Raw genomic sequence first — 72089 nt, 5'->3', positions numbered from 1 at the left:
ATACGACTCACTGGGCCACAGTGTCGGCGCCTCTTTTCAAGTCATGGAAAAAATTTCTAGCGCTTTTTTATTGTGACTTAACGATCCTTCATGAGCATTTTATACCCTGCAAGATGCGACTACAGTTTCGTACAGTTTACAAATCATTAGAGTTTTTTTTTTTGCACCGCGCATGAATGCAACGTTTGCGTCATCAGTATGGCGGCTTTAACATCATGTACACGTTACACGGGGACGGAATTTTTCTTGTCACGTGAACAATTATAGGCCATGATCTCAGAAGAACCAGCGCAAAATTAAAAACGGACAAGAAACAAGAAGGCCGACAAGGATAGAAGCGCTGAACTTTCAACTTTATTTTGGAAGGATTATCACAACGTATTTTTACAATAACCGGTCAGAGGCAATGACGCACAAGCAGAGCAATACAATCAAGTTGAATTCGAAAAGTGTTTTGCCATTTTCTCGCAATGTTCATCACATTTATCCTTGACGCAGGAACTGCCAGATAATAGTTTTTTAAGATTTTTGGAATTGGGCATTCGTTTAAAGACGGATCACCTTTGCTGGACTTATGACGAAGGGGCAAAAAACCAATTCTTCAGTTTGATTCAGCCCACTCCAAGTTCGTAACTAGCAATGTCATCCAAGGAATTTTCAGAAACGTGCTAATCAAATCTTGTGATCACGAAATGGAAACTATCATTTTAACGCAAACAATAAGATTGGAAAAGGCAGGTTGCCCAACCAAGCTTTTGGCCTCAGTTGAAGCAGCAATGCTCAGAAAATCAAAACAGACGACTTCCACAGAGACCATCAATAAGAAGGTAGTTGTTATGTCCTACTTGCATCGCATTTCGCACAATATGAAAAAAATTGGAAAACGAGTTGGTGTTGAGGTCGTCTTTAGTGCTCCTGAGAAACTTTCGCAGCTTTGTAAACGGGTCAATGAACCACGGAAAAGGACAAGTAAATGCAGTATTCAGCACCAACAGCTTCGTGCAGCGCACAGATTCGGTTGTTTATTCAATTCCATTGTCTTGTGGTAAGCAATATATTGGTCAGACTGGAGCATGACTACAACGTAAGTGTTCAAAAGTGCCGCCACAATGGTGTCCATTGTCGGGGATTGCGAAGCTGTGGAAACAGGTTGTTTGCCCCAATTTCAAAAAACTATAGTGATAGCGAGGAATGGAAGCAAGATGTCTAGTGAGATCATTGAAGCAGTCAACATAGTATCATCAAATGAAAACAGCATTACCAAGCCTTCTGTTTCTCTATCAGGATAAGAACCTGCCTATCTGACACAAGATTCTAGGCATTAGCTGTGCAACCCTCCCACCATGTCTTTTTTTTTTTTGACACTTTCACGACAATTGACCACATCTTATAGTTGATCTGCATGTATAGCTTAGTTTTATGTTTTTGCCGTGTTACTTTTTTGCCTTTTAACTCGTTATATTTTCATACCTTTTATATCTTTTATATTTTTTTGCTTCATGACCAAGTTTTTATCACTGCTTGGTTATTGCGTATTCCTTATTGGCCATTTTCTTCACATTTCTTTTTATTGCGTTCTTTATTTCTTTCCTTCATATCTTAAAGTAAAGAGCTGTGTTGGTTATTGCTTGCTTGTTGCCACTGCCACATCATTTAATTCCTGAGTCATTGTCCGATCAATAGATCGTTTTTCTCTATTCGTGCGTCAATGCCTCTGCCTGGTTACTGCATATATACGTTGTAATAATTATTTCGAATTAAAGTTGAAAGTTCAGCGCTTCTGTCCGTGTCGGCCTCCTTGTTTCTTTTCCGTTGTTCCTTTTGCGCTGGTTTTCCTGAGATCATGGCCTACCAACTAGCCCAACAACAAGTTTTGCTGCAATTATAGGCGGCGCGTGTGCTTTGAATGGAGCAGTGGTTCTGCAGGTGAGATCTGCGCAGTCATATGCGCACATAGATGACGCCGCGCCAATGGCGGCAGCGGAGGAGAAGTGAAAAGTTATCTGCTCCCACGCACCCACTAGCAGCTTCTGCAGCTTTAGCTAGCGATATCTACATACAATTTCTGTATTTGAACAACAGTTGCCACTTCTGCAGGTTACATAGGCACGAAAAAATATATCGATGTAAAATCGGTGGTTCAGCGCAGTGGACTTGACATGCACATGTTAGTCTCACCATTCAAATTACAAGGGAAACAATATGCCAGTTCCCATGTGATCACCGCACTTCCTATTATAAGCCGATTTTTTCACTTCTGATCGGAAATCGGGAGCTCAGGTATCAAGCATGTCAAATTTTTTTGAGTACTTGAGTGGAAAAACAGTTGCTGAAGATTATTTACAGCCCGCGTAGTCAATTTTATAATATGGGATTGGCGGTAAATACGGCTGTTGGCTAATTCGCTTTTGTATATTTTTAAAACATTTGCACTGAGCGCTAAGCTATGTTTCTCAAAAATGCGACACCTAAAACAAGAGAGTTGAGGTATTAATATCGAGTCAAATCAACTCCAACTCAGGCCCCAGCTGTTTTCCAGATGAATACTCTCGTGCATCTATTTCTTGGGCCATGAATTAATTCTAGGAAAAAAATGCCTGAACATCCAATTGTGCACTTGATCAAAATTTTTCAACCCAAATTAAAGCTGCCCTAAAAAATTGAGGGGATACTTATACTCCGCTTTCAGGGTACGAGCTAATAGCGTATAGGGTTAATACCCATATCTGCAGAAGGTCATTCTCTACACTACACTCATTGGTACCTGGTAGTCCTCATACCCCTCCTGGCGCAATGGTGCAGCGGTTAAGCGATACGCCACTACCCCGCGATGGCAGGCGCTCCCAGCAGTGCGCCAATATAGGAGCCCAGGTTGGTCTTTCAGTGTGACCGATCAATAATTTTAACTGCCTCCTGCGACTGTGGCCAGTTTGCTCACTATCTTATGGGCAGGTTGTGATGATTCCGCGAGGTGATGTCACCTAGGTCGCCCACCCGCCCGTTAGGGTGCTCTCTGGGCATCACCTGCCAGAGGTGTGCTCGTGATTTTTCGGACACAACGCCGACGATGACGGCGAGAACGCCAATGCCGTCACGGTATTTTCTAGAGAACGAAGACTTTAGCGCTATCGCGTTAAAAGCAGTGTTTGGTTAAGGCAGCTCGATGAACTCAATGAATGGTTTGCTTCGACTGACCAATGCTCGCCCGTAAACAATGTAGAAATAAAAGGAGCCTCTTGCAATAAGAAATGGGAGCTATATAGAAATTGATTGGGCAATAAGGAGAAATGAGTATGCCCCATTGCGGCTGCTGATTTCGACGTGTGCAGCTTTTGCGAAAAGCAACAAGGCTGCATGGTTTGCTTATCATTAGAATAGTAGAGTCCTTACAGCTTCCCTAAAGATCAAAAAGGCATCGGAAGGTGAAGACAAGGGCTGTACTTACCACACAGAAATTTAGAGTTTGAGAAATGGCATAACGGCTTCAATATTCGACTGAGAAGCAAGCCATCTAGACTGGTTGCTTTTGGCAAAAGGGGTACATCGTGTTTCTGATAAGAATAGAACGAATATTGTTACCTCGGGAGAACGAAGAAAATGAATTTTCTGGAAAGGCTGGAAAGGCACGGCTGAGAGCTACAGACGTTGGGGTATCTGCAGACGACGATAAGCCGCTGTGTGCCAATGACTACCTGACGCCTGAGAAGGAGCGCTTGTTTGGCAGTGCTCTTGATATTAAGACACCAAACGGGTGAACTTCTTGGTCGTCGACTGCATTATCAAGACCAAGAAGACGCAAAAAGTGAGGCTTTTCGGACAGCAAGCGACAAGAATCTTGTGGTAATTACTTGAGTATTCCGTATTTGCCTTCTTGTATTGTTTTTTTCTTAAAATATGGCTTTGTTCAGAACCTTCGCAGGCCGCTTAACACAAGCTCTTTAAAAAAAGTCGCCGGTTTATCACTAATACACTGTTCTAACTGCAGTACTTGTAAGCATCACAATAACCTTGAAACTTACCCCTCCATTCTGAACCGCACATTCTCTATTGTATGGTAGTCAAAATCATAGCTTTCACTTGATGAAGCTGATCTATAGATGTTTCAAGCTTATGTTTCTAAAGTTTTAAATCAAGAAAAATTCCGAGGCGGTGGTTCTGACATATTTGTGAAATTATCTTTACCATGTACGCTTAGTGCTGGTCTTGTCTTTAGCGCTCCACAGATTGAGTGTGTTTGGTTAGATTTTCATCCCAACTTTGTCTTTCAATAACATTAGCACAATAATTGCTTACATTCATCGCGCAGCATCCTTTTCGTAATCTGAATTCTGTTGCTGATATAGTGACATTCTAAACACAGTAATGAATGAATGAATGAATGAATGAATGAATGAATGAATGAATGAATGAATGAATGAATGAATGAATGAATGAATGAATGAATGAATGAATGAATGAGATCGCAGCGATTTAACACAAGCATCAGACCTAAATTTTGATTGTATTCTCGCATGTTTTCGCTGCTTTAAAAGGAGCTGAACATCTCTACTATCAAACACAAATATTTAAAAATGTTAACAAACACCTGCCATCAACGGCAGCTGATTAACAAATTTTTTTTAAAAAGTGCTCTGATTCTCTCGAAATTGCGACTAAATAAAAGATTTCAAAAGTTAAAACGACGCATGCACGTACGGTCACGTCGATGACATTTCTAATGCCATCTATGTCCACTTTTCTTCTGCAGAGTTTATGAGCAGGCAACGTTGCCAATCCTGCCCCGTGTTGAATTTTCTCGTTAATTGCGTCGCACATGTACCGATGAAATTCAAAACCAAATTTCTTCGCTCAACACAACTGGTCGAGGTTTATTTGCGTTCCATCCTTCTGAAATTATTCTGTTGTATAACCTCTATCTTCTTTTTAGCATCTTTAATTAACAAATTGTTTTTGTGTGGGCGCGTCTCCTTACGCCCTAAGGGCCGACTAAACGTTAAACTACCTTCGAGTTTGTACATTATACAAAACCCAATCCCTACGCGACTCGAAGCATTACTATCGAAATTGACTTACTTTCACGTCACCAATGCAGTTTACATCAAGGATTTTTAAGTGAGCTTGTTCTTCTCTAATTAACTGACAAAAGTAAGAAAGCTTCTCATCAGAGCAGTATTCATAGATCTTACAAACGCTGTTGATACAAATATATTCCGCATCCTCTCGCACAAATTAACCTGCTGAGGAATACGTGATGTACCTTTACAACGACTTCAAAGCAATCTGAGAGTGTTCAAGTGAACAATAAAGTATTGTCGGCAAAGCTTGCAACCATGAGTGTTCCTCTAGGCTCTAGCTTTGGCTCTTTATTTTCGTGTTATTTGTAAATGAAGTGCTTCATTCGTTGAGTCACGTAACTGCATTTTGCAAGCAGTCGAGGCCACAATTATCACACAAGAAAAAATTGTGACCATACTGCATCACAAAACAACGCTGATCACAATATCATTTTTGTGGGGCAAAATAACGCTCTACGTATTAATCCTGGAAAAGCAATGATCATTTGGTTCCATTCACCTCAGATGGCTTTTCTCATATCTGCATCGGTACGTCTTACCGAGCACTATCTACATTCATCGGGCAGAGCTACTTTTTTAGATAGGAATATGAAATTTATTCAGCATGTTATTTTTTACTTAAAATTATTCGTTTGGCCTTACATACCAGCGCAACGGTGGCTTATTATTGACCCGCTGCGGTGGCTCAAAGGTTATGGCGCTCGGCTTCTGAGTTGGAGTTCCTGCGCTCGAACCCGGCCGTGGCCGCCGCGTTTCGGTGGATGCGAAACGTAAAAAAGCGCCATGTGCTGTGCGTTGTCAGTGCATTTTAAAGATCCCCAGGTGGTCGAAGTTGTTCCTGAACTGTTCACTACCACACCTCATTCTTCCTTTCTTCGCTGACTCCCTCCTTTACTCCTTCCCTTACGACGCGGTTCAGGTGTCCATGGAGATGAGAGATGGATACTGCGCCATTTCCTTTCCTCAAAAAAACAATTTTCATTTTCAGTTCATATTCTTGGCGGAATAAACTTCACATACATTCTTGGCGGCATTCCTATGCATATATATGCACAGGCATATAATATGTATTTAGTCGAACATGTATGTGTTATGAACAACAGCCATCCCTTTACTCCCACAATAGACTGCGGCTACTTACCTAACTTATCCATATCTATCTAAGTTGGGGCGCTCACAATAAGAAGGTAGTATCAGGCGCCACTGAAAGGCTCTGGACGCTAAGACAAATTAAAACAATGCACGCCAAACACAAATTAAAACAATGCACGCCAAAGACAAAACTAGTTGCTTACGCAGACCTCATACGTCCACTACTCGAGGATGCCGACGTCGTCTGGGCCCCGCATCCTCGAACAAAAGTCAACCTTATTTAGGGGGTGCAACGTAAAGCTCTCCGTTTTATCTATAAAGTCTATTTTAGGCACTTCTCAGTGAGAAGTGTTTTTACGCTATCTAGCCTTCCACAGCTCGAGGAGCGGCACAAAACGCACCACCTAGAACTACTTTGCATTATCACTATAGCAACACCAGGCTTTATTTTAATGATCGCGTAATAATACAAGGCCTGCTCGAGGAAAGCATACCAAAAGAGTTTTTATGCCTCAATGTGAAACAAATTCATATTACCATTTTTTTTTTCCGAGATCTATCTTTGAATGGAACAGTCTGCCTTCCGACGTTACCGAATCCATATCAGTTGAAACTTTTGCTTGTTTGCATCCCTGCTTGTGATAGTAGTGTATGTAATGTTCTCTTCTCGTGTGAATAATCAGCGGCTGTCCTTTATCTTCTTTGGCAATTGCACAGAAGTTTTGTAAACAACGCACACTCTTCGCGTCTGATTCCCGTTGTATCTTTTGTTCTGTTTATTTTCCTGTCAACACCCAATGTATACCACGTGCGTGACTCAGCGCAAATGCACTGTACTCCGCCCATTCCAGCTTTCGTCGTTATAAGGTGGCTGGCAATATTGAAAATTAAAATGAAATAAATAAAAGATATCGCTAATGACGTTGCCCTCTTTGTCTCTAAGCATAGATACCTTGTTTTTACCTATTCCTAGTTTCCTCTTCACTGGTTTTAGACTGCCTCCGTTCTTTAGAGCATCTTCGATGCATCCATGTTAAACTTCCTTATGTCGACTACCTGGCGCTTATTAGTTTCTGAATCACATTTTTCGTCTCCTGAAATAGCCTGCCTGTATCATAACGAACCATCTCACCGCCTACTTCTACTGCGCACTCCGTAATGATAGCTGTGAAATTATCCCTCACTAGATGCTTAGAGCCAAATATCTGTTCAGCAGCGATATCCTGAATTCCTCTCATTTGCCTCTTACTGCTAAATCGTTAATGGGCTTCCGCTTTACTAAGTTGTTCCGTTACCTCCTCAGGTCTCAGCTATATCGAGACCTTACCATTCTTTGGTCGCAACAACGCACTCGTGTAAGGCCCTCCTCTTCCTGCACGATACCAGGGCGAGCGCATATTAAGAACTGTCTCTCATTTTTATTCTCACCTTTGGGATTCTTTCACATCCGCTTCCTGTTCTTTCGTTTCGAGAAAAAGTGTTCATGAGCGGAAAATATTTCTCTGCGAAATTTATATTAACTCTCCCCTCTTATTGCTGGAGGATAGGCCTTAGTTTTCTGCCGCTTGGCCTCCGGCCTGCTTCTTTCCCACATCCGCATTGAAGCCGCCCATCAGGGTCCGTATTTCGAGTCTGTGTCATAATAAAAAGCGTCATAATCTGCTGCAGTGGAAACACCTAACTGGTCGCCATGCCGGAAGCGGATGTGATGGTTCGTATGCAGCGATAAGGGTCGAGAAACCGGACGGTGATGTCAAACACATAGCGTACGTTGCAGACGCTGGACAGTCAAAATGCCGGCGCGCTCTGAAGTGAAGACTTTCGCTTCGAAGTGAACTCGTCGATGTTACTGCTTTTTTCCGCCGGTGAACTGGCTATAAACTTGCTACGGGACTTTCGCTTCGTCTTGTCTTGCCTATAACAAATTGTATGGACGCAAATTTGGCCTGCCGTTTATTTCATTTGACAATTCGGTACCCCCTAGAACCAAAGAGCACCGGTTTGTCGCAGAAATTTTTCTCTTCATTCAAGCAAGATGGCGCCACTGTCATCGGCGGTACCTCGTCTGCGTACATTGAATGATGTAATACAAATCATAATATCCCGCAAAATACTTGCGTTTACGGCGCGCAGACATGTATTTCCTATTCTAGAACTCTCTCTTAGGTGTTGAAGCGTCCTGCAACATGGCCGTATGTAATGCTTTGGCAGCGTGAAAAAGCTCATCTGCACAGATGATCAGTTGCAGGGGCGCCCTACTACACCTCTGCGTTTGACATGCCACAGATGATCTTTCGGCGTTTCTTACGGTCTTCCATAACCGTGGTAGTGCGGCTCTGCACTGAACTCGCGAGTTAGCTTGCAGGTTAGTTTTCATGCGTCGGTGCGCAAGCTTGCGCTTCGTACTTCGCCTGCGGAGTCTTCCAACGCATATATATAGAGAAGCACAATAAGAAAATTTTTCTAGCTCATCCCTTTTATTTATCTGCACAGCCTGCATAAAAGGAATGAAAAAGGTCAATTACTCTCTGCACAACTGTCTGATCACAGCTCCAATTTACATTGAGCGATGCTGTAGACGGCAAATCGTCACGGCGTCTTGGTTCAGCCCGGAACGAAGCGCGCATTGTGCAACCAGTGAGTGCATGCTACAAATTTTCCTCTCCGTTTCCGTTTCCTCTAGATAAATGTAAAACGCGCTGTTGTGAGAACAAGCTTGCTGCCTTTTATTTACCATCGGCCATCGAAGGCTATAGGGGCTGCCTTAGGTCACTGAAACGCCATGTGTGGTTGTGTGCAATATTTTCTTCTTTACGTACACCTCGGGCCTTTACGGCGCAGAAAAGAGTGCTTGAACTATTGTTTATATCTGCTTAAGTCAATTCGGTCAATAAAGCAGCTTTGACATTACTCCTTTACAGTCGAATCCAATGCGCCACCAAACATGTGGCTGAATCTTTCTTCTGTCGCATTGGAAGCGCTCCTTATCTCGACAAAGAGCAAGAGCACCACTAAATGTAAAGCTGCGGCAGCCGCAAGGCAGTGCACATCCTGCCGCCGCTCACAGTCGCAACCGAATCGACATCCGCTTCCGGTGTTTTGACAAATCAGGTGTGGCCGCTGCGGCAGATTATGACGCTTTTTATTATGAACATACTCGGAATACGGCCCCCGCATAGTGTTCTGCGATTTTACTCTCTATATTGCCGATTCCAAGCCTTCATAGAAGCTTTCAACAGTCTGGTCATCATGTCTTGATATTGACGCGTAGCCATCCACCATCTTCAGCTTCTACTACTTATTAGCATAATCACGATAGCTGCCAACCTATCGTTATTAATATAGAACTCCTATATGTTCCCAGCTATAACCTGAATGATTAGGAATCCCACAAATATTCCTTGTTTGTCCGCAAATGAATGATAGCACAGTATATGACCTCCCCTTAGTACTTTATACGTCTCGTCTGTCCTAACCACAATAAGCCCTACGACATCCAATTTAATACCCGCTAGTCGCTTGTTCCTCAAGGAAACCTTGTAGGCTAGCCTTACTGGATAACGTTCCGGCATTAAACGTTGCCAGGTTCACTTTACAATGGCGGCTTGTAGAGAGCCAGAGATTCTTAGCATTTTCCGGTGAGTCACAAGTCTGACCGCCGCCTTGGCCAATTGGTCCTTAGCTGCTGAAGACTGAGGGCCTTGTGCTGAATGCGCGTGCTAACGCCTTAGTTTCAGGACTCTGCTACTGGACAGGCGGGCACACAGGTACTTGTCATCCAGACTAGAAAATTTGTAGGAAGATTTAAACATTTAATGTGCCTTCGGGATTGTCAAACACCGCTTCACTCTCACAACAGGATTATATTTTACGTACAGGTGTGGCGACCCGGAACCTGGAGGATTGGTGGCCTCTAAGTCTTGCAGGACGCGGCCGGCAAGAGCACTAAAAATGCATTCTATCCGAATAATTCTGCCCCGTTGTCCCTTTCTTACGCTCGGAGCGCTGTTCTTTATGCTACGCGCAACGCGGGTGTCATCCACTTCATCGCTGGCTGCACTGGTCGACGCAGTGGGTCGCTAGTTCCTTACAATAGTTTTTCCCAAACTAAATTTATTCAGTGTGGCTCCCTTGCCATCTGCAATCATGACCAGTTGATTACTAACTCTACCCCGACCGCCAAACCCTATCTCCTAATAGGTAATGGTCTTGGGTTTGTGGCCTGAACCGGAGATAATGTTTCGTAAACTGTAATCTTTCTTAGATACCTGTAATAAATTCTATTTATCTGTGCGGCTTTCTTTAAATGGTTGGCAGCCAATGATTGCTTTAATTCTCCAGACTATAAAAGTGTAGGATGATGGAAATATTTAAATAAAGCTTGCCAGAAATTTTAAACTATCTTCTAAATTATATTTCTTGCATAATCAAGTAATCATGTGATTTCATTTTTGTGTTTCTGTGTTTCTTAAAATGCCGGTGTATACCTTCCTTGTACGTTTGCCAAAATGCCTTGTTTTTGCATGCGATCGGACACTGGATGCTTTTGCTGTGTTAATTCGCTGTTTTCATTTTTTTTTCACTTTACATATTTATGTGGTTGCTTAAATGCCTAAATGACTTGATATGTATTGGACCGGACACTAGCCATGTAGGCTATCGGTCCAAATATTTTGTACAATTTTTTTGTGAATTATGAAATAAAGCTTCCTTTGATTGATTGATTGATTCTGCCTCCGCGAATGTCAGAGTACTTCCCCTTCCCAACAGGATTATATCTTATGATGCACACCTGAAAGAAGACGTCATACATGTCCCAAACTCAAAACCCTTGAGCGTAAAAAATTTCACGATGGTTTAGCATTACTGACCAGGAAATAATGTGCGAAAGCAAGCTATAGCAGGTCGACACCACCGGCATCTCTTCTTGCTGCGAAGGTCCAGGCGCGTTTTTAATCTTTTGAGCTGAGTCACCTCGGTCTTTAACGTTCAATATTTAATCGTGGCAACGTTTCTCGCCTCCTGTAATTAAACTTCGCCGGGTGGGGGGGGGGGGAGGGGCAGTTGCTGAAAAGCCACGTTTCTGCCAACGCAGCTCAACGCCACGTAGCTCAACGCACGAATGAAGTGTCCACTGACCGAGGGACACAGTTATGCGGGTTTGTTTTCTGTTCGTGATTGCCACAGAGGCTTCGCGACCACCTCCGGATTTTGCAGTGTATGAAGCTAAGAGTGCTTTTTGGGTTCAGAATGAAATTGATGAATACGACAACGTACTCTGCGCAATAAGAAAGTCCTGCAGCTTACCAAGATTAGTGATCGCTTGCTGCTATTGCATAGTACTCTCGTGAAGGGACCAGCAGACCTGACGTGTTCGCGTCGCCGCAGGTACGAAATCGGCACTCCCGAAACTTTTATTTCTGCAAGTATCGGAGAGGCCTCGGGCAAATACAGCGGTTTTCAATATTGGGAGTGAAGTAGTGCTTGGGCTGTAGAGTGCAACGGAGCGTTCGTAATAGGGCATGATTGCTTAACACTCACTAGTCATCAGGGCTGCTGTTGAAGCATTGTTTTATTCACCAAGCACGTTTTGGTGGCCTAAGTGACCAGAGTCGGACTGAACAAATGTTTACATGACTTTGCGGTGGCTTTACTGCCAACCTCATTGAAGAGACGGCATTATTATGCGTCCTGTGAGTGTCATTCTTCGATACCGTAATTTGACAGCGACACGGTAAAGATATGCAATATTGGAGGAAGCTCTATCAGTGTCATTCTTAACAGTAAGAGACAAATAACATCTGCACTTACGAAACCACTCTGACAGTTCTGCAGTGGAGTTAGTCACATTGAGAGGAATAATATCAGCGTTGTTGCGATGTTAGGCCTTATGCTATAATTCAGACACATATATCAGTGCCGTTGGAAGTCAGTTGATTCCGTCTCTAACTGAAATCAAATAATCTCTACACAGCATCAATAAATATGCCCTATTCCCAAGCGCCTTCGTTTTCATAGCCGCAAACACCCATCTCTTCAATCTAACAATGGGCAACTTGTATAACTCAAAACAGTTGAAACACCAAAAGAAGCAAGAATGTATTCTACCGCTTAGTCCACGTTAATCAAGTGGCCCAACTTTCGGCTTTGCTTAGCCCAAGTAAATCTCCCCTACACTTATTATGCATTGTTCGAAGATTCAGCGGTAGGGATTTTCGCAAGTTAGGTGTATTTATTACACAACTTTAATCTAAGAGTGATGTTGCGATTTCGATTTCGGAAGAGTTTATTTTTTAATATACTTCTGGCCCGCGCTTAATGCTGCTATGATCGGATTCTAATCCATGAAAAGAAATGCTAGTTGTATACGGTGGACGTTATGCAGCGACGTACGACTGTTACCTGAGAGTTACAAGAATGATAATATGGGTCCGTGGCATGACGTGATTAAGGGCCAGTCATGACCTCTGCCAAGTTGGTTATCAACATGCTCGAGGAGCTTGTTGTCGACTTTGTTAAAATGAAGTGAAAGTGAACGCGCCACGCAGCGGTTAAAGGACTCAGATGATGTCGATGTCCAGTCGGTGCGATGTGCTGGTAGTAAATTGCTCGCGACAGTTAAAACCAACTTTCAGATAAAATAGCCGAATATACTGTTTCGCATAGGAAACGGGGTATCAATAAGGTTTCAAGTAACTCCGTTTGGTTTGTAGACGCTTTAAATTGCTCCAATATGAGTGTGTTTGTGCACCGTACCACAGATACAATGCTGGTGAACACCGCACCACTCTGCGTAATGCGCGTTGAATGCGTTTATGTACACTGGCGAAAACTGAAATATTTTGTCTTTTAAATAGCCTTATGTAACTGTCCTTATACGAGAGATGTTTTATTCGAGTGCGTTGCTTGCCTTTTAAGTCTTCAGGGGTTACAACAATCATTAGTGTGTCCCTCAGAAACTCACAGCTCTGTTCTTCACTTTAGGCGCAGCAGGTTAAAAGACTGCGTTAAAACAATGTAGATAACAAGATTTTTTCTCTTGATGGTAACATATCGATTAACACAAATTTCACGACAGCAGCGAGCATTGGACAAACGTTATTTTCGCTGGAGGCAATTTAATTGTATTCAGCGCGCGAACAATACTGATCTATGTAGTGAAGACGATTCAGTCTGCTTTTTAGGACTTAATTCTGCACTTTGTAAGCTCGTGAAGCGTGGTATTCATAAATGTTCACTAAGCGTAAATAACTTGTCTAATTCATTCCTTTATACGTTGACCTTTCTTTGCATTCAGTACCCAGCAACTAAACAGACATTGTTGACTCGAAACTGATTCGCGACGCTGTATATCTAGCGGTTTCAGCAATTATAATCAGCCCTGAGATGATTTCGTTTTATAAGGTTTATATTTGTATCATAAATTCTATGACTGCCGTTGGCAGTTATCAGCGAATTACAATGAGTTTCTGTTGAAGGAGTCCCCCACGATCTCCGGTATCATTTCAATGCGAACATTATTTACCTTCCCCGAAATTGCGAGGATTGTGTGTATAAAATTGTTGACCAAGTATTATAAGTACGCTGCTATGATGTGTGGGTGTATGTGTAGCTAGACACAATGGAGGAGAAGAGGAGTGCACTTGAGTGTATGCACTCTTACAATACTGTTATTTCAACCACACCTCTCTCACAAGCATCTTGAAACTCTGAAAAAGAGAATTTTTTTGAAGAAATATATACTCTTCCTGATATTTGGTGAAATAACGTGTTTGTTTTCGTTACCGCCACTATGAACGTGCGCCACACGTAGAATTGGTCAGTTTGTCCTTCACTTCGTGATATCAGTCTCTGCTGGCCAATCCAACAATTTATACAAGAATATAGGATTTCTCTTCCTGCCACAGTTTAGCGATAGCAGCAAAGACTGCGATGGCGACGGCAACCTAAAAGAAGCGTCTCGTCGCGCTTGACGTTTCGTGCAGCAGCGCGAAACCTCATCGGTGGCAGATGGCCAGCATAACGCTTGTATTACAGCTGATGCTAGAGTGTATTCCTTAACCGCACAGCCCGTATCTGGGGTAATGACTGGCGTTTCGGGCAGGTTTACTTGCCGTAAATTGCTATGCGTGAAGCACAACGAGAAAACACTGAAAAAGAGGCAACTGCTTTGAAAAGACGAAACGTTCTGCGTTAACTATCGTGTCTTAGAGTGTTCGCTTTAGATCGCTTTAGAGTGCTCTGTGAGGTGACCGCACATTCGGCTGGTCGAAACCGGGCGCTCTGACTACATTCATCTGGTTCTTTCTGAGCGTTCGCCTCCAGCTCAGAGAGCTCTGACGCGCTCCGAGAAAAATGTCGGAGCGGCTCCAGATGTGTTCACGTGACAGAGCCGCTTTCGCTATTTCGCGAAAGCGGTGCGAAGCCTAACCTAACCGCGACGACCCCTACTCGTAGACAGAAGCAAATGTCGGCTGTTGACGTAGTCACGCAGTTGTAGCGTCCTTGCAGAGTTGTGTTTTGCGTGGGACGCGCTGTGTGACACAAAAAATGTCTCAGAGGCGCCAGACCCTGGGTTAGGATTGCGATCTGTGTCTGTCACATCTAGCACAGCACAGCAGCAATTCCAGCAGCAGCTCAGACGAGGACGACAGTGCTGTCTACAATGCGATGTTTAAAGAAATTTTCAGCGTGCCATACTCTGTGCCGAAGGTTGCTTACTACGTCTGCAGTGGTGCAACACTACTCCGGAGAAGACGTAAGTGTTTATGCGCTAGTATGTTTCGATGAGTAATGATGTTTTACAGTTCCTCAGAAATTTCCGCCTGAGACGCCAGGTATGCTATGACATCCTTGCGAAGTTCCAGGAGTCGGAATGCTTCCCGTCGAACAGACACCACGGCGGTTCTCCGGCATTGACGCCGGCAGAACACATTCTTTCCTTTGTCTGATGGGCTTTGTTTTAAGTACCAAGAAAATGGGGAACGTTAGGTGGGGATGCGAATAATGTGCGTGATAGATGAAAAATTTTTCTGAGCTCTGTTGCTGTTTGTGAATACAAAACAAGATATGGAACCTCACTAATGTTTTCGTGTCGTAGTCCTGTTTGCTACAGTTTCTTATAGTGGAATATGTATTTAATTATAATATAGTAATTATATAGAGTATATTTCCATGAAACAGGTGGCTGTGAGTAAAAACTGCCCGAAGGAACGGCAGCTTGACCAAAGTTCAAAGCTCCCTCAGCATGTTTGCACTTTTTGTTTCTGCAGCACACGTTCTAAAATTGAGTCTTGGTTACTTCTACGAAATAATTTTATTGTATGCGCTTGAAGAGACCGCTGAGGAAAAAGAAATCGATGATACCTCTTTTTAGAACCCAGCATGGTTTTATCTGGCTCACAGGAACCTGTTATGAACAAATTTTTAAAGAGTGGATGAAAGTAGCAAGACTTGCTCAGAATAGCTGTATTAAATTATTATGCTTTCTATTCATCTTGTAACTCCAAGAGTGTTTGATAGTGAGTGCAGGTTTGGTAAATTACAATTCATGCATTTATTTAACACGTATGCTGCCAACACGGCATCGATGCTGGAGTGTTCTGTCCTCTTCAACAAAGCTAGTGTCCATAGAAAGGGTCCTGGAATCCCTGTCCCAGATAGCTCCGAATGTGTTTCACTTTTTATCCGACAAGCATACGCTGGCCATAGATTTCCGGAAAGTGAGTGTTTAAATCTCTCTTGGCCTGCTGTTCAACTTTGAATAAACAATTTCACTAATGCCATGTCCACCATCATTGGGCTTAGTGCAGACTAAACAATACATATGTTTATATGTTGCAACATATCATGTGTTAAATTGTCTAGCTTTCTGACTTAAGCATGCAGAAGAATGCTCCTTTCTTACATGTAAAACTGAGGAAAATAGAAAATGCTCAGAAGCAAAAAGTAGTGACCGGTTGGTTTTCCCAAAGCTTGCACACTGCTTTCATGTACCAAAATTTCCCATTTGCTGCAAAGTTATACCACCATGCTTGAGCAGTTTCATTGATCAACCATGGGGAAGGTCCTGGCTTTCCCTTTTTAACTGGGGCTGAATTATCTTTTCTTTCTTTGCAGGCTTTCCAAATGTCATTGGGTGTATTGATGGAGCCTACACACCAATACGATGCCGCAGCAACCAGATCAGGTCTACTTACATAAATAGAAATGATCAAGTGTCAATAACTATTCAACGAATATGCGATGCAAGAGGAAGATTTATGGATGTGTTCATCGGGCCACCAAGCAAAGTGCATAACGTTCGAGTGTTGAGGTTGTCTCCAGTGCACGAAGACTTGCCTACACTGTGCGAAGCGAACAAGTTCCACATTTTAGGTGATGCCGCTTATCCCATTAGAGAGCACTTGTTGACACCATTTAAGCACTACGGGCCAACGACAGCAGCCAAAATTAGTTATAACCAGTGCCATGAACTACAAGGGTAATAATTGAAAATGCCTTTGGAATGCTGAAGCAACGGTTTCGGCAGCTTTGTTACGTCGAGTTTACATCGGTAAACAAAATAACAAAGTTTGTCGTAGCTTGTTGTGTGCTACATAACAAATGCTTGGATGGAGGTGACTTTGACGTTAATGATTTGCTGACAGATGATGAAAGAAAAGAAAGAAGAATTGATGCTGCCGTTCGCAACAGGCTAAGCCTAGCAGAGTTAAGGGCAAGTCGACAGCCTGTGTCCGAAATCGAAGGTACTCTTCGCCGACTGGGAAAATTGAAGACAAATTCCTTGGCCGATGAGCTCTCAGCTCCATTCACAGAGACCAACGTTTTGTTGTAAAAACATTTAGTCCACATCAAATGTTGTTTTTTTGTCAAATTTGCTTCATCATGAAGTCGCCACGCACGCAACCTGTGCATATTATTGTGTAAATTGTTTTTGTGTACTACGTCTTCTCCCTACCCTCTCTTCCTGTCTCCTCACCTCTTTCATTTAATTTCTCCATTCAGCCTGCTATTCTTTGTTTCACTGCCCCAGCTCGGATGCTTCAGTATTGATGGCAGATACGGGGGGCTAGCTAAAATATATTCCTTCCTTGTTATTATTACAGGAATAAACCATTTACTACTACTACATGTCAAAGCGATTTTACAATTTACATGCTTTGGTTGTATGAAAAATGACATCAGAGCAAACATGTAGAAAAAGTGTTGTGTACATAAATTAAAAGCACGTCGACGGGAGGTGTATCTCCTGCCAAAAGTATTCGGCCCAAGGGGGTTTGCTTGTGAGCCCTCCTGCATACCTCGTTATGCATCTTCAGTGACCGTAACCTATTTAACAAAGTATGGCTTCACTCCTCAGTCACCCCAGCTTTGGACTGCTAGAAGCGCTAGGGAGCCCAACTAAATAGCTAAAAAGCAAACCCTTTCGGCTACATTCTTTTGACGGGGGCTGTAAATCTCAAACCAAGTTCTGGATGCTAATCCTTTTCTGCTACAGTTCGCAAAAGTGCCATATGCTCGGAATGTGCTTTAGCAGCTCCCGATGCCTTTGCTCATTCCTTTGTCCTCTATCTTTCTTTTTTCTCTTTCTCGCTGTGCAATTTGTTCCTTTGGTCAAAGAAGAACTGCATGTGTTGCATTCTAGAGTTGCTTGGGCACAATCTCCTCTCCGCTATTTTATTCTTGAGCTCTTCGTACCGCGAATCTGTACCGGCTTCGAATGAAGTCTCCCCTCGACGAAATCAAGGGCCGGGTATCATCACTAAACTATGGGTTTCCCTGGACGTCTGCGCTGGTTGATGGCCAAGGGCTTGCTTTACTAGCCGATACTTTCTTATACCTCATGATGTCCACACCGCGCAAGACTTCCGGCTCCAAGCTGTCATCTGTGGCCTTTATGGCATTGAACTCTTGCTCATATTCTACACGGCAGCGGGAATTTCCTGATGTGTTATTGTGCTTGGCTTGTCTTCATTCCTCTACCGCTTTGACACAGTCTTGAACCGTGTTTCGCACTGCACAGCATCGAGGTGAGTGCCAAGAATGCCGGACATGTCGCAGGCAATTTACTCAAACATAGCTCGCTTACTACGCGATTTCTTGAGTCCGCCCACGTCTCTGGCATAGCGTGCATAATTGTCGAAAAGCAGTTTTGTTTGTCGTTCATCCCATGAAGCTCCGTTGGAAAAGAAATATGTGGAACAAGCTTCTCAAGACATTTTTGAATGCAGTCTTGTAATTAGGTTTGAGTGTTGTTTATTTCGTTTAAATATAAATTATACCTCAAAATTTTTCTTAAGTCCTTTTTATTTATGTTTATTTCTAGAAAAAATGTTCAAGCATAACCAAACAACTATATATTTTTTCATCATCATCATCATCAGCCTTACTACACCCACTGCAAGGCAAAGGCCTCTCCCATGTCTCTCCAATTAACCCTGTCCTTTGCCAGCAGCATCCACCCTTTGCCTGCAAACTTCTTAATCTCAACCGCTACCTAACCTTCTGCCGCCCCCTGCTACGCCTACTTTCTCCTGAAATCCACTCCGTTACCCTTAAGGACCAGCGGTTATCTTGCTTTCGCATTACATGCCCTGCCAAAGCTCATTTCTTTCTCTTGATTTCGACTAGGATGTCATTAACCCGTGTTTGTTCCCTCACCCACTCTTCCCGCTTCCGCTCTCTTAACGTTAAACCTTTCATTTTCCTTTCCATAGCTCGCTGCGTTGTCCTAAACTTAATCTGAATTCTTTTCGTTAGCCTCCACGTTTCTGCCCCGTAGGTGAGTACCGGTAACGTTAAACTGTTGTACATGTATTTCATACATGCTAGCTATATTCATTTTTTTTCAGGCGTATTCACGACACCAGTTAAGCTGGAAGTATCCACTCGGCGGGTGCATAAATGTAAGCATGCAGCTTCCCCACTAAAGCCTTACAGTGGCAGAAAGGCAAATTGATTTTATGCATGCAGGGTAGCTAACTCAGATTTGCAACTGCATCAGAATTGCTATGGTATTAACATGCATTCAGGAAAGTCTAGTATCTTAACTAACCAATTGACACAACAGTTTTCCTCGACTTTTTTGAAGAGTGCATAACTTCGTGGTTTCTGGGCGTTCCTCCGCTGCGTAGATAAAACATGAAAATAAAAAAATGACTGGCGCTTTAGCATTTGCTGAGACCAAAATATTGCGCGAAAGCACTTATTTTAGGTGCACACAGGCCCAGGCAGCCAGTTATGCGCGTGTCTTTTCCTCAAAATGAAAGGGGTCTAAACCTTGCGCTCGTTTTGAGAAAAGGAAAGGCGCATAACTTCCTCAGTTTTGTAGGTGGACGTCACCTTTACTCGCAGAGCGATTCAGGTGTCCGCCGACCCGGTTACGCTTTTTACTCGGAGGCTTCACTCAGACACACAGTGCTGAAACCCCGGAGAGTGTGCTAGAAGAGCTTTCGCACTAAAGAAAAAGCGGGCTTGTAGCGACACACAGAGGTAAGTGCAGGATGCTAGACATGCACACGACACGGGTATTATGAACACGGTCTTAATACGTTTATTACGCATTTCGGCTGGCCACGTGAAAAAAATGTATCTGCCGCGCCAGTTGTGTTATTGATGAAGGCTTATCCCAAAGGCCGACCTAAGAGCATTACTCAATCCCGGGCAGGCAGATTTCACTGAAGTTTGTCTGGAGAAGGTAAGGAAAGGAATAAACATGCTCTAGCGTCTTCCGTGAGCTGCTACAAAATGTGCAGTGCTCAGCACGAAGCATGGGGCAAGGAAAAAACGCAAAGTTGAAAACATTCACACCACAACAAATGTTATTGTATAGGACATATTGCCGGGCTAGTTGGTAATGATCCATTCTTGTCGACAGCGCGTTAAAGCACAGGGACAGAAGAAACACACAGGACGACGTCACAGGCGCTGACGTCGTCCTGTGACGTCGTCCTCTGTGTTTCTTCTGTCCCTGTGCTTTAACGCGCTGTCAACAAGAAATGTTATTGTGCAATTTTTTAAAACTTTTTTTTACACTAGAATTCGCACGCCAACGCGCAGGGTATAAGGAAAAAACCACAATGCTGCTTTAGGCATTGTACGTCGCTCGAAACTTCCACAGCCCTCAAAACTACGCCACTGCGAAAAGGCGCGAAAGAGCGCTGTTCGTGCGGACGACAAATAAGGCCTGACTTACCATTCGGCATTGTATTCAACACGACTTCGGCTGGTGAGGTATATCCAGAGTGGTCCCACGGGGCGCTCATTTTTGCCGGAGACCGAGTGCCAAGGTAGCGATAGATACAGGTGAAGCGGAAGAGGCGACCGCGATGCCGACAGTGCGACCACGTGCGGCTAATGTTAACACCAGCACTGCCACGTCGGGGTTCCGGAAGTTACGTACTCCTACTTCCTGCGCTTTCGATCTAAGAATTCGCTGACCATTCGGCTTGACGAGTCTCGCTATGCGCTCGGAGCAAGAGCGGCTCCCACTCTGCCAAATCCTAACCGAATCGCGGGAGCGACCAGTCGAAGACAGCATCTGATATGTTACACCATTCAAACTTGTGTCGTGTTTAACTGAAAAAAAATCCTAATTACGGTAAGCTGCGTTGTTTGAAAAACAGCACCTGGATATGTTTTACTGTATTAAGAATGAGCGAAATAAAACTGGGCGCACCGTCTATTACTGAAGGATCCTAACGGATCCGTTCAATCAGTTTTTGATCTTAGCTGTTGTGTATTCATACGAGTTTTCACCATTGAGCCTTATCTTATGATCCTCCTCAATCCACCTCAAGTTGGTTTCAGCCACCTGCGCAATGTCGGATCAATCATTGGCTCAATGCTAACTGTGGATTGATGGGGGTTGCGAAACGTTGCTATGCAGTTAATAGAGTGTGCGATCAGTTTGTAGGGGATGTATTTTTTCAGCATGGCATGAAAAGTTATGAAGTTAACTCTCAAATATTATTAGGAAATGAAAATTTCTAAGTACACTGAAAAATAACTGTAGAGGTACGGCAATGGTGCATTTGAACGGCACGAGTTTCACACTTTTCTACTTATTAGCGCCTATAGTAATAAGCGACTTGTTAGGCCATTTACAGATGCGCCAAAGTCAAGTTGCAAGAAGAGTTTTTCATACTGAATATTTATTACAACCTAATGAACGCAACCGTTGAAGAAAAACTTAATATATTAGGAAATTCGAACAGCATTGTTGCGCTTATTGTGTATAATAACAACAAAAAAGTGTTCCACGTGGTAGTTATTGACCTCTTGTATGTTAAAAGACATGCATACGAAACATTACTATAGACTGCTAAAAACTGAGCGCTGTTAGTGAGGAATCACTTCATCAATGGTGCGATGCGGTGGTGAACGCATAAAGGACTTGTTTTAAAAGGAGCAACCATGGCGTAGTTTGTAACACACTCACGCAAAATCGAGAAACACCCGATCTAGTCCCGAGCCAGGCTATTGAGAGGAGTCTCAGCAGATCTTAAAAGAAAATGAAAGCGTTTCAAGTGAACAGTGTTGGCGAAAATCTTGTTCTCCGGAAATAAAAGACGAGCTTAAGTTGATGAAGTTAATATAGGATAAAATAAAATATTGTAACGAATAGTACACCAAAAACACTCGGGGACCAAGGAGCTACACAGCCGGAAGAGCGAGCACGAGCAGGAAGAAGATTTTCTTCGTCCTCTGCTTCTATCGCCGGAGTTCCCTTCGTCCTCCTCTTCTATTACCTGTGTCATTGCTCCCTCTTCTGCAGCATCGCCCCGATGCGGCCATCGTGCGCTAGAGTGACGAGCAGAAAGCGAGCGTGCTAGGGTGAGGCACGAGGATCACAACATAAAACAGGGCACAGCGGTCAGCCTCAAGTTCAATCGGGTGGTCGGTCGTGGTACGGCTTCATACGAACGACGTGCACAACGTCGGTAAGCTTGCGTCTGTGGGATGAGCTGGCTTGGGTGGCAGGTTGAACTTCGTAGGTGACGTCGCTAATGCGGCGGAGGACACGGTATGGGCCGAAGTATCGACGGAGTAATTTTTCAGACAGCCCGCGGTGACCAAATCCACACATAGTCGCCTGGCTCGTAGGCAACGAAGCGCCGTCCCTGGCTGTAGCGGCCAGCGTCTGTTGCTGTTGACGGTGTATGCGCTGCCTTGCCAGTTGCCGCGCTTTTTCCGCACGCTGCACAAAGGTGGCGATGTCGAGGTCAGGGTCACTCTCGCAGTGGGGGTCAACAGGCAGCATAGCATCCAGCGTAGTAGTAACTCAACGGCCGAAGACAAGCTGGAAGGGAGTGAGCCGCGTTGTCTCCTGCAGTGCCGTATTGTAAGCGAATGTAGCGTATGGCAGAATTTGGTCCCAGGTTTTATGCTCTATATCCACGCACATGGAAAGCATGTCGGCCAGAGTTCTATTGAGCCGTTCCACCAAGCCATTGGTCTGCGGGTGGTACGCCGTCGCACGTCTATGGCTGGTGTGCGTCAGTTTCAGCACAGCCTGGGTTAGGCGGGTTGTGAAAGCTGCCCCGCGGTCAGTAATAATGACCGCAGGGGCGCCATGACGCAGGACGATGCTTTGGGCAAAAAACTCGGCTACTTCGGCAGCAGTTCCGCTCGCAAGCGACGTGGTCTCAGCATAACGTGTCAAGTAGTCCGTCGCAACAGCGATCCACCGTTTTCCAGTGGATGACTTCGGGAAGGGGCCAAGGAGATCCATTCCAACTTGTTGAAAAGGGATCTTCGGTGGCGCTATTGGCTGAAGAAATCCGGCTGGTTTCATGGGTGGAGACTTCCGGCATTGGCAGTCGCGGCAGGTTCTCACGTAGGTCTGCACTGATGGAAGTAATTTGGGCCAATAGTACTTCTCCCGAATCCTTGACAGCGTGCGACTGACTCCCAAGTGGCCGGCGGACGGCTAGTCATGACAAGCGCTCAAGATGTCAGGTCGTAACTGGGTGGGCACCACGAGTAAAAATGTTTCGGTGGACTTTCCAAAGTTGCGCTTGTAGAGAACGCCATTTCGCATGGTGAAGGATTGCAGGCCACGACTAAAAACACGCGGAACCCGACCACTGTGACCTTCCAGGTGCTCGATGAGCGGCGCTAGCTCCGGGTCCGTTCGTTGAAGCTGAGCCACATAGGATGGGCTAAGAGCACAAATGAAAGGAAGATCATCGGTGATTTCTTGCGGAGCGTGGTCCACGGGCGCGCGTGATAAGCAATCCGCATCTTGGTGCTGCCGGCCCGACTTGTAAACGACAGTCACGTCGTACTCTTGCAAACGGAGGCTCCACCTAGCCAACCGGCCGGACGGATCTTTAAGGCTTGCCAGCCAGCATAACGAGTGATGGTCGCTGACAACACGGAAGGGTCGTCCGTACAGGTATGGACGAAACTTGCTGATGGCCAAGATCACCGCAAGGCATTCTTTCTCTGTCGTCGAATAGTTCGCCTCCGATCGCAAAAGTGTTCGGCTCGCGTAAGCGACAACGTGTTCCACGCCGTCCTGCCATTGGATAAGTACCGCCCCAAGGCCAACATTGCTGGCATCGGTGTGTATGTCGGTGGCGGCGTCTTCATCGAAATGGGCGAGTATCGGGGGGCTGTGTAGGCGGTTGCGGAGCTCCTGAAAAGCTTCTTCTTGGTCGCTTCCCCACAGAAAGGGTATTTCGTCTCTAGTCAGTGCTGTCAACGGGTCAGCTATTCTGGAGAAATCGGGCACAAAGCGTCGGTAGTAAGAACAGAGGCCCAGAAAATGTCGAAGTGCCTTCTTGTCGGTTGGGCGCGGAAAACTGGAGACGGCAGCAGTCTTGTCGGGGTCCGGGAGAACGCCTTGTGCGCTGACAACATGGCCAAGGAAGCGAAGTTCCGTGAAACTAAAATGACATTTCTCGGGCTTGATCGTTAGTTGCGCGCATTTCAGGGCTCGAAGCACAATGCGCAGCCGGTCCAAGTGTTGATCGAAGGTAGGCGAGAAAATGACGACGTCGTCCAAGTACACCAAGCAAGACTGCCACTTCAGACCGGATAAAACGGTGTCCATCATACGCTGGAACGTGGCCGGCGCCGAGCAAAGACCAAACGGGAGCACCTCGAACTCGTATAAACCGTCTGGAGTCACGAAAGCCGTCTTCTCTCGGTCTCTCTGGTCCACCTCTATCTGCCAGTATCCGCTTTTGAGATCTAATGAGGAGAAGAACCTGGCGTCACGTAATCGGTCGAGGGCATCGTCAATCCTGGGAAGCGGATAAACGTCCTTTTTGGTCACGATGTTTAGTTTCCGGTAATCAACAGAGAATCTCAAGGTGCCGTCTTTCTTTTTGACGAGGACCACAAGCGACGCCCATGGGCTTGTTGACGGCTGAATAACATCGTCTGCAAGCATTTCATCGACTTGCGTTTTAATGGCTTCGCGTTCCTTAGGAGAAACACGGTATGGGCGCTGGCATACAGGCGGCGTGGCCTCGTCTGTGATGATGCGATGCTTGGCGACAGGTGTACGACCGACCCTGGAGCTGGTGGCGAAGCAATCTGCAAAATCTGCTAGAAGAGCAGACAGAAGATTCTTCTGCTCAGGTGCCAAGTCCGGGTTGATTTTCATGGTCTGCAGGGCGTGGCATGGTGCGGCCTCGTCTTGAGGGCTGGCCCCGACGGCGCATAAATCAGGCAACACAGTAACTTCGTGAAGTGAGGCAACAGCCGTGTCCCTGGCGAGGTGCTGAACCTCGTTGGCGAAGTTCGTGAGTAGGACACTACTACAACCGTTATGCAACTGGACGAGGCCTCAAGCGACGGCTATTCCCTTCGCGAGCAGCAGCGGGAGGTGGCTATTCGCGATACCCTCGTAATCGTGGAACAAGTCATGTCTCACGAGAACCAGGACGCTAAACCATGGTGGCACCATCACGTCATCGTCGACTATACGCAGAGCGTTGATTCCCGGATCTCTGTCGGTATGCGCCACGGCCTGTTTCGTCGAGAACGTGATCCGGGCTTCGTTCAGATCAATGACAGCGCCGTTCGTCTGCAGAAAGTCGAGGCCCAGGATCAAGTCCCTCGAACACTCGGACAGTACCACGAATTCACAGACGTACAGAAAACCACGGATGCCGGCCCTTGCAGTACACTTGCCAGCAGGGGTAATCAGGTGACTCCCAGCAGTACGAATGCTCGGCCCAGACCATCGCGTCAAAACTTTCTTTAATTCTTGGGCGAGGGCATGGCTCATTACGGAGTAATCGGCACCAGTGTCGAGTAAGGCGGAGACGTCGACTCCATCAATTGTTACGTACAAATCGGAGGTAGCGTGTCGGATGCTGTCGCTACCTGCCCCCGGCGAAAAGGCGTATCGGCGTGATGGTGGTGGAGGATCTTCACATTTCCCTACAGCAGCGGCCTTGCCGCCGTAGGCCGCCGGCATTAGTTTTCCCGGCGTGGGCTGGGCGAACGGCGTCCGGAATAGCTTTGCGCTCCGCGGGGACTTGGAGAACGGTAGCGCATTGGGGACGGTGATCGAGACCCGCGGCGACCGGATATGACGAGATTCTGCTGCTCCAATAGGTGAGAGGCTATCTCAAGTGACCTTTCGCCATTGCGAGGGCAGGGGTCGTCCGGGGCGAAACCCCGCACGCCCACGCGGCGGTACGGGCACGCCCTATAGAGGTGACCCGCCTCGCCACAATGATAACAGGGGGGCGACGGTCTGGGGCCCGCCACACTTGACTCTTACGCGTCCGCTCGTAGGCTGGCAGAGCGGGGTCACGAGGGGGACCCGGTGGCCGCACTGATGGAGCCGCGGCATTGATGGTGCAGCCCGACGTCGGAGCTTAACGGAGTACAGACGCGTACGTGGGTCTTGCGTCAAGCTGGAGGGGTACCTCAGATGCTTGTTGTTGGGCTGCGAGGCGCACCTCGTCGCGGACGACGTCAGTCAGCGACGCGAAGGATGGCATTTTAGAAGGCGTCCGAAGGGCATGGAGTTCCTCCCGGACGACGGAACGGATGAGTTCGCGTAAGTCGTCCGGGGCGCTTCCGAGATGCATAGAACAGGTGTCTGGCCCGAAGGCGTTGACGGCACGATTGTATTGGCGGGCTCGTTGCTGTAGAGTCTTCTCCATGGTGGCCGCCTCGCTGAGAAACTCGGCCACAGTGCGCGGTGGGCTGCGCACGAGTCCCGCGAATAGCTCCTGCTTGACACTACGCAATAAATGGCGAAGCTTCTTGTCTTCCGACATAGAGGGGTACGCGCGCTTGAAAAGACACTCTCGTTCGGGCGCTGGTCGCGCGAGTGTAGCGCAGCTTCAGCACGCTCCCGGCGGTCGGCGTTTGGAAAAGTGGCGAGCAGGTTGCGGCAGATGGCCTCCCAGGATGGAAACGAAGCCTCATGGTTTTCGAACCATGTCCGCGCCGACTCTTCGAGAGCGAAATACACGTTGTGGAGCTTCCGCTCATCGCTCCACCCGTTGTAACGGGCGACACTCTCGAATGTCTCGAGCCAGTCCTCGGCGTCCTCGAACACGTCGCCATGAAAAGACGGGTGTGTTCGTGGCTGCTGGCACAGGATGTGAGCTGGGAGCCTACTCTCAGTTGACATGGCAGCTGGCTCCTCCGACGTCCGAAGCTGTGTCGTCCTGGTGGCTGCCGGAAGGGGTCCGAACTCTGGGGACTCTCCTCGCAGGCGGCGGCCGCGGCGCTGGTGGACCGGGGTGAGATCCGTGATCTCAGGTGGGCTGCGCGGGTCTGGAAGCTAACCCAGCACCTCCACCAGATTTGTAACGAATAGTACACCAAAAACACTCGGGGCCAAGGAGCTACACAGCCGGAAGAGCGAGCACGAGCAGAAAGAAGATTTTCTTCGTCCCCTGCTTCTATCGCCTGAGTTCCCTTCGTCCTCCTCTTCTATCACCTGTGTCAATATGTGCCTAATAATAAGCAAGCAATGCTCATTAATCCAATAGCACGGTAAATAAGAAGAGAATGGCTTTTACATTATTTTAAAAGCTCGTCCGTGTTACACTCCTTGCAGACCAGCGGCAGAGAGCTGTGCAGGAATGTTGTGTACAAACGATGGCCGAAGTCACTGATGAATTTAGGTCCGTTCATTTCTAAGTTTTCGAATATTTTCACCACCACAACTAGTGAAGGAAATCTTCAATCTTGGCATCTAGTTCACCTGTTCAGATTAATAAATTACTTTAGGATCTATAAGAAGAAATGTGCGAGTTTGTATTCCGTGTATTACAACAGCAGCGGCATCTTTAAAACACTGCAACGATGTCATCACACCATTCGTCATCGGAAGCCTCCGCGATGGCTCATGGTTATTGTGTTCGGCTGCTGACTTTAAAGACGAGGTTTCAATACCGGCCAGGATGGCTTTATTTTGATGGATGCGAAATCGGAGAGGTCGGTGTACTGTATGCTGTCTAGGCAATGTTAAAGAAACCCGTGTAGTAGAAAATTATCCAGAATCTTCCGCTACGGCGTCCCTCATAGCCTGGGTCGATTTTGGACAGTAAACACTGTAAAGCAAACCAAGGAATTCGTAATCAGGGATCCCACAACTGTTTCTATCCGCAAGTGATAAAGCGCTCCTATAAGGCGCATTCATGCCTGACCAAAATTTGAAAGGTTACCAGACAGAAGGATCGAAAGAGTGTCGGTAAGGAATCACGTTTTGGCGCTTTGAAAGAAAAATGCAATAATTCGAAAGGTCTGGGTGGAACGCAAGGATTAGAAACGGGTCGTTGTCTTGCTTCCGTTTGTGGAACAACATTTTTCTTTCTCAAGAGCTTCTGGACGTCAATGTAAATAAACAGGCGTTTTTTACTCGAATTCATATAGGAGAGGCGTCATTTGCTTATTAATGTCAATTTCTTTCGTATTAAAGCGCATTATTTTTCCATTCGTTAATTTCATTTATAATTCCCTCAGGGCCGTTTGGCATTACAGAGGGGTGATTATTAGTGGTCCCGTCATTATTCAATGACGGAATGGTCGAAGAAATCATCCATCCTTTTATTGAAATAATTTCACGTTCTTAGTTATTGTAGTACGATTACCGAATCTGTACTCTCCGATTCTCTTCAATGCGGAAGTTGAACGTGGTGTGCGGTTAGTTGCCATCGTAAAGTGAATAAAGCAGTGGAATCTTAGTCTAGGCTGTGTGTCATGGAGTGTACGATGTGGGGGACGATAGCACTGGTACAAGTTTAATAGCTGAATTGGAACGAGCTGTACTAGGGTGCAATATCAGATACGTAAGGTTTTATTTAAGGAACAAATTTTTAAAATTCATATTTTTCTTTCCAACCGCATTTTTCGAGTGGTGTACGTTAAGACCAGACTTTTAGCAGCAATTGAAGATGCCTAGCTGGACCAGGGCTGCTTGGAAGTGTCAACATTAAATGATCACTTCAACAGATTAAATATTTTAAACATTTAGATTCCTCGAGAGTCTTTACCTCAAAGCGGCAGCGTGTCCTGTACTTAAGAAAACTTTATGGATCCATTGAGCTTTTGAAGCTAAACAAGAGGGAATAAGTTGTTAAAAGCTCACTCATTTTTAAACCTCAGTGGCGCCAAAGCATAATATTGAATGTTTAGACATTAGTGGTTTAAACTAGGCGGGCCAATTTAATCCTTATACATAAATTTTAAGGGAATACGACTATTACTTATTTGAAAATACCAGATTTCGCTTTGCGGTGATTAAAGACTTGTACCCTTACACATACTATTTTCAACCCGTTGCGCGATCAGCACACTTATCATGATATTATACCCGTAAAACACGCTTGCAATCTCTGAGAGAGCAGTGCCATAAAATGCGAAGCCGAATGTTTTGCAGCGTATTTAATGGGATGTGGTGTGCTTTCCGTTTCGACTTTGTGTTGCCAGCGCAACATTTCTCGTATTGAATAAGACATCAAAACGTGATTTGGGAAGTGTTAATGTACGTTTCCATTTTACTGGTCTTGACTGCGCTGTTTTAGAAGGATTGATTTGAGAACGCTGCACTACATTCCTTACAATAAGCGCAGCCTATAATGAGCGTTTCCATTCACTTGATATAGATTGCGATTAGTATCTGCTGCCATTTGATCAAAGCAGGCGTGGGAGCGCCGTTAACATACTGATACCATTCTGCCTGAATCTGACCATCGCCATGTGGCGCATTACAGCAAGACATTTTTTGTATCACCAAGCGATGGTTGTAGACGGCGAAAGGTTCAGCTGTGTAGTGGTGTTTGGGAAGAGTTATTGACAAAAAGTAAGTGTTTGACAGTGAAGACTTTGTTCTTTCGATTGTATATTTCGAAGCGAATAAATACGAATGTCGTTCTGTGCCCGTGTTTATTCAGAAACCGGGGAACTTCATTCCTTGCTAGCCGTGTCTTCTTCCCTCCCCAGAGCCTGTATTATAGTATCCATAACGTTTGGAGGAATCGCCTCTGCTCCATTGGGTGCCATAATCAGCAGCGCTGAAAAAAAATGACCACACAAATGGGTTAGAAAGTTTGCATTGAAGTGTTTTAAACATTGCTGCTGTATTCTAGCCGTTCATAGGGGGCGCATTTGTGTCACAATTTTCATCATACTCTTCCTTTAAGATGAACCGCAGGCATTTACAAAGATCCGCAATGAAAACTTGACTGAGTGGGGTACAATGCTAAATAGAAAAATCTTCTGGACTAAGCTGCTTTTAATTAATTTGTTTCCGAATCTCTCATTATGTCCTGTTTAGAAGCCATGAAAAGAAGGGTGAAATTAATGACAGGACCCCAATTAGTACTGGGTGTGATACTCATCCCATGTGGTACTAATCAGGGCCACTGTCAATAATTTACACTCTCGACAGTTTATTAGATGGCCTTCTACTCAGGATATACTGATAGGTACAGAATCCACTTTATTGACCGCTAATTGATGGTGAAATTGTTCCTTTTTAATTTGGTTGCTTAGGGAAATCTGCATTCAGGCTTGCTGGTTAGTTGGATGCGAGCGTAGTTAACTGCCACGCCGATGTATAAAAACAAGATATCAGTAGCGGTGCGCTTTTTGGTAAAAAATATTAGTTGAAGCTTTCCCGTCTAAAGTTTTTTCACGGCGATAGGCTTAAGAAATGGGATTGAGTAAATCAGAGCAGTTAACATCTTTTCTTCCGCGACTGTCGCAATTATCGTTAGGTGCTGACAGAAGGAAGAGAGACGGGTGACAAAGGAGCAGAAATCCTCCAGCATTGTCTACTGTTAAGATGGTGCGGCGTTTTCGCCAAAGGGAGCAAATGTAACTACGGGTGCATCGTGGACTGATAATTTGAAAAAGTTTCGGTGTTTTTGCCGCAGTTAAAAGATTGTGTTCCGCCTAACTTGGCGGAAAAGAAAGTAACAATTATTGCACATCTAAAATTTTATTTCGTAAACTTACCAAGCATGGCGGCCACCGAAGCCAACAGATTGACAGCGAAGATGTTGGACATGTTGGCTTGGCCTGCAAAGTAATAAATTGTCTTTGTTTTAAAGTACAGAAGAAATAATATAGGCTTGCGGACTCATTCGCGACGACGATAATGAAGTAGGGCGTCTTTTGTAGCATTTTATACAGCCTCACCGTTAGGAATAGTTGCTTCAGGGTTCCTTTAATGGCTCCTGGTTTAATTCTACTCTGAGCTTTATGATATGACATGAACGGCAAAGTTTCGAAGGTTTCAACATGTGTCCCTGCGAGTTGTTCGCTTTTATTAGGTTTTGAGAGTGTAACCTGCAAGCCATTCTGTCGTGCGCGGCTGGCTTGGACACATCCGGAGCCTCAAGTAATCACGTACGGAACGCCGCCTGTATGTGGACAAGAGTGCGTACGCTGTGATCCATTTCCTTTTGACTCCACATGGAACTAACGAGTCAAGCGGACGGCGACGGAGGGGAGTTCGGGGTGCGCAGACGACCCAGCTTGGCCGGGCCCCATTGTTCGCAGCCCGCTCCGAGAAGCAGCAACGAAGGCGCGTTGCCTTTCATCCCTACCGCGGCGACGCTGCCCAATGCCATTACCCGGGCGGCGGTCGTTCAGTGTGTGGCTAGGAGGCAATTTTGAAGACGCGTTCCTCATGTTCACTGTGAGCGCTTATCAGCTCCATATGACTGCCAGGCACTTCCTGTGCACGTGAGGCATCAGGAAGAATTGGGGAGCGGCGGCGCCTTAAGTGGCACGGCTTTCGACAATCTGTGCGGCCCTCGCATGCTCTTTAAGCGAGTAATCATGCCGCCCCGCGGGGGAGGATGGAGTGATCCGAGAGGGGAATTGTTAGTATTTGTGACAATGACCTATCCCCTCTCCCCAATCTTTGATTGGGCGTGTTTTACGCTCCTCTGTCTCTTTTTCAATGTGTTTTCCTCTCCCATGTGTTTTATTGGATGTGTTTTCCTTTCCCCGGTCCTTGATTGGATGCGTGCTTGTGTTTTGACCTAATTGGTTGGTGTCCCCACTGAGGGCGGGGACTTAGGGATTAAAAGAAGACGTTTTGGTGGGACCGGGGGTTGATTTCGTCTGGTCACTCTGCGGATCAATCACTATGTACATAGTTGTTCTCCTTGTTGTACCTTCCGTTCTGTCTTAACTATTTTATGTGTGATTAAACAGTTTACCTCCTGAAGTTCCACGAGTAATGTGACTGAGCAAGTTTAGAACCTCAAGACGTCGGCATCCCACAACTTCTACCTTTCCCCTTCGGGCTGACATCAAGGAAGAGAAAGGGGTAAAAGGAACGCAACTCATTCGCATAACACATATTATGTCAGAAGTATAAATGGAATGATCGAACGCATATGAAATCATACGTCCCACGCTCACGCTACAGGTTTTAGAATCTGCTCGACTCACACACGGTCATATGCGCAGACGCACTCCTTTGAAGTCTGAATAACGAAAAGGATACGCACCAGGATGGAGGGTGAGTTAACAGTAACAGAAAAGGTAAAAATTCAAAAATTCTAAATCTAGAGACAGTAGCATGTACGGGTTTCCAATGAAATCAACAGAAAAAAATGTGCGAATTCCTTTTATAGTGGTGAATTTTATTGCAAGAAAAGTTATATTTATATCTGCAAGGACGCTGCTGAACACTGTGCCTGAAATACAGCATATTAAGCAATCCAGAAGAAACTCAACGACCGTCATGCATCGAGCTATAGTTTTGGAAAAATTGTTTTTGGGCTGGGTACGGCGCTGCCTTTTTGACGGAACCTACAGCCGTGGCTCAGTGTTAAGGCGCTGAGCCGCTGGCCATGGCCGCATAGCCAATCAAGCGCAGTAGGCACTCCTGCATCTCAGGGCATATTATCGAACAGCTGTTGGTAACAGGCCTGCAGACCGATACTTTTTCTCGTCTTATCGCGGACGGAGGACTTCAGGAGCAGTTTCGCAACAATAGATGAGGTTTTTCTTCTTTAAAAAAATTTTGACTTCGCGTTTGGAGTTAAAGTGAAAGATAATTATTCATCCACGCGGTCAGTCCTGTCCTGTGGGCAGCTAGGAATCCCAGGCCTAGGCGGGAGTTTTGTTTTGTAATTTTCAGTCCAGCTTGAAGTGTATTGAGTTCTATGATTACAAAATACAGATGTTTTTGTTTAAGAACTTCCCGGAGGGGAGATTTCCCTGACCATGATTTTCGTGTCAGCACATAGTGGACAGCTTTGTCGGCACGTCGCCGTATGTTCGCTTGCTTAGAGGGCGCACTTTCCGGTAGCGAGATTTACCAAATCCAGGTTTGAAAAGTAGAAACGAGCTTTTACACGTCAGGGCTGCTCTGTGAATCCTAATTCCGAACAGCCTTGGAGCAACCACAACATTCATCTCAGATATGAGAAATGTAAGAAATAAATCTCCGAATTGACAAACAAGAATGTCGAGTGAGCCTGGAGGTGGGAAGTCAAAGCTGCTGTGTCAGTTATACCCGTTATGGAACAAATGCCTGCGGTGTATTGCTTATATAGTTCGAGAAAAATACAGCGGAGCAATTATCGAGCGAGTGTGAAGCGAAACAACTAGGAAAAAATAACTGCAATGACGAGCTTTTTGACCTAGTCGTAGATGTCTAAGAAGATGAAAGACAAAAATGTCGATCAAATTGTGTTTTTCGGACACTTCAAAAACATCGCATCACGGAGATACATTACAAGAGAAATAGGTGAGCGCAATATGACCTGCAGTGATATGAAATGCCACAAACGACGTGTTGGACGCCATACGAAATGGGGTTCGTCTTGCCATGGCAGATTCCTTGTAGTGATGCACACATCCGTGTTGGACACATACCTGTTTTGCCTCGGTCGATCTGCCAATCCCGTGGTTGGAAATTGGAACAAGGCTATACCTCACTTGAGCGAAATTCCTCGTGCTCTTCCCATTTGCAAGAGTACTATCGAAGGCGATTCTAGGTCGCTATAGCAATGACGCCGCATGACGCGATATATTCAAATTCCAAACCCAGCGTATGTACGCAAAAGCTGATGATTTGTTTGCCTATTCGTATCTAATAACTGTGAGAATGGTTGTTATTAGGGAAGATATATTTACCAGAATTATTCGAATCTAGGCGATAGTTCTTTAATAACACGCGGTATGAAACTATTAGGTTGCCTTAGATTCAAGGATTTCGTCGTTCTGTTTTTAGAAAATGACGAGAACGCATAAAAAACAAAAAAAGCAGCACACAGCTAGAGGCTGCACGAAACGCCAACAGACGACGGAACTATATCCGTTACTATTAGTTTTAACCGATACTAAAAAGAGCACACACCAGCACTGGCTGCCTTTTTTCCTCGTTTTAGCTTCGTGTGGAGGCGCGAACACATTTCCGTTGCAGTAGAAGCTATTCAGACGGGGTTTTCCACTGATATCATGGCGACAAAGATACAGTGTCATTACAGTGCCGCCTTTAAGTGAAAGTGTAAAGTCGTGCATGCTGACGGCAGTCTTCAAATCTGTTAGCCCGTCTGGACTTCTAAATGGACCAAAGGAGTTTTCGCCGTTGGAGGGGTAAGCGTAATTATTCTCCTCGAGTCGCAACGAGGATGGCCTTCACGGACCCGAAGAAAGGCCGCCATCCAGAAGTGGACTCAGAACTGGCAGAGTTCGTGAAATGGCGGAGGTCAGCGCCACTTCCAGTTAGCAGAGAAGTGCCACAGGCCCAAGGGAGAGCGATGGCAAGAGATCCAGGCATTCTACGGAACCAGTCTAACGTCACAGGGAACTCCAACAGTCTGCATGAAGCGCGTGTCGCTAACAGTTCGACTGCCGCAGCCTGAGATCACATCCCTCAAAACTTGGTTGAGCGTTTGTTCAGAAACTTCAGCATTTACAGTGCGCTTGATGGCACAGAAAATTGTGAACTGTACGAAGAGGGCAGTGATAATGAGGTCAGCGGTGTTTCCTTTGCGTGTTTTCCCTGCTGTCGTTCTCAAATGCCAATTCGGCAGGCTTACACTCGAGAAAATTTTTTTTTATTGGCAATTAACTTTCCGATCTGGCCTTAATATCTTGGCCGGCCAAGATTCTAATCAATGTATTGGCGCAGCCTTACACTCCAAGTAAATTCCGCGCTCATTAGGAGCTGTGAATCAAGAATCACTTCTTTACAAAGCAAAGCTGCATCCGGGAGGGACCGAGATAAACTCATATGTCTTGATTCAATTGTACAGCGGTACAGGATAAGTCTATTATCTAGCGGCCAGCTCTAAGACAAAACGCTCTTCATCGCTCGTTAGGTCTTTTAATCGCTACTATCTCATAGACCACTCAACTTTCGTTTCGCACTCGACACCAATTTATCATCTACCTACAGGCATGTTACCGACTAAACACGAAAGAAAAACGGAGTTTTTATGATGGAAATTTGTCTGCGTCGATTATATAAGTAAAGCTTAAGTGGTCATGGTCACAGGAAAGTGGGCCATCTCGGTTGTTTCTCTTTGAAGCCCACGCAGAGCCATGAGGGGTAAGGAATTCACTGCATATGTTTAGAAACATACTTTCGAATGCCGGACTTCCAATGCCTCTATACCTCAACGCTTTTGTCGAGCTGCTGTTGCAATCCGGATATTACACTGACTGTATGCCAACATGGATACTCCCTTGTATTTGTTACTGATAAAAAGCGTCCTTTGGGCAATAGTTCGCCCCAAAACATATCAGACCACCGTGGCAGCAAACCATGTATTCTAAAATTAGTGCCCGCAAGGAAAAGAATGTTTAAGATAAGTATAGTTGATGTCTTAACAACCAGCGACGAGATTTACTAATAATTGGGTCTTTTTTGTACAGAATTCGAGAGCCTGAAAACCAAAAGATGTATAAGTTGCCTTGAATCAAACCGTACTTAGAGGTTGGCAAAAGTGAATCGAAGTATTATCCACCCTGGCGTGCTGCAGCACGTATTGTCAGCATTGAACAAGCCTGACACCCTTGATGCAGCGTAATTTTAATGCAATGAATGTGTCTATTCTTGAATTTTCTTTCCTTTTGCTGGCAGGGTTCAGCCTCTGCTCATGCCTGTTGCACTGTCCTTCGCTAACCTTTCAGAGACACCTCAGTTTGGGTTTTTATGAATAGCTTGCTTCATCTGCGAGCACTTTCTTTTGTTGCTAGCTCCAGACTGGAGAGTCAACGCTTATATTTCAGGACATTTTTTTCTAGACCTCTTCCGGTTCTTGTTAGTCTCGGCTTGGAAGCTTTTTATTTCTCGTACAGTAACAACGGTATCGCCGGTCTCTCTGGCGTAACATTCTACGTTCTATATTAGAAGCTGTGTTAAAAAATTTTGCTTACCCCGGACTAAGTGACCCATATTTCACTGAGAAGTTTTCGTGCTCTTCTTTTATGCCATCTTGAATGTTTGTTGAGATAATCACTACTTTACCCAGACCTCGCAAAGATGTGCACATTATGTCATCTTGTCAAGCTCCTCTGCATCTAGCCCTATTCCGCACATTGCACTGAGCAAACGACCGTCTGGTCGGCAGGAAATATTTTTTCACATATCACACGCCTGCGAATCTGTTTCGTTTTTGTGATACTTAATTTCATAGAAAATTACGAACGTCTGCATTCCTGTGCAGGCGACGGCTATGGTGGCGTCATGCTCCAGAGTAAAGGGTTGAAGATGGCTTTGCATTAGACACTCCTCTAAAACTGGTAAACTTCATGAAGAATAATTAATGAGAGAACGTAGAACATAATTATTTCGCTGAAACAAAGGTGGTCAGTGTGTTCGTTGATTGCTGTGGGGTACTTCAATGCTGCACAATTGTGCACGAAATGATGATATGTTCTTGATGAAATTCTGGCGGTGTTTTTTGCTCGCTTTAATTCGTTTTTAAACAACAGTTCATGCGCCCTTTTATGCAGAACACACAAACGTGTCCGCCACATTAAGTATTAGGATATCAAGAAAATGTAACTAGGAATAGAGAAACTTCTGCCGTTGGCTTTCAGTACATTCCCAATTGAAATTGAAATATGTGATTTCATTTGAGACCATTACGAATAGCAATTGATGTAACGGATATTAGATGTTAAGGTTCAGTTTAACCAGCACGCTATTGAACTTTAATTGGAAAATATACGTTTTATTTGAATAGCGTACTTGGAAAAATCTTAGATGTCTTCCTTATATTGAACCTTTTAAATATGCTAAAATCAACTTTGGTGAGAAATACACATTTGTACACAAAATAAAATTGTTAGAAGCATCCCTTCATGCGTAGAGAGCATGTGACTTATGGACGCCACGACTTCGCATTCAGAAGTGCTTCAGACGAACTTGTACAAATAAAGAGCTTCGAATACTGAAATTGTAGGTCGCGCACATAGCACAGAGAACAACCTTGCGCTGAAAACTTGAAACGCTATCTTTCGAAAACGAGGCACGAGGCTTTTTTTATATTTCCTGGGATACCCGCTGTGGTTACTCAGTGCTTATGGTTCCCGTCTGCTGAACGGAAAGACGTGAGTTCGACTCCGGCCTAGTCGTGGCATTTCTATGAACGGAAACGCTAGAGGCCCGTGTACTGTGGGATGTTAGCGCACTTTAAAAATCCTTAGGTGCTCAAAACTAGCCGATGCCCTCCACTACTGTTTCTTTCATAACCTGAGTCGGTTTGGGACCTTAAACCTCCTCAAATAAGCTTCATTTTCATGGCAAGGGACAAAAAATTCATAGCGCCACATCAACAGGCTGCCAGGAAATGGTACCAAAATCTAATTGCTATAATTTTTATAAAGGTGATATCTTAAAACATTTGATATACGTCTGCTCCCGTTACAGGCATTAAAGTTTCAAGTCGCCTACGCAGGTACGATTCGCAATTTGTGAATGATTTTAAGGAAAGCGTCTAGCCCAGAATAATTATTGCAATTTTTATCTCGACAGAAAATGTCTGTCCACAGAATGACTTTTGAGCCCTAGACCCAAAGACCCAGATTGCTCTTCCCAGGGAAAACTGCGTCGTGGCACAGATAGTGGCGATATCGGCTAAGGTAGTCTTTGCACAAGCGCAAAAAGAAAGCAGTGTGACGAAGCATGCATAAAAAGAAGGGTACACGACCGCTATAGCTGCCTTTTACCAGAAAACATAAGCTTTAAACTTTGTATTTGAACGTAATTTAATGACTCGCTATATGATTACTGGTCATTGTGAAATGTGAGATAGTGTGTTGTAGAAGGCTCTGCAGCTGGGATTCTATTTGTCTTTTTTCTCATTTTTCTTTAAGCTTTCACTACTCTAGATTTATTTTTGGTCATAGAAAACGGTGCACATACAGGTTTTGTTGCTAGTGCCCTTGAGACAACGATTGGACCCTGGACATTGTGCATCAACCAAACATTAGAGCCCTTGAGGAAATTTTGGTATCCCCTTAAGCTCATAAGATAAACTGATAATATTACTACGGAGACAAGATCTACTGCTAATTACACTGCGGGAGAAAAAAATGCTGTGACATCTTGGTACTTTCCTGTTCGAATGCATGAAGAGGAGTTTTTGTGTTTTCTTCCGTACCAAATCTAAAGCTCCATAGAAACGAAAAATGAGCTTTTTGGATATCAGTTGCTAAATGAGAAAGAAACTCGGGAAATATAATCGCTCGTATTAGTTTTAACGTTATTTAGCGGCATCGCAGCGGCCGGACATTCAAAACGCGGATTGGTGTGCGGTACACTTTGAGGAGCCACGCAAAGAGGCTTCCAACACTATTGTTCGCACTGTCGACAACGAATCCGCATATGATAGGAAACTCATGGCTCTGGTGTGCTTACCTTGAAATGCCACAGAATACGAAGACGAAGCTTTTCTGCTCCTGATGGTGATATGCAGTAAATTCATCCACATGCGGTTTATATACTTGTAAGAGGGACGGAGTGCCCCATATTTTCACTAAGAATGTCACAAATGTTGACAATAACGCAGCGCATTTATGACAGGCAATTTACTCAGTGGCGTAGTTCCATTAGCACGCATAGCTGAAATAAGGAGAAAAAAATGGTTGACTCTGATGAAGGACGGAGTGAAGAGCAGTACTGATGAGATTGTCGTAAAGTCTGTAATGAAGGCAGCGTTTGAATGACAGGCATTTTATTTCTCGTCCAAATTTTAAGAACAACACAAAGCTGAAGCAAACAGCACATTCGATCAATTTGGGCGCAAAAGAAGCTAGGACTACACAAAGAGCGCAACAATATCAGATCTTTAAATAGAAGATACGAAATTTTGAAGATCTGTTTAAACAAGCAAACACGCAAGAAGCTGCGCATATGGTCTGCACTTTGTAATCATTTTTGAAGTTCGCACGATTCCCGCTTTCTACTTCTTCGTCTTACTGATTCTTGAGAAATCCAGTAGCAAACAAAGATTGAATATCCTCAATGTTTTCGTGTTAAATGAAATTACAATTGATGTAAAAAACCTGCTGGGCTATTTATGAGTATATTATGACGCAATAATGTCCTTTTCCCCTGAGCTGTTGATGGAACATAAATATTTGCCTGCTTTTTGTCCTTCAATTGTGTTTTTGCATGGACGCTTTTCATTGCGTTAATTTATAATCTGTTCTCTATTATTATCAACTTGCTGTCATTTTCAGCTGGCATATTCTGCGGTTGCATGTAATACTCGACATTTCTATAGGCATAGGAGGAGTGCAAGGTTAACATAATGTCATCAGGACTGCTCAAGTGGCAATAATCCGTGCCTCAACTATGTAATTAATCGCCATCAGGTTACACTTGATTTCATACTTGCACGAACCATACTTTTCCAAGATTTGAACCGATATAGCTTTATATTTGGTTTGTCTTTTCCATCATCTCAGGAGAACGCCAGAACCATCATCCAAGTTATCGCGGAAGACTTATTTCGCGTAAGCCTTGAAAACTGTAAGCTCAGAGCAAAAAAGAACGCTTACCAACTCGCCAGATTTTACGCTCTAGGCCATGTTTTTTCTAGAAATTTTCGAAAATTGGGCATCCTGTGAGTGTCTGCCATCCCTCGAAGGATTGTGAGACGTAATACGGAATATGCTGAGCTAAACCACAGGAGCCGAGGTGAAAACCTGCATATCTCTTAACTTAACCCATTAGCAACCTTCGTACTGTTAAATGTACAGTTCAGTTTTGAAAGATTTCAGACAAAAGATTTATATTGCTTTTCAAGTGGGTGATGCTTTTGTCACCAGGGGATGGGCTGAAGCCCCTAAACTATGATGGCCCGTTTCCTGTCGTCAGTGTGTCATCTCTCGATGGAGCAAGTTCAGGATAGTTGTTTCGTACCAACTACAGCGGTAGTCGCTTGATTGCATTTTTTTGCGGCCGCGTTTATGTACACATCATCCTAGTATTAAGTATATAGCAGCGCGAAAAACAGAAGTACATAGTGAATGCTTTGAATTCCGCTAATCTGTCAATTATTTTGCGCTGTGATGAAGTATATGCTTCTGTACTTTTTATACTACGCTGGGTTTTCCTGCGTGCACAATGTTCTCTATCTATTCCAGGTCATAGATCTTATGGTGTATGCATTTTTGTTTAAAGCAACCCTTTTGTTCGCACAGGGAGTCCTTCAAGCTTGTTTCACCAGTTGTTAGCTATCCTGACTATCAGGTTGATGTGGTTTTATTCCTTGCATTAAAGATTTGGTTATAAGAGCTGCAGGTGATGCAGTGCGAACGCATGCGGTTATGCATTTGACACATACTTTAGAACTATAGATATTCCTCCGGTTAACTAAAGAAACCACTTGAAGCGCGTGTTCTGCTATTGTTTCTTGAGATGTTTTCAACGCCTAGTGATCATATCTTCGTTTTGGGCAACTTTTTTTTTTACAAGTCAAGACATTTTAACACACTGCCGCAAGGGTTTCCGGGTTACAGGAACTGTTCGCAAACCGGGTTACGAAGTGTCCACGGGGCCTTAAAGAAAAAAAATGATATAGAAACAGGGAGCAGAAATTAGCTGTTATTTCAATCGCGTAGGTCACCCGTTTTTCTTGAAGTGTAAGGACAACAGCGCGGTAAATGTGATCAGCAATTATCACTGCACTGAGCCAAGTGGTGGTCGCCTACAGCACGAAACTGCACTTTCGGCAGTCAAATAGTTTTTCCTTTTACTATTCTGGCATGGCAGGTGTCGCATTTTCAAATAAAGCTTTTAGCTAGTATTAGATTGTCATCAGAGCCGAAAGTAGTGGCGGGTATTGCCGGCATGAAAGCTCAACTTTGCAAATGTGGGCGCCTCGACGATGTACCAACTTGCTAGAGACGATGATGCTGCCCATTTTTCCTGCCGTAAGAAGGGCTACTCGTCATTATCTACGTCTCGACATGCCGCAACCAGGCGTTCGCAGGCTCACTCGTCTCTCATGCTTTTTTGACAAAGGAGAAAATTTCGCGCTCAAATTAGAGAAACAACAGCGGTGGTAGTAGAGCCAGAAAAGATTCATGAGGGCCTGCATGAAATGTTATATCACCGTGCGAAACAATCACGGATATTGAAAAAAAAGTCACACCACGAAGTAGAAGTGCGGCGAAGTTGCCGCTTGTGCTTTGGGGAGGACCCAGTGTAGTACAAAACGCACACCTCTGTAACTTCGAAACTATAAAGGAATTTTGATGAATTTTCAGAAAACTGTTTTAAAATTTAAGAATCTTTGTGTACTAAAAAATGAAAAACATCCTGCCGTTTGACATTTCTTGGTTCCTAATGGATTAATTTGGCTTCTAAGATAACGTAAGGTCATCAACTTGTGGTGTGAATAAGTGGCGAACAGAAATCAGTAATTTGACTAGACGAATTGAAGTCATTTTTGTTTGCTTAGTAAACCAAGGCTCTGTGACTTGATTCTAGGCGCTATAAGGAAAGATGTTTATCGGGGCATTCTTGAAAAGACTATGCTTCTGTATTCAGGCAAGAATCTGTGTTTTGCATATGCGTATGGAAAGAATTATGTTTCGAAGCACTGCTCTAGGCTTGTGAAAAAGTGAATAAAAAAAGATGACTTTGGTGCTTATGGAGTGGCGAGGCATGGCTCATGATATCATGTGAATTGAACATATTTACTTTAGCATCGCACGTCGTCTGAGGCAATAGAAGCGATTTTAGGCACCGGGAAATTCAAACAGATGCTTCGAAAGTGGGCACACATAGTCTAGACGTTATTTGAAAGCTTCTTGGACACCATGCTTCGGCTGTGCGAAGGAGTTGCCGGCGGAAAACGCTTGCGTGTAGTGTTGAGGAATAAATTATTCAGAAAAGGTAGTCTTGATATTGTTGCTTCATTCCTTTAATAAAGCAACTTATAAAAGTCAGTTCTTTCTCGGAGCGCACAAAGGAGTTCTACAATAAAATTTGCCTTGAAACATATTTTGCCTTATTAGGATATTAGCTCCTTTGGTGTAAAATGTCAAAAATTTTAGTACCACCAACGTTGTACGCATATTTTACTGCGGTAAAATAAAGTACAATTTGGGGGATCTTATATGGTAACTTTTTTCACAACTGTATGAAGTGTGTCGCATGAATTGTTTGGGTTTTTTCCTGATATTTGAGCCGATATTACAAATTTAACAACTGTGTCAATGTTATGTATAAAGTCATAAAATAACTTGTGAATCAATATAACGGCGTGCCTGCCTTACGTTGCGGTATTTTGCTGGTAATTTCAAACAACTATCAGTTAGCACTGTTCTTTGTTGGCCTGTTAGAGTAGTATATCAAGCATTACGGTTTTCAAAAGGGCCTTATTTTTTAAAGGTGCGCAGACTGAGGCGGAAAACTTCTGCCGTCCATTTGGCAGTAAAAAATGCATATCGGAGTTTTGCGCACCAGTTGTATTTGTGTCATTGTTTGGCGTAGACGGGCATGTAGCGGTGACTTCTGCACAGTCAACCCTTATGCTAGAACTTGTTAGAGTGTAATTCCCACGAACATTCTCGCAAAAAAAATTGAGATTAAATGCATCCTTGTTGTGCCCAGACACACTCTTCCTAAACATGCAGCTATCGAGACTACGCAAAAGACAAGTTATGCTCATCTCATTTGCCCTGAATTGAAATTTGCTATAATGAATATGAATATTGCTAGGAAAAATTCAAGAAATATGAGAAATCGGTTGGTCTTGAAGGGTGTTGACAAACATTTCATCTCAGAGAGATGTAAAATCGGTCTTCTATTCAAATAACCTAAATGCCTACATGGGCGTTACATAGGCTGGTGCAAAAAGGGTTCAGAATAAAAAGTAGCATAACAGAGAAAAATTATTAGGTCAAGACAAGGAGATGGACGCTGCACAGGTTGAAAGTGGTGACGTGGTGTAATGGCGAAGTATAAAAAGAAATTCGAGAAGATTGAAGGTCGTAAGCAAAATTATTCTGAAATTGAAAACGACGCCATTAAAGAAAAAATATTTGACTTATGAAGCATTCATATCCTCAGGGAATCCATAAGGCTGTCCAAAAATGTATCATGGCTAGTGGTAACGGATGGCATGAAGAGGCGAGGAAGGAGAAAATAAATTCCAAATGCGAAAATTGGCTGTGTACGTCGTGCGGAAGAGGCTGAATCAAAACTTCTTGATTGGCTTTTTTAAAATAATCCTGCCGAAGAGCATGAAACACTAAGGTAAAGCTTGTGAAACAAGGACATGAATTTAGAGAACGTACGGTTCTCTGAAAATGATAATATTAAAGTTTTATTCCATTACAATAGATGCACGGGAGAAATTTTTGAAGTGAGCCGCACAGCATCGTTCAGAGCTAATTAAGCTTATTTATTAGATACACATAAAACTGATTCCTTATAACAGATGACTATACAATTATTGAGTGAAATAATGCAGTACTTTTGACAACCTGCTCAAGATCCTGTCTATGTAAATATGTCATGGCTATTTAGGTGACAGATGAAGGCGCCAATATTTTAAATGCAGTGTAAATAGGAAATTGCAATATATGCGAAGGAAGAGATTGACGGTCCTCTTCATTAGAGATAACTCTAAACCTCTGTACGAACAAGCAAATATGTTAGTTGCAGCAGACTAGGTCCTACAGGAGCAGTTGAAAAATAATGCACTTTATATATTAAGCATTCAGCATAAAAGTCAATAATTTTAAATTTTTTGTTCAATTGCCCCTTGTGACGCAGAAAGTTTGACTTTGTAGACTAAGGCTTTTTTTTCATTCTTTAAACGGTGAATATAAGGCCGATGTAGAAAGATACATTGCAATTAAGAATCGTGCTACCAGCAAAATAAAACTTGCGAAATATATAAGACAACTGAACTTTCAAAAAGCGCCTTTTTGGCTCAAATCATAGATGAGTTAAGCACCTTAACAAATGATATCGTACGGTGTTCTTGCGTAGATCTTCAAATGGCCGTTGTAGAATAATTTACCTTACTGGAATTGTGTTTTCATTTTGCCTGGCATGTTTCGTTTTCTTTAAAGATCGTTGTTAGTTCTCTTGTTCTCTTAGTTTTAAATAACTTTAAGTAATTAGAGTACTAGGGTGACGTTTGCAAAATTGATATTTTTGACTAATGTGAATTAGGATTTTTAAGCTTCGATACATTGTCTTTTCCTTCTGATTTTTGTGTAATGAGCTGCTTAATCATTTGAGAGAATTGTACCTAACTTCAATGTCGTTTAATACTGTTTGCATTGTTGCTTTAAAATACTTTATGTATATAACGTGAACTCCTGCGTTGGAAACCCTTGACAGTGTGAAAATGTAAGTAAATAATTATGATAAACATTATGTTCGACCAGATACATTTAGTGCCGTTTTTAAATGCAATCTCTTAGACATGCTAATCTGTTTTATTAATTATTTTTATTAGTTTTTAACAGTGAATGGAGCCCCTAATATGTCATAAAGCACTTTACCATATGTGATATATCGTGGCGTGAGGACAACTTTCATGTCGTTTTCCCTAATAGAATTGAACAGTGTCACTTTGCTAGTGGTCAGTTTATTACTAAAGAGGCCTCGCCCGTTTAACGTTCTCTCCACCTTCTGGTAGAGATAGACGTGGGTTTGTGTATGGACCAGAACTTAGATATCGTTTACTGCAATCTTCCTGAGATAGCTTTTCTCCTTTCCTTGTAGCCCTGAGGTTGCGTTTGGAAGGTTTTCAGTTAGCTATTACTGCTTTAATTTTGAAAACAATAACAATATAATTAGTTCGGTGGCCTTATTTCCTTGCTTTTCTTGAATGTCTCAGAGGGCATTATTCTATATCAAAAGTATGTTTTTTGAGCAATATATAATGAAAAAAATGTCATAGAGGAAATGGACAGCGCTTGCCTGTCAAAAGTTCCATGGAGCTCTCCCGGTGGAGCATGATTGTTACATGCTGAATAGGTCATCACGACTGCGGCTGAAGTTTTGTTTCAGTTTGCCACCAATAGCATGTGGGCCTAATTAGAGAAACTAAGACTGAAAAAGTACAGATGACTTTGTGGCAGTTTTTGCGATCAGTCGTTTCGAAGAGACACTCTAATTGCGCTTCCTGTCAGTCATGCTTCCAGCCCTACTTGCGGCAAAATGACCCTTATATTGGGTAAAGTTTTGTGTGTCTGACTGAAGAAGAGAAAGCACTGTGAGCTCAGAACTATACTGACAGTTCTGGTGTAGCGTTTTACACAATTAAAAGAAAAATATGAAGCTAATTTTGCTTATAGGTCGATTGCTGTGTTTCAGGAAAAATTTCAGGTGCTTCGAGCTTCAGTTGAATCCCTCTCTAACTGCAATCATATAACCTTCTTCACAGCACCAACAATTGGCTCAGTTTCCACGCGTAGTGATTTTTATAACAGGAAACACAGGTGTCTTGAATGTAACAAAAACGATACTACATATCTCCAAAAGACTGAGGTTACGACTTGCTACATGCTGCATGATGAAAAAGTGAGGACGCATTCTAGCCCCTCACAGAAGTAAAGTTCCTTGCAAATGATCATACGTTGCTCTAAGATATGGAGCAAAAAGCGATTCCCTCTTTTATATGTATTTCCGGCAGCGCTTAAACCTGTGCATGCTGTTAAGATTTCTACAGAAATCTCGGGGGAATATATTTTCGCGCAAATTTTGAGAGCTACTAATTACTGGTGCACTGTGCTGCTAATGCCCGAAAAAAAATTAAAAGAACACTTATGTACCGTCTCCAGTGTATGGCTCGAGCGTGTAATGAGCCAATTCTCATATATCTCATGTATTCCCATATGTACTTTACGTTCATACATTCATAGATCGCTGGTAGTTCTCGTACCGTTCCTGGCGCACCAGTTCAGCGGTTGAGCGATTCAGCACTCCCTGCGATTCCAGATGCACCCAGTGGTTAGCCTTGCACGTTCCAGTTTGTCCTTCCCTAGAGACCAATCATTAACTTAACTGCTACCTGCCACTATGGGGAGTTTGCTATCTCATGAGCAGATTGTGATGACGCCGCAAGGTCACGAGACCTAGGTGGCCAATCTCTTCTATGTTGAAGAGTTATTTTATAGTAACTCTACAAGAGCTGCACGTTTCTTTTCACTGCGCCGCTCACGTCTCTATTGGCCAAACGCGATCACAAGGCTGAAAAGCATCCATGCATTGCGGCGAAGCCAACTCGTTTGAATCGTTCATCACCAGATCGTTGCTGTAGGTCCATTCGTACACCTGCTGCTCTCGTGCTTTGCGGCATTTTATTTTGTGCCAAAGAATATATTCACCAAAAGCGATGTTTTCTTATCTATAACACGCAATGTTCCAGAATTCTTCGCGGGCTATAGAAAGAACGAGTTTGCACGAGGTGGCACTCACATTAACCCCGGCCAACCAACCACAAGACGAATATTTTGTTCGTAACTCATTCAAATAGTCCTTGCTGCGGCCGATTCATTATTAGGATGCTATTTCAGTCAATGACACCGTAATGAGCTTAGAATAAATTAAGTTTCGCATACAGAATGAAATTGATCGAGCTCGCAATCGCTCTAACCACTGCGGAGATTTCCGATCCTCATAATATGGGTCCTTGGGAAAACAATATGGCGGTCCTTCAGGCAACTCTAGTGGCTTAAGTAGTAAGTCTAGTAGGCTCCTTTCCGTGGCCACCTGGCAGAGCCATGCCCGCGATATTTAGCTCACAACGCGGACGCCGACACTGCTGGCGACAGATTTTCTTACAAACGCGGCCTTTAACGCTATCGCCTAACAATTCATCTTTAATCGGTGTACATCTGAGAGACGTGAACCACAATCACCTCATAATTACCGGAATGTCACGAGAGACAGCCCAGTAAACTGCACTCGGTGCTGCAATAACCTACTGATATAAAAGGAATGTTGGCAGATACGCTTGAACTGCTTACGTTTGGGAAAGCGAAAGCAGTACTGTCCCTGGGTGCCTTCTTTATGCTAATGTGTGTATATTGTGGGGAATCAGAGCCGGTCTCACCAAACAAACGTGGCAGCGGGTGCAGATGAATACGACACCTCGGAGCATACAATCCCCCTTCCCCATTGGGCGTATGCCATTAAGCCTGAGGACATCATCGTCATCATATCCCGGTTGGATCCACACCGGCACTGGAGCCTCACGCGAGTCTGTTCCAGCTGGCTCAAGGCAGCGAATCAAAATCTGCCATAACTACCTATAAATCAGCCGATGTTTCCCACATCCCAGCCTCGTACTGGAGGACGCAACTGGTGACTCCGGAGATTAGGTAGAAAACCCTACCTCAGCATCCCAACGCCGACGGTAACGCCTCCGCCTTGTCCGGTGAAGACGCCTCTGGCGATGTGTATAAGCTCTCTCTGCGCCTTACCCCATTCTCGGCGGCAGATCCTCAGCTGTGGCTCCCCTATGCAAGCAGCCAGTTCTGTGGAGTCACCTCGCAGACAAGAATTTTAACCTCGTCTCTGCATCGCTCCCTCCAGAGGTTGCCGCCGAGGTACTAGATGTTCCTAAAGCATCACCGGCCTCGGGGTTGTTTGAAACGTTTGCTGCAGAGCTCATCAAGCGAATAACAGCGACATAGCGTCGTCGCCCGCAACAAGTAAAGTCTTCTGAAGAACTGCAGGACCGCAAACCTACCCAGTTGCTGCGGCGGCTCCCGCAGCTAAGGCTACAAGACAGCCGCCTTCGCCCGAGCCTTCCTGCGTGGACTGTTTCTTCAACGCATACTCCCGTCAATCCGTATGGTGGTTGTCACGGCTCACGGTATGCCATTGGACCAGCTCGCTGAGTTTGCGCATTCCGTCATGGGCGTATCCTGTACGCCGGTTTTTCTCGGCTCTGTGTCGCGCCTCCTCCCTGCCGTCATCTCTTCTCTTCCGAGTGGAACTCCTGAGCGTCTGTGACGAGTTCCACGCCCAATTACCTGTCTCTCTGATAAGCTCATCATCAGCCCATCAAACCTTCGTGGGACCATAGGATAAACCAAAACTGCCATCATTACACCCTTCGGCTTCTTCGAATACATCCGCATGCCCTTTGGCCTCCGTAACTTTAGACAAACATTTCAACGCTTTGTGGAGATCCTGATTCGGGTGCACTCGTAGGCACGGCGTACATCGATGATCACCTCGTCTTCAGCGGCGATGCTCACGAGCATTCCAAACAACTCCATCAGTTTTTCTAGCGTCTCTCTGATTATTGCCTCATCATCAATATAGCCAAGTGTGACAAGGAAAAGTCAAAGCTGGAATTTTTAGACCACCATGTCGACCGTTCTGGAATCCTTCCTCTTCCATCCAAAGTCAAGGCCATTCAAGAATTTTCGCAGCACACTTGATTCCGCGCTCTCTGCGAATTTTTTGGCCTTCAAAGTTTTTATCTCCGCTTTGTTTTTCACACTGCAGTCGTCCTCAAACCTTTGACGGTCTTGCTTGAAGCCATGAAAGCCAACTGTGCACAACTTACATGGTCGTGCGCCGCTCTAGATTCTTCCGTAGTCACGAAGTGAAGCTATTCGATGTCCCTCTCCTGGCTCACACACTTCCTAATGAACCTCTACGCCTCATGACTGACAGTCCCGACATCGGCGTTGGAAGTGTACTGCACGAGCTCATGGAAGATGCCAGGAGCCTTCTGTCTTTTTTCTAAAAGAAATTTTCCCCTGCAGAAAGCCGCTACTGTAAATTTGCCCGTGAACGTTTAGCCATCTACGTGCATTTTGCCAGAATTCACCTATGGGGCAGAAAGGTGGAGGCTAACAGAAAGGGTTCAGCTTAAGAAAAAGCAGCAAGCTATGGAAAGATAAATTCTAGGGGTAACATAACAGATCGGAAGCCGTTAGAGTTGGCGAGGGAACAAAGGCATTTATGACATCCTAGTCAAAAGCGAGAGAAAGAAATGGGCTTGGACAGGACATGCAATGTGAAGGCAATATTACCGCTGGTCCTTAAGGGTAACGCAGTTGATTACAAGAGAACGCATGCGTAGCAGGGGATGGCAGAATGTTCGGTCAGCGGATGATATAAGGAAGTTTGCGGGGATACGGTGGCCGCAGCTGCCAAAGGGCAGAGCTAATTGGAGAGATGTGAAAAGGCCTTTGACCATAAGTGGGCGTATTCAGGCTTCCCCAAAGGTGGGCAGTTGCACACTGCCACCGACCAAATTCCACTCACTTTTGCCATCATGTCGGGGAGCAGTAAATTCTCGCCAGTTGTAAAACGTCATCTCTCGTACGTGGCGGAATTCACGACAGACATTAGGCACGTGCAAGACATTGTCAACGCAGAGGCTGCTTTATTATAACTTCTGGCACCTCGTCAGCCAACCTCGCCACAGCACACAACCAGGACGCGGAAATCAAGGACCTTCCTAACGCCCCCGGCTCACTGGTTCTCCGTGAAGTTCTCCTTTCGTGCCCCGTCCCCATCATTTGCAACACTGCGACAGGCACTCCTTGCCTTTTGGTCTCCTCTGCGTTTCATTGCCTAGTTTTCAACGCCCTCCAACTTCTCGCTCATCATTTAATTCACGCCATGCAGTATCTCATAAGGCAACGTTACGTATTGCCTGATATCAACAAAGATATGCAATAATGGGCACGTACATGCCTGCCGTGTCGAGAGTATGAAATGTAGCGGTCACGACATCTCCTTTCGGGTTGGGCCTTCCGCCATCAGCACGCTTCGACAAGTCTATATCGATATCTTGGGCCCATGATCCCCGTCTGCAGGCTATTGCTATCTGCTGATGCTCACTGACAGTTTCACTCGCTGGCCCGAAGCTTTCCCTCTTCCCGATTCCACCAGTGACACCGTCACCAGAATTTTGTTCGCAGGATGGGTGTCAAGATACGGGGCTTCCTCTACTGTCACCACCGACAGTGGCCCCCAGTTTGAATTTCCTGTTCAAGAATTTTAAGGCTTTTCTTGGAAGTTCTCGAATTCTGACTGTCGCTTACCATCCCATCGATAACCGCATGATTTAAAGGTTGAACTGTTGGCTAAAGGCAACCCTCAAAGCCCAGCTGGATACCACTCACCGGACTACCACTTGTTCTCCTTAGCCTGCGGGCTACTTTGAAACAAGACCTCCGCGGCACTCTGGAAAAATTTGTCTTCAGCACGCGCCTGCGTGTTCCTGGTAAATTTTTGAATTCACCGTTACCACTCCAAGCTCCGATTATTCCACCTCATATGTAACACAGCTTCTCTGATTTAGCCGTCATATCCGAGCTCTTGCTAATCGACACCAGACTCGCCCATCTTTGAATGTTCTTCCTGATCTTTCGAATTGCACTCACGTTTTCGTTTCGGCGAGAATCCGCCCGCAAACGACTTCAGCGACCATACGGCGACTTCGTTCTTTGTAATGGAATGATATACGATGTTTTTCAACGTGGACGTTCACGGACGACTTCACTCCATTTTTATCGACCACCGGAAGCCATTTTTAAAGAAAGCCTACTTTCCAGTGCATCTTGCTGTGCGATTTATCTGCCCTAAACGGCCGGCTGCCATCTACGCCATCTTAACCTGCCACTCCACAGTAGCTACATCTCTAGTTTCAGCTCCTAGCTCACTAGCCGGGGTGGGGGGAGAGGTTTGGCTGCTACAGCAGCACAACCGGTCTTACCCAGCACAGTTGGCAGTGGGCGGCGATGCAGACGACACCGAGGAACATCCTGGTTCTGCCCCTCCTCGCGCTGGACATTCGCGCGAGTCGTTTCCGGCTAGCTCAAAGCTATGCATTATTAGGAATTGCCGCCAGCTGGTATTAGGATTGGCGCCAGCATCTCTCGAGGATTGCCACCAAGACAGAATCTCTCGCCAGGTGTCTGCGGGGTGCATCAACCGCGCTCGCCCGGTTGTTGCTACGTGGGAGAAGCGGGGAGCAGGGTTCTGCGAAAACCCCTTTAAGGAGTCGCTGTCACCGGCCGCGAAGTGGTTGCGGCTGTCTTCCGATTTTCCCCGACGTCTCCACAGACCCGACTACCCCTGGCCTCACGGCCACAGCACAAGTGTGGGAACGGATCTCCACAGTGGCTTGTCTGCAGGCTTCGCCGCCCATCGCTAATGGCAGAGACAGTAGGGTTTATCTCCCGACGAGGCTGCGCCTCGGTTTCTTTGAAATTCACCGACCGGCAGAGAGCGGGCCGACCACCTGACGTCTCCTGCCAGCCCGACGGGGTCCTGGCCTCCTACCCCTTTCCTCGGGCTCAACTTATGCCAGGGACGTGTCCATGTGTGCGGAGGCGTCTGTTTGTGTGTGATAGTGAGTTTTGGCCGCACCCACAACGGCGTGGGCGTCCCCTACCAGGGAAATTTAGGGAAGACGCAGTGTACAAAACTGGAATGCAGATGCAGTTGAAGCAGCTCCCTTCTGAACTCAAAAGCTTGTAAATGTGTAAAATAAACCAAGCCGTCTTTCTCCACTAACGAACCCTTCACCCAGCAGCACTCCGGTTCGGGAACGGGCGGGCGTCATCTTGGCCGAGGTTGTGCCGAGAAGAGACTCCGATCCCCACCTTTAACAACTGGTTGGCACCGCTTGGGATGGACCAGGTGACATCGTTCTGCATATACGGGTGAGCGCTTTGTCTTTGTTCTATGATTCACCAGGCTTTAAACTCTGGGTAAAAAGTTTGAACTGCTGGTAATCGGGTGTGTGTAGCACAGTGCAGTTTGCTCAGAACCATAGAACATTAGCGAGTGGGCAAAGCCACCATTTGGGGAAGCGATCATGAACCTCAGGAAGATTGATAAGGAAGAGCTGTTGCTGATGTGTGAGGAGTTGGATGTGGAAGTGGAGGAATGAATGAGGAAAGGGGCAATCATAAAAGCAATCAATAATAGTGATGCTGACGAAGAAGGGATGCAAATTGCGTGGGAAATGGCAAAAAAGAGCTAGAACGGCGAAAAAAGAAAGCAGAGGATGAAAAAAAGAAAGCAGAGGATGAAAGAAAAGAAAGCAAGCCGCAGAACAGATACAACTGAAAATGATGGAGCCCCAACTCGAAAGCCAGCGTCTGGCAGCCCAAAACGGGGGAGCAAGCATTACTGATAGATTAAACAGGGCAGAGTCTTACCGCACAGACAATTGGATGTATTCCTACAAGATGGGCGAATACATCGGTCTGTACCTGATTAACTATGAAAGTGCGTGCCAAAAGAGCAAATTCGCAGAAAATTTGTGGTCACAACGCCTGCTAGATCTTTTACCGTGCGAGGCGGCTAATGTGATCGCCAAGCTTAGCGAACAGGATGCGGGAAATTATGAAAAGGTGAAATCTGCTCTACTGAAGAAATACCGCCTTACAGATGAGGCATTTCGGCAGCGTTTTAGGGAAGCAACAAAAAAATCAGTGAGGATTATTCGGAGTTCGCGTACACATTGAAAAGCAACCTTGTAGAGTGGCTTAAAGGGGCAGGCGTGTACGAAAGCTAGGACAAGGTAGTTGAGTGCGTCTGTTTGGAGCAGTTTTTCCGCAGCATTCCACCGTCCGTAAAACTCTGGGAGAAGGACAAAGAAAAGGTAGAGACAGTCGAGCGAGCAGCTCAAGTCGCAGTCGAATTTTCGACGCGGAGAAAGGCGAGTGCGGAGGAAGGCCAGTCAGAAAGAGGAACTACCTCAAGAAAGTATTTTTCTTCTAGACGGCCGGCTCTATATGGAAACATGTGGCAGGGTGCAACACAAAGAAAGGTCACCGAAAAGGTTCCATAGAAGAGCGGCAGTCAAATGAAGGACGAAGGGATAGAAAAGGCACGGAAAAAATGAGTTCGAGGCCAGGCAACCGTTGCAGTGTTATAACTGCCAAGAAACAGGGCACATCGCTGTAAGATGTAGAAACCAGCGATTGGTGTTCTCGTACGTAAACGGTAGTGACGAAAACCTAGAACTGCTTCGCCCCTACCTTCACGAGTTAGAGGTAAATGGCAAGCCTTGTAAGGTGCTCAGGGACAGCGCGGCTACGATGGATGTAGTGCACCCATCCTATGTTACGTCTGAGGATTTCACAGAAGTAACATGGAATAAACAGGTGTTGGAGGAGCACAGTGTTTTCTTACCTATGGCAAGGGTTGAGATTTCAGGTCCGTTTGGAAAACTGGTGACGGAGGCAGCCGTCTCGAAATCAGTTGCGCTGGAATATCCTTATCTGTTCCAGAACCGGTCTGACTGGCTGTTGCGTGAGCGAGGACAGATCTTTGGAGAAGGAAAAGTACAGGCACTAACACGCTCTAAAACCCGGAAGCTCGCCGCTCAGTTAACACAGGGCCTGGGACAGGGAAAGGCGGGAATCGGAGCTGAACCTGAAATCATGGAGCCAAACCTAGCGGCTGAACAAGGGGTCGAGGTTTTCCCTAGACAAGGCTACATCAACGCAGCTGCGGCGCCAAGAGAACCGCAGGAAATAGAGCCCGCCGGAGCGTCAGTATTAGCCCTCACTTCGTACAGTTTTCTGCGGCTTTGCGAGGTAGACAGGGAGATGCTGAAGGCAGAGCAACAGAACGACCCTAGTTTGAGGCGCCTACATGCTACCCCGGAAGAGGGCGTAGCGAGGCATACCATCACGGTATTCGAAAAGGCGGACAGCTCTACAGGCACTACAGAGATCGCAAAGGCAAGACGTTTGATCAGCTGGTAATTCGGGAAAAATACCGGGCGGACCTTCTGAGCTTGTGTCATGGGAACAAAGGTCGGGACACTTGGGAATCAACAAAACGAAAGAGCGACTTTTATTGGAGTAATACTGGCCAGGGTGCTTCAAAACGTGGAGCGTCAAGAGAAGTGGTGTGACGCATGTCAACGAGTCGGGAAACTAGGAGACAAATGGAAGGCTCCCCTGAAATTGGTTCCACTGATCACCGAGCCTTTGCGGCGGTTAGTAATTGACACGGTAGGGCCCCTACCGCAGTCTAAATCGGGATACAAGTATCTCCTTACAATGCTGTGCCCAGCAACAAAATTCCCCGAAGCAGTCCTCCTCAAAGAACTAAGCTCTACAGAGATAGTGGACGCTTTGCTCACCCCATTTGCACGACTCGGTTTTCCCGCGGAGGTTCAGGCGGATCAGGGAACCGTGTTCACAAGCGCCTTAACAACCACCTTTTTGAAGAGGTGTGGAATCAAGCTAATATACAGTTCAGTATATCAGCCCCAGTCAAATAGTATCATGAACATGCACTCTGTGCTCAATAGGGTTCTACGCGCGCTGTGCTATGAGCGGAAAAAAGACTAGGAGAGCTGTTTGCCGGCAACACTGTTCGCGCTCAGAACAGTTCCCCATGAAGCGACCGGATTCACCCCGGTTGAACTTGTGTATGGGAGAGCCCACCGTTCTCCTCTCCGGATTTTGCGAGAATTCTGGGAAGGAACAAGGGAAAGCCAAACTGTCGTGAGCTACGTGTTGGAAGTGCTCGACCGACTAAGTTCTACGCGCGCTCTAGTAGAGGAAAACTTGAAAGAGGCACAGCAGGGGGCAAAAGTTTATTATGATCGAAACACAAGGCAACAAACATTTCGGACGGGCAATAAGGTAATGATTTTGCGACCATCCAGGAAAAATGCGATGGAAGTGCAGTGGGAGGGGCCGTTGGAAGTTCAGCACAAGCTGTCAGAAACAAAGAACGTCATGAAAAGAACCCGGCAAGAGAAATGAGGTTACCATCTACCACTGCAATTTGATGAAACCTTATGTAGGCAGGCAGGAGGTGGTAAACATGATGTTAAACGTACCCGACGAAGTACAGACTGATCTACATGAGTTAGGGATAGACAGCGATGCAGATTGCAGCATCCAGGACATTCTTTAACGCTCTGCGAGGACAGATATTCTAAAAGAGGAACAGGTAGGTGAACTTAGAGGACTTTTGGGGAAATTCAAGGCGATGTTAAGCAGTCGGCCAGGGAAAACTGACCTGCTCACTCACGAGATCGACCTGACCTCCTCCGAACCAATCAGGTCAAAAACTTATCCCGTGTCATCACGTCAACGGCAGATCTTGGAGGCAGATATTAAGCGAATGCTCGAAATCGGGGTAATTGAACAAACTGAAAATGATTACACTTCCCCTATGATTCTCTTCGAAGTGCCAGGTAAAGAGCCTCGTCCATGTGTAGACTATCGTAAACTCATTGCAATCACCAGAGAGCAGCACTATCCGATTCCAAATATTGAAGAGAGAGTGGAGCGAGTAAGTTGGGCACAGTTCATCACCACGTTGGATCTGGAGAAGGGATATTGGCAGGTCCATCTCTCAGACGCCTCGAGCCGCTGTGCCGCCTTCATTTCACCCATTGGGACATTCAGGCGTCTAGTTTTAAGCTTCGGCCTCAAGAACGCACCGTATAGTTTCTCCAAATTAATGGATATTGTACTTAAAGACATGCAAAGCTATGCAGTCTACTACTTTCACTGTATAGCAATTTTTTCTAAGAGCTGTGAGGAGCATATCGTGCACCTAAGGAGCGTGTTGGCAAGGTTGCGGGACGCTGGGCTCACACTGAAGTCTGAAAAGTGTAACTTTTGTTGTTCACAAGCGCCCTACTTGGGACACTCTGTAGGTCGTGAAACTAGGCAGCCTTCAGAACTAAAAATTGAGCCCATAGCTGACTTTCCAACGCCTCGAACCAAGAAAGACATCCGCTCTTTTCTGGGGCTTGTTGGGCATTCTCAGGGGTACATTCCTCGCTATTCTCAACGAGCGAGTCCATTGACAGATGCGCTAAGAAAGAAAGAGCCCGAAAAGGTTTTTTGGGATGAGGCGAAGGAGGGCGCCTTTCAAGAGCTCAAGAAAGTACTAATTTCACGGCCCGTATTGCGGATGCCTGACTACAAAAAAGAGCTGTAGTTCAGTGCGATGCTAGTGATAGGGGGATGGGCGTTGTATTGAGTCAGATCGGAAAAGACAACGACGAGCATCCCATCCTGTACGCAAGCCGTAAACTGACGCTAAGGGAGGAAGCTTACAGCGCCTCAGATAAAAGAATGCGCATGCTTAGTCTGGGCAGCACAAAAACTTTCATGCTACCTATATGGATCAAAATTCGTTTTTGAGACGGATCACTGCCCACTCACGCGGCTGAGGCAGATGTCTCAAAAGAACAGACGCTTGCTGTGGTGGAGCCTATCCTGCACGAATACAACTTCTCTGTGAGGTATAAGAAAGAGAAAATGAATGGCAATGCCGATGAATTAAGCAGGCTATTCTGAAGTGTTTAAAGTGAAAAAGGTCCTCCAGCTTTTATGAGTGTGTGCGTGTGTATTACTAGCGGACCTATGTTTTTTTTAATTTAGTTTTCTGCTCCGATCAATTTCATGCGCGGCTCTGACTTTGTTGTTACCCAAATATCCATGATACGTTGATTTAGATAGCGGAGCCACTCGGAGTCGAGATTTGTTATGTTATTACCTTATCTGTTTGGATAAGGCTGATGGATCAGGGGCAGAGACTGGGTGCTTTGGCGTTGTGTGGAGCCTTGTTGCTGTGGTCGAACAGGCCGCTCTTTGCCATTGTGGGAGGTTTGGTGGTTGTTTTCGTGCTCGCAGAAGATAAGCGGTCATCCCATTCCCAAGACCAGCCCATCTCTCCTCGGCAAGGGATTGCTACCACTGGCCGACCGAGATTTTCCTGTGCCGCGGAGGAGTTATTAGGAATTGCCGCCAGCTGGTATTAGGATTGGCGCCAGCACATCTCGAGGATTGCCACCAAGACAGAATCTCTCGCCAGGTGTCTGCGGGGTGCATTTACCGCGCTCGCCCGGTCGTTGCTGCTTGGGAAAGGCGGGGAGCAGGGTTCTGCGAAAATCCCTTTAAGGAGTCGCTGTCACCGGACGCGAAGTGGTTCTGGCTGTCTTCCGATTTTCTCCGACGTCTCCACAGACCTGACTACCCCTGGCCTCACGGCCAACACACCAGCGTGGGAAAAAGTCGCCACCGTGGCTTGTCTGCAGGCTTCGCCAGCCATCGCTAATGGCAGAACCACTGGGGATTATCTGCCGACGGGGCTGCGCCTCGGTTTCTTCGAAGTTCACCGACCGGCAGAGAGCGGGCTGACCACCTTACGTCTCCTGCCAGCCCGACGGGGTCCTGGCCTCATGCCCCTTTCCCTCGGGCTCAACTTATGCTAGGGGCGTGTCCATGTTTGCGGAGGTGTCTCTTTGTGTGTGATAGGGAAAGTTTTGGCCACACCCACCACTGCGAGGGCGTCCCCTACCTGGGGAAATTAGGGAAGACGCAGTGTATAAAACTGGACTGCAGATGCAGTTGAAGTAGCTCCCTTCTGAACTCAAAAGCTTGTAAATATGTAAAATAAACCAAGTCGTCTTTCTCCACTAACGAACCCTTCACTCAGCGGCACTCCGGTCCGGGACGGAGTGGGCTTCATCTTGGCCGAGGTTGTGCCGAGAAGCGACTCCGATCCCCCACCTTCAACAGCATCGAACCCTGGGCTTACAGCCCATAAATCTGCCGATATTTGCTTCTTCCCAGCCTCGTACTGGCTCACGCGACACATAAATTAGTTTTTTCTAAGAGTTTCTGTTTGCGTGTTGGTGTGGAGCTTTATTACACCCCCCGGAACGCTGTATGACGAATGGTTGCAACACAGTCTTGGTGTGAATATCTAGGAATGAACACAACTGAAGCTGCAGATGTCATCGATTCGAGTGCCTGTAGAAAGATAATTTCCAACTTAACTAGCACATGTAAGCTATATGCAATATGAGATCGTATAACGTCACCCGGAACTCTGTACAGCGAAGCCGTCGCCCTGACTTGTGGGCATATGGACATGGAGCCTTCTCCACGATAACGCAAGGCCGCACACTGCTCTCAGAGGGACAAAATTTCACGCCAAGCACAGCATTACTGTACTTCCCCATACGCCATACTCGCCTGACCTCTCTCCATGAAATTTGTTCCTGTTTCCTCGTGTTAAGAAAGCCCTAGAAGGTCGCTCGTTGGGGAGCGTTGAGGCCATTCAAGACGCCACGACAGAGGAGCTGACAGCCCTGCCAAAATAAGCGTCGTCAAATTGTTTCCAAGACCTCAAGAAGCGTTGGAAGCTGCGTATAGACTTCAAGGGAGACTATTTCGAAGGCGTGCTGCCGAAACGATTTAAATGTTAAACGCATTTTTAATGGACAGTCTTGGAACTCTAAGGACAGAGGTTGTATAAGCGGGAGCAATATATATATACACACATCAAGAAAAGTGCATGTTTCTTCAGCATATCTGTTTTGTTTCAAGTGCTTTGCCAACCTAGCCCTAGAAACATTTTGCGCCTTATATATATATAAAGTTTCAGACGTGGTTGTCAGGTCTTGTAGATGTAAAAAAAAGGAAACCGGCGAAACGCAGTCGGTCTCTAGAGCAGGAGCAAAAATAGTTTCTGCCTTCGCCATTAGATGTCGTTCGACGTCACACTAGCGGCAATACAAGACGTGCTACGTCCGCCGCTATTGACGATGGGGGCGCTGGTGAACACTCTGAAGGTTCGCTTACACGCAAAAATATAAATACCCATGAGAGCAGCAGATTGAGCAGGTGCCGCTGAAGTTCTGTTGTTAGAGCACCGGACGCGACATTCGGTGGTCATGGGTTCGGATCCCACCGGCAGCATGTTTCTTTTTGCTGCTGCTTTGTATGTATTTTTATTTAATGGACAAATTAATGGAGGTATTATACTCCCATTGATCAGCACTACAAGTAAAAAAAAAGACACATGTCCCCTATGGACCTTGGTTTCGGTGACTGTTAGCTCCCTTCTTAAGTTTGCCGAACGAGCCACTCACTTCTTTTGCCTTGTCTCCTCTCTCTCTCTCTCTCTCTATATATATATATATATATATATATATATATATATATATATAATCCTCTTTTATGAAAAACTGTTTTTCTGTGAATATCCGGAACGACGATATATCGCTTTGCAGGCCAAACCAACATGCATCGTACATTCTGAGTCAATCTTCTGCTTGTGGTGGCCGCCATGCTTGGTAATGTTGAACACCTTAAGACATTTAATTCAAAATAATTATACACCCCCTTTTTTGCAAACCCAGGCGTCCTGACACCATGCTGAAAATATGGTCAACAGTGTCTCAAGTTATGTAAATTGTATGTAAAGTAAAAGTACTCTATGTGTTTTTGGATTTTCAGTTCTTTATTTGCTATCCACATTGAAGGTGTGAACCTCGATGCTTCGGTACTATATGCATTTATGCACCGTGACTGTACTGCACTATCATTGTAGTTATGTAGTAGTGGGCGAAGTTGTCGCCATTGCAAACAAGGTTTCGCAGTTGCAAGTGCTGGAGACAGTCAGCGTTGGCGTAACGACCGCTGTTGTGCACGAAATTGAAGTTGAACTCTTCTAGGCGAAAAGCCGAGCTGCAAGCCGGCCGTATGTGTTAGGGAGGTTCAGGAGCCAACGGAACGAGTGGTTGTCATGGACGATGGCAGATGTATTGCTATACAGTTAGGAACGAACGCAAAAGCTACTGCGAGGCACTCTTGTTCGGTAAGTGTTCAGTTGTGTTACGACTTGCCCAACGAGCACCTAGAGTAAGCAAGCATATGCTAAACTCCGCCGTTGCGCTGGATGAGAACAACGCCAACTTATACACCGCAGTTTTCGGCGTGAACTTCAATGGCAGTAGAAGGGCAGAAGTGGCGCAGAACAGGTCTCGACGTCAGAAAAAGTTTCAGACTGCGGAATGCAGTCTCAGCCAGAAGTCCGCTTGAATGGCACGAATTTGTGTAGGAAGCACGTATGACGGGATGCAACGTCGACTAACTTCGGAACAAAATGGAGAACATAAAACACAATCCTAAAAAGCTTCGATATTATTTCACTGACTTCGGCGGTGTAAAATTGGGGGCAGCCTCAAACGTCTGCGGATGCGACCAGGCACACCATTCTTATCAACCAAATGACCGCGAACATTTGCTTGGAGTTCATCAAATGACACTTCTTAGAGTTTAGCCCTAGGTCCACTTTTTCAGTGTAGATAATAATGACGGCACGGCGGCTGCTATTCAAGCCAAATCTCTTCCCAAAGATCACAGCATCGTTCAAATACCAAAAACAAATCCTCCACTTCAAAAAGTCAAATTAGTGTGCCTGTGTGTTTCAAACGTGGCAGGTGCATTCAATAGTACAAAGGGCATAACGTTAAACTCATACATTCAGTCGGGTGTTAAAACGCCGTCTTTTCTTTGTGATTTGGGTGCATTGGTATTTGCCAATATTCTGATTTTATATTAACCAAGGAAAAAATGAGGCTGACTCAAGACAGTCGACGGTATCATCTGTGCGTGGACCGGATACACAGCTTTTTTGTGACGCCATGGAGTCGACAATTGTCTACACAGAATACTCACGTGTTATGTTTCTTTTTGATGAGAATAACTGGAGCCTCCGAAAGGCTTGATGATTCCTGGATAACTCCGCGTTTTAACTTGTTAAAAAATTGTTATCTCTGAGCTCACGTTCGGACGCTGACACGCGGTAAGGCTTCGGTCGCATCGGAGGTACGAGGTAAGTATGAATCGCGCAATGAATGCAAGAACAATAAAGGGGTGCTGGATGGTCGCCGGAGCAATCGAGCATAGTCACATGCTCCTAAAGCAGTTGCACCACCAAAATGTGGTGCTCTGCGTTCCATAGCCACGGCGGCTATGGTACGGAGCATGAGGACGTTCTTAGCGCACGTATTTGCCCTTGGCTCTACCACGAAGTAGAAACAGTCTGACAAAACTTTAGATGGGACAATCGGGCGGACATCACCAGCTCACACGTGTCTTCCGACACAGAAAGCGCTCCGAACTGAGAAGGCATCTTCCACTCAAGGGGACATCAGAGTAGCGTTATACGAAATTCCTACAGTAGGACAGTCGAAAGTTGCACCGCAGTGTTGCAAAAGTCAATTTCGTGGATAACGTCAGGCCTAAAATGCGACAGCAATAGGTTCACTTCTAAATACATGCCCATCGCAAACAACAACATGCGCAGCATACACCAAGTAGAACTATTCCTGCTCTTGCCCACCCCTAGCACACTGAAACGCCAGAGCCTGATTCCAACCGAACTATATTTTCCGCCCTAAATTATCCTTAAAGGTAGCCCTCATTACAAACACTGTTGCACCAGCGTTCACTGACGTCATAGTAAGAAGACCGTCGATAACTATTTCAATCTTTTTTAAGCATAAACATGGGCACAGGTATCGATGGCATTGTCCTTTCGACGGCCTCACCTCCATCAGCTCTACTGTCTACATTCCCTGGTGGGAAGAATGGTGAGAGCGGATGGTGAGGGCCGCGAACGTGAAGTTGATAGTTTTAGGCTGCGATAAGGGGCACGTGAGGCTTTTTTCAGGAATGCCGGGCGATAGAGATAAGAACAAGATGTCGTCAGTCGGATACCCCATGGCGGCTCCTGATTTCAGCATGTTCAGCTTTTGCCAAAAGTAACAAGGCTGCATGATTTGCTCCTCATTCGAATAGTAAATTTCTTACAACTTCCCTGTAGATGAAGAAGTTAACGGAAGGTGAGAACAAGTGCTCTCCTTACCACACATAAATTAAGAGTTTCAGGGCTGGCATAACAGCTTCAATATACGACTGAGAAGCAAGTCATCTAGTCTGGTTGCTATTGGCAAAGGGGGTACATCGTGTCCCTGATAGGAATAGAAGGAATATTGGTAGGTTGCAAGAACGAAGAAAGCAAATGAATTTGCTTGGGAGGCTAGAAACGCACGGCTGACCTGGGTTTTCTTAAAACTACGATAAGCCGGTGTATGCCAATGACTACCTGACGCCTGAGAAGAAGCGCTTGTTTGGCAGTGCCCTTGAACCTAAGACACCAAAAGGGTGAATTTCCTTTTGGTCGACGACTGCATTATCAAGGCAAAGAAGACGCAGAAAAGTGAGCTTTTTGGACAGCAAGCGACAGGGATCTTGTGGTCATAACTTGAGACTTCTGTATTTGCCTTCTTGTTGTGGTTTTATTCTTAAAAGATGGCTTTGTTCAATGCTTTCACAGGCCGCTTAACACAAACTCTGTTGAAAGAAAAGTCGCCGGTATTATCACTTATACACCGTTATATCTGCAGTACTTGTAAGCATCACGATAACTATAAAACTTCCCTCTCCATTCTGAACCCCACATTTTTTGTTGTATGCTAATCAAAATCACAGCTTTCATTTGATGAAGATAATCTAGATATTTCAAGCGTACATTTCTAAACTTTTCACAAAAGATATTTGCCGCGGTGGTGGCTCTGTCATATTTGTTAAAATATCTTTACCATATATGCGCAGTGTTGGTCTTGTCTCAGCGTTCGACAGATTGATTGTTTGGTTAGGATTTCACCATAACTTTATGTCTTTCAATAACCGTGATACAATAATTCCCTACATTTATCGTGCAGCATCTTCTACGTAATCTGAATTTTGTTGCTTATACAGGGACTTTCCAAACACCGTAATTAGCAAAAATAACAAAATAATGATTCCTGCCGACATGAATATGAATAAAATTGACGTGAGAAGTTTAGCTCCGACTGAGCAGATGAGCAGTATTCTTGGTTGCGGTGTTTTTAATATTATACCTCAGTAGGTGAAAGTGTGTCGATCCTACAGCACTTTGACAAATAAATATTCTGAGTGACCTGATATCACAGTCTTGACTTTACTGATCACGTAATGGCCCATCACTATCTTTATTTTAAGTGCACTGCTTCTTCAAATCATTTGATACGTAAGCCACTCATTAAATTATTATTTTACTCAGACAAATTCGGAAAGCTGATTCCTGCTGTGGACTGTTCTTCTATTGCTACACCCGCCCCTATCAAGCCTTCAGTTCATGTTCAGAAAAACTTGCGGACTGCATTACACAGTGCGTGCGACACGTCGACGTTCAACATCGATTCGAATCTCCCAGGATCCATGGACCACAAAGCGCTGAGAACGAGGAATGCCTTGAAAAAATAAACTATAAATGATTGAATGAATGAATGAATGAATGAATGAATGAATGAATGAATGAATGAATGAATGTGTCGGAGCTAAGCCGAGGAAGAACCAGCTCCGACAGCGTTGATGTTCGAACTGTTTACTTGCGCTGCTCGCGCTTCGGCAGCCTAGCCCAACTTCCTCTTTCTTGTCCGGCGCCGCGTGCCATGACCTGCGAGCTGAGCGGGGCGCGTGGAGCGCTACCCCCCCCCCCCCTCCCGTAGAGCAAAGCCACAGGATTCGCCCTGCGGATGTGCTTGGAGGAAGCTGCGCACAATGGTGGCGCAGTCGAAGCGAGAGCGAGTGTTCGGCCGATGGGCAGAGGAGTGGCTATGTAAGCTGGTTTGAGGCTGTCAGCAACCACGACGTTTTCACGGCCGTTGACGTCTGACGTGAAGGTCTTCTGCGCATGCGGTGTACAACGCGGAACGGTCTATTGTAGGCAGGCGTGAGAGGTGAACGGATGTGGCCACGACGAATGAAGACATGGGTGCAGGAGGCAAGGTCCTGCCTGACAACACGGACTGAAGGTGACGGGCGGTAGCGGTGACAGGGGGAGTGTGTCGAAATGTGTTGCGCAGGTCTCGAATGTAGGTGGAAGCGTCATGGATTAACGGAGAGCAAGAAGGTGAGAATTCCCCAGGGAGACGCAGGGGAACACTGTAGACTAGCTTAGCAGAAGAGCTGCCGAGATCAGCCTTCAGGGCTGAACGGATGCCCGAGAGGACGAGGGGATGGTGGTCAGAGGAGCGTTCCCTTGGCTGAGAAGTGCTAAGGGCAGCCTTCAGTTGCCGATGAAGACGTTCCACCATGCCATTGGCCGAAGGATGGTAGGCGGTCATATGGATGTGGTGGACGGCCAGGATATTGGCAAGGTCAGTAAACAGGGCCGATTTAAACTGGCGGCCGCGGTCGGTGGTGATGACAGACGGACAGCCGGAGCGAGAGACCCAGCCGGCCATGAAGGCCGAAGCAACAGTCTCGGCCGTAGTGTCAGCAATGGGAAATGCCTCGGGCCAGCGGGTGAAACGATCCACACACGTGAGCAGATAACAGGCGCGACGTGACAACGGGAGCGGTCCAACAATGTCTATGTGAACGTGGGAAAACCGAGCGCCGGGCGGCCGAAAAGGAGAGGCAGGCGTGACTGTGTGCCGGTGAACTTTGACGCGCTGGCAGTGAAGGCAGGTTCATGCCCAGTGACGGACGTTGACATTGATGCTTGGTCAAAGGAAACGAGATGTGACCAGCTTCTGCGTAGCAAGAATACCAGGGTGGCTCAGGCGGTGCAGTTTTTCAAAAATGGTGCGACAGAAAGCCAAAGGTACGTAAGGGCGCGAGACACCGTTGCCCGTAATGAACTGGTAGGAAAACGGCAGTGGACATTCGGCGAAAGACCGTGACGTGGATGAGGAGCGAAGACGATGCAGCTCTAGATCATCGCGCTGTGCAACCTCTCGCTCCTCCATGTCCATTAGTGATTCGGACGTCAAGGCACCAACACAGAAAAGCGCATTTTCCGGGCCATGGACGTGACGGAGATCCACTGTAATCTCGGAGATAAAACACAGTTGGCGAATTTCGCGTGCAGTGTAGGTGCTACTGTTCTTTTGGAAGGCAAACGTCAACGGCTAGTGGTCCGTTATGACGTGAAAGTCCCAGCCCTCCAGGAAGTGTCGAAAGTGCTTGATGGCGAGGTACACAGCGAGCTAATCTCGACAGAAGGTGCTGTATTTAGTATCAGCTTGCTTCAGCTTTTTGAAGAAAAAAACCGAGGGGCTGGCAACTAGAGATGCGCTGCTTGAGAACTGCGCCGACGACAATGCTTGAGGCGTCGGTGACGAGGCGCAGTAGAGCATTAGGAACAGAATGTATGGAGTGGACTGGAAGTGGAGTCTGCGAGCGCCTTTTTTGCAGCATCAAATGCCAGAGGCAGCCTCCTCAGTCCACTCAAGTGGTGCAGCAGAATCTTTTTTCGTAGCCAGAAGACCGGTCAGAGGCTTCAGGAAAGAGGTGCACTTCGGAAGAAAACGGCGATGAAAGTTCAGGAGGCCCAAGAATTCTCTGAGCTTTTTGAGTGACGTGGGGGCGGGAAAATCTTGAATGGCTTTAACTTTGCTGTCGAGAGGCCGAATGCCCTGCGAAGTGACAAGGTGGCCGTGGAATTCGATTGTAGCTGCGCCAAAGAGGAAATTGTTTGTGTTTATGACGAGCACTTATTCATCCAGTCGGTGGAAGAGGGCGCGCAGATGAGCTTCAAGCTAAGAACTGGATGAACTTGCTACGAGGAGATCATCGATGTAAGCGTACACGAAGTCGACGCCTCGCGTAACCTCACTGATAGCTCGCTGAAAAGCCTGTACACCATTGCGCAAGCCAAAAACCATCCGCACATACTCAAAGAGGCCGAACGGTGTGGTAATGACCGTTTTCGGAATATCAGCGCGCTCCACAGGAATTTGATCATAAGCCTTCTCTAAGTCAATTGTAGAGAAGATCGTAAACCCAGCCAGATTTTATCGGAAGTCCTGTATGTGAGGAAATGGATAGCGGTCTGGTAAAGTGTGAGCGTTGAGGGCGCGGTTATCTCCTCATGGTCTCCAGTCGCCCGGATCTTTCTTCGGCACCATGTGAAGTGGTGATGCCCAGTGGCTGGAGGAAGGGCGTACTATGCCGAGTTCCGGCAGGTGTTCAAACTTACGGAGAGCGGTAGCGAGGCGTTCTCCCGACAAACGGCGAGTCTGAGCAAACACTGGAGGTCCCAAAGGCGCGAGGATATCGAGCCGTCTGGTGAGAGCATTCAGTCGGGTTTCTATGCTCGCCACCCACCTGGGTGTCGGTGGTAGTAGTTGGAGGCGGAGTGGTGAAAGAGCTAATGTTGGGGTGCTGTGAGTAGTCCGCAACACGGTCAGCGAGTTCAGAGAGCTTGTCCAATGAGATATCACCCGCAGCCGCGTGGACGAGGACCATGCTCTGGGGAAGACACTGAATCAACAACTCACGCAGAAGGGAGTCGGGCTGAGCAGCGGAGTCTCCGAGGAGCTGCCGCATGCGATGAAGGAGCTGTGAAGGGCGGCTGTCACCAAGCTCTGTAGCGCTCAGGAGCTGCTGGAGCTCGGTGTGCTCGGACGCGAACTTGCGGTCGAGGAGAGTTGCCTTCAACGTGCTGAAGGGGCGTGCCGTGTCCAGCGAGCTGATGACATCCACTAACTCCTCAGCGAAGTCAGGTGGCAGGGCGGACACCAGGTGGAGGAACTTGGTGCCTTGGATGGTGATACGTTGCAGCTGTAAATGCGCCTCAACCTGCAGGAGCCAGGCGCGGGGGTATTCGGCCAAATGGCGGCAGGCTGACTGGCTGGTACGCGGCCATCGTAGCACCGAGAGGCTGAGCGTTCTGGGGCGTCTCGCCGCCGGTACGCAGTGCGGATTAGCCAGCGGAATCCATGTAGGAGGATGGGGTTGCGTGTTCGAAGCCGGGTCGCCAACGCTGTAGGAGCAGGTTATTTCTCGCCTTAGCTCCGACACATTTGAGGTTCCAACTGTTTATTTGCCCTCTCGCGCTGCGGAGGCCTAGCCCAACTTCCTCTTTGTTGTCCGGCGCCACGTGTCATGGCCTGCGAGAGGAGCGTGGCGCAAAGGGCGCTACAAATGACTGAATGAATGATACCGCAGCGACTTAACACTATCCTCAGATCTAAATTTTGATTGTATTCTCGCGTGTGTTCCCAACTTTAAAACGAGCTGGACATCTGTACTATCAAATTCAAATATTCAAAAATGTTAACAAACACCTGCGATCAACGACAGCTGATACCGCAGCGACTTAACACTATCCTCAGATCTAAATTTTGATTGTATTCTCGCGTGTGTTCGCAATTTTAAAACGAGCTGGACATCTGTAGTATCAAATTCAAATATTTAAAAATGTTAACAAACACCTGCGATCAACGACAGCTGATTAACGAATTTCTTAAAAAGTGATCTCGTTCCCTCGAGATTGTAAATAAATAATTAATTCAAAACTAAAAACGACGCATGAGCATACGCTGACCTCAATGACATTTCTAATGCCATCAATGCCCACTTTTCTTCTGCAGACATTGCGAGCAGCCAACGTTGCCAAACCTACCCAGTTCTGAATTTTCTCTTTACTTGTGTCTCACATGTTTCGATGAAATTCAAAACCAAATTTCTTCGCTCAACACATCTGGCCAAGGTTTATTTTCGTTCCAGCCTTCTCGAAGTATTCTGTGGTAAAACCTCGATCCTCTATTCAGCATTTTGAATTATCAAAATATTTTGTGTGGGTGTGGCTCCTTACGGGCTAAGGGTTGACTAAACTTTAAACTACTGTGGAGTTTGTATATTATAGAGAAGCCAATCCCTACGCGACTCGAAGCATTACTATCGAAATTCAACTTACTCTCAGATCCCCAATGCAGTTTGCGTCAAGGATTTTTAACTGAGCTTGTTCTGCTGTAATTTACTGGCAAAATTAAGAAAGCTTCTCGTTAGAGCAGTGTTCATCGATCTTACAAAAGCTGTTGATACAAATATATTTTGCACCCTCTTGCACAAAGTAACCTGCTTAGGAATACGTGGTCTACCTTTACAATGACTTCAAAGCAGCCTGAGAGTGTTCAAGTGAACAATGAAGTATTATTTGCAAAGGCTGGAACCATGAAAGTTCCTCAAGGCTCTAGCTTGGGTGCTTTACTTTTCATGTTATTTATTGACGAAGTGCTTCATTTGTTGAGTCACGTAACTGCATTTTGCAAAAATACGAGGCCACAATTTTCGCATAGGAAAATTATGTGCCGATTCTGCATCACAAAACAACGCTGACCTCAATAACATTTTTTTTTGTGGTGCAAATTAACACTCTACGTATTCGTCCTGCAAAAGCCAGATCATTCAATCCCATTCACCTCAGACTGCTGTTGTCATATCTGCATCGGTACGCCTTACCGGGAACTATCTACTCTCTTCGGGCAGAGATACTTCTTTAGATAGGAAGTTTAGATAGGATTATAAATTTATTCAACATGTTATTTTTACTTAAAATGATTTGTTTGGCCTTACGCACCAAAGCAACGGTGGCTTATTCTTGATATGCCACGGTGGCTTATTCTTGATACGCCACGGTGGCTCAATGGTTATGGCGCTGCGCTGCTGAGTTTGAGTTCCCGGGTTCGAATCCGGCCGTGGCCGCCGCGTTTCGTTGGATGCGAAACACACAAGAAGCGCCAATGTCTTGTGCGATGTCAATGCAGGTTAAAGATCCACGCTCTGAAGTGAAGTCTTTCGCTTCGAAGTGAACTCGTCGATGTTACCGCTTTTTTCGGCCCGTGAACTGGCTATAAACTTGGTACGGGATTTTCGCTTCGTCTTATCTTGCCTATTACAAAATGAATGGACGACAAATTTTGCCTGTTTCTTATTTTCATGGACGATTCTGTACCTCTTAGGCGCAAAGAGCACCGGTTTGTTGCAGAAATTGTTCTCTTCTTTCATATGAGATGGCGCCACTGTCACCAGAGTTACCTCGTCTGCGTACATTGAATGATGTAACATAAATCATAATGTAGCGCAAAATGCTTGCATTTACTCCTATTCTATAACTCTCTCTTAAGTGTTGAAACGTCCTGCAACATGGCCGTATGTAATTCCTTGGCAGCGTGAAAACGCGCATCTGCACAGATGATCAGTCGCGAGCGTCGCCCTACTACACCGCTGCGTTTGAAATGCCAGAGGTGGTTTTTCGGCGTTTCTTGCGGCCTTCCATAACCGCGGTGGTGTGACTCTGCATTGAGCTCGCGAGCTAGCTTGCAAGACAGTTTTCAGGCGTCAATGGGTATGCGTGCGCTTCCTACCATGGCGAACCTATGAAAACTTCGTCTGTAAAGTCTCATAACGCATGTATAAAGAGAAACACAGTAAGAAGATTTTTTCGCTCATCCCTTTTATTTATTGGCACGGCCTGCATAAAAGGCATGAAAAACGTAAATTACCGTCTGCACGACCGTCTGAACACAGCCCCAATTTACATTCAGCGATGTTGGAGACGCAAGTCGTCACGGCGTCTTGGTTCAGCTCGGCATGAAGTGCGCATTGTGCAGCGAGTGAGTGCATGCTACAAATTTTCCTCTACGTCCCCATTTCCTCCAGATAAAAGTCAAACGCGGTGTTGTGCGAACCAGCTAGCTGCCTTTTATTTACCATCGGCCATCGACGGCTGTAAAGGCCACCTTCCGTCACTGAAAAGCCATGCGTGGTTGAGTACAATATTTTCTTTTTTAAGTGCACCTCCGGCCTTTACGGTGGAGAAAAGAGTGCCTGAACAATTGTTCATATTTGCAGGAGTCAATGCGGTCAATAAAGCAGCATTGATATTACTCCTTTACAGTCGAATCTAATCCGCCCCCAAACTTGTGGCTGAATGTTTGTTCTCTCGCATTGGCCGCATTCCTTTTCTCGGCAAGAGCAAAAGCGCCCCTGGATGTTTCGCTGCGGCAAACGCAAGGCAGTGCACATCCTGCCGGCGTTCACAGTCGCAACCGAACAGACATCCGTACATCCGGCGTTTTGACCAATGAGTCGTGGCTGCTGCGGCAGATAATTAAGCTTTCTTTATGAACTCGGAATGCAGCCCCAGTACTGTGTTCTGCGATTTTACTTTGTTCATTGCCGATTCCACGCATTCACAGAGGCTTTTAACAGTCTGGTCACCATGTCTGGGTGTAGACGCGTAGGCTTGCACCACCTTGCGCTTGTACCGCTTATTATCATAATTACAATAGCTGCCAACCTATCGTTAGTAATATAGAACTCCTTTATGTTCCTAGCTATATCCTGATTAATGACGAATCCCACAAATATTTCTCGTCTGTGCGCTAATCTATGATAGCACAGTACATGCCCGCCCCTTAGTACTGTGCACATCTCATCTGTCCTCCTAACCTCACTAAGCTCTATGACATCCAATTTAATACCCGCAAGTTCCTGGAGGAGAACATCTAGGCTGGCCTTACTGGATAACGTTCCAGCGTTAAACGTTGTCAGATTCAGTTTACAATGGCGGCGTGTAGAGAGCCAGAGATTCTTAGCACCTTCCGGTGACTCACAAGTCTGACCGCCGGCTTGGCCAACTGGTCCATAGCTTCTGGGTCCTTAAGGCTGGCGTTGTACGCGCGTGATAAGCTTTAGTTTAGGAACTCCGGGACTGGAACGGAAGGGTCCAGGTACTTTGCATCCAGACTAGAAAGTTTGTAGGAAGACTTAAATATTTCTTTTGCCTCCGGGATGGTCAAAGACTACTTCCCTTTCACAACAGGGTTATATTTTATATACAGGTGTGGTGACCCGGAAGCTGGAGGATTGGTCTCCTCGAAGTCTGGCAGTATGCGGCCGGCAAGAGCACTAAAAATGCTGTCTATCCGCATGAATCTGCCCCGTGGTCCCTTTCTTACGCTCGGAGCTCTGTTATTTATGCTACGGCCAATGCGGGCGTCGTCCACTTCATCGCTAGCAGCGCTGGTCGATGCAGTGTGTCACTAGTTTCTTACACTAGTTTTTCCAAAAATAAAATGAATCAGTGCGGCTTCCTTGCCATCTGAAATCGTGACCAGTTGATTACTAACCCTACCCCGACCGCCAAGCCACAACTCCTGAAAGGTAATGGAATTGAGTTTGTGGCCTGAACCGGAGCTAATGTATCGTTGACTGTAATCTTTCTGTGATACCTGTAATGATTTACTTTTAATTGTCCAGATTTGCTTGAATGGTTGGTAATAGATGATTGCAATAATTCTACAGACCATAAAAGTGTAAAATGATAAAAATATTTATTCTGCTATCGGGAATGTCAGAGCGATTCCCTTTCAAAACAGGATTATATTTTATGATGCAGATTGAAAAAAAAATTGTCATACATGTCCCAAACTCAGAACCCTTGGACGTTGAAAAATTCATGATGGTTTAGCATTGCTGTGCACGAAATAATGTGCGAAAGCACGCTTTTGCAGGTCGACATCACCAGCACCTCTTCTTGCCTCGAAGGCTCAGGCGCGCGTTTCAACTCGGAGCAGAATCGCCCGGTCTTGAACGCTGATTTTTAAATCGCGGCAACTTTTCTAGTCTCCTGTAGTTAAACTTCGCCGTTGGGCAAATGTTGAAATGCGACATTTGTGCCAACGCATCTCAACGCCATGTAGCTCAACGCGCGAATGAAGTGACCACTGAACCAGGGACCCAGTTATGCGGATTTCCTATCTTTTCGTGATTGTCTCAGAGCCTTCACGACCACCCGCGGTGTTTGCTGGGTAGGAAGGTAATAGTGCTTTTTGCGTTCAAACTGAAATTGATGAACACGACAACGTGCTCTGCAGATTAAGAGTGCTGCAGTTGAACATGATTAGTGATGGCTTGCTGTTATAGCATAGTACTCTCGTGAAGTGGCCAGCCGAGCTGACGTGTTCGCGTGGCCGCAGGTTCGAAGCCAGCACTCGCGAAAATTTTATTTCGGCAAGTGTCAGAGAGGCCTCCGGCAAATACTGCGTTTTTGGATATTGGTAGTGAAGTAGTGCTTTGGCTCTAGAGTGCAACGGAGTGTTCGTGATAGAGCATGATTGCTTAATACTGACTAGTCATTAGGGCTGTGGCTGAAGTTCTCTTTTAATTACCAAGAACATTTTGGTGGCCTAAGTGACCACAGTCGGACTCAACAAATGTTGAGATGTCTTTGTGGGGGATTTTTCTGCCAACCTCTTTGAAGAGACGGTCTTATTATGCGTCCTGTCTGTGTCATTCTAGCAGACAGAAATTGTACATAGACACGGTAAAGAGATGCAATATTGGGGGACGCTCTCTTAGTGTCATTTTTAATTGGAAGAGTCAAAT

The sequence above is a fragment of the Amblyomma americanum genome, chromosome 2 (assembly GCF_052857255.1).
Source record: "Amblyomma americanum isolate KBUSLIRL-KWMA chromosome 2, ASM5285725v1, whole genome shotgun sequence".
NCBI classification, from domain to species: domain Eukaryota; kingdom Metazoa; phylum Arthropoda; class Arachnida; order Ixodida; family Ixodidae; genus Amblyomma; species Amblyomma americanum.
This window is presented reverse-complemented; position numbering follows the sequence as displayed.